The sequence below is a fragment of the Cyprinus carpio genome, chromosome A23 (genome assembly GCF_018340385.1).
Source record: "Cyprinus carpio isolate SPL01 chromosome A23, ASM1834038v1, whole genome shotgun sequence".
In the NCBI taxonomy this organism is placed as follows: Eukaryota; Metazoa; Chordata; class Actinopteri; order Cypriniformes; family Cyprinidae; genus Cyprinus; species Cyprinus carpio.
Window position 1 is genome coordinate 21,836,920 of NC_056594.1, and position 71,709 is coordinate 21,908,628.

Below are 71,709 nucleotides of genomic sequence, written 5' to 3' on the forward strand. Positions count from 1 at the left end.
CGTCATAGAAACACAAACTGCACTCATTCATTTTTTTTGTCCCATTTAAATTTTTTATTCATAAATTGTGATCTCTTAATTTTCAACATCATTAGATAGAATTTTCTATCTCGATAATTATGAGACTTTTTATCTCCTAATTATGGACTGTTTTGCCAACTCATAAATTATGTTACTGTTTTTGTAATTTTGATTTTAAAACTCATAAATAAGACTTTTGTCCCTTATAATTTAAACTATCTCATAATTATTAAATTTGACTTTAATAAGTCAATTATGGCATAACCATGTCAATTTTCAGTACCAATGCCCGTTTTTATAATCTTGACTTTTTAATGTCATAATTACTATTTGATAAATCAGTTATGACTTATCTCATTATTGTGATTTGGTAAATCAATTTTTTATTTTTATGCCATAGCCATAACGACTTTTTTATCTCATAATTTTGACATCCTATTATGACTGATCTCATAATAACGATCTACTAAAGCATGAATATAGTTTTGCTTATTTGGTGGAATGGGCTTCCAGTACAAAACTGAAATAAACAGCTATTGGTCCACACACAGCCATATTTAACATTTTGCTAACCTCTGACCTTTCCGTGTGCAACTGAACATCCAATGGGGGGTGAAACAGTCCATCTATAAACAACTGAGCGTAATCAATGTGCGTGAGCGTGTGTGTATGTGTGTGTGTTTCAGTCGTGCAGTGTGTACAGCTGGAGAATCGACCTATCTAAAGCAGGAGAATGAACTGGGTACGGCCTGTTCAGAGTGGTATATCGATACCTCTTCCTGTCCTGCAATGTCCCAAACCTCCTGTTTAACTTACTGCTGGCTGGCAGGAGAGAGGGACGGATCAATGAACTCACCTGAAACACATGATATCTAAAAAAAAAAACTGCTCAGTTCTGTCCGTTTAATGTGAAACATGTCCTGTGTTCATGGCATTGATCGACTGGACGACCTAGACCTGACCATTGGACAGATGCAGTGGTGAGTCAGAATCAATAACTATTTCCTATGAGACCAGCATACACATAGCACTGAGCTGTGCCGGAATCTATTCATTTAAAACTCACTTAAATCTGACAGAAACATTGAAATCTGCCCCAGCAATCTATGTTTTTGAAGTTTTGAATATTCTTTTTAATTTTGAGTGACTGTGACCTGCCCAGTGCTGCTACGTGCCCAACAGTGTTTAATTTTAAAGATGCCTCATCTTTTAATCATGAGTGGGCTTTCCTCTCGAAGGTAAATTCATGATGCAGGTGCTGCCCCCTTGTGGACACGCAGTGCACGAGGACATCCCAGATAAAGTAAGAGTATATACACATTTCTATTCAAAGCTTGCGACCACTGATTTTCTTCTAAGAACTCTTGATACGTTTACATACATGAAAAGGATTCTTTAATTGGATCAAAAGTGTAACAGTAAGGATTCTCTATTCTCAAATAAATGCGGTTGCTTTTGAACTTTCTATTCCATCGGTGAATCATAAATAATAAAATGCACACAGTTTTCCACAAAAAATATTGAATAGCACGAACTGGTTTCAACATTGAGATATATTCAGAAATGTGTTGTTGAGCAGAAGATCCAGCATATTAGAATGATTGCTGACTGAAGATTGCAACGGTCTATAACTACAAAGCACAGATATGCTTAATTTTTGTTTGTTGCGTTTTAATTCAATATTTGTTTTTTGTGGATTTGGGTGAGGTGGCAGATGCTTTGGCAAGGTTTTATAATCAGACACAAAGTTTTGCCGAAGCTCGTCAGTGAAAACTAAAAGGTGAAGGTTACTAAACGAATTAACACTCTCTTTTTATCTAAAATCTAGTTTAAAAATGCTATGTGTGGGTGGTGTATGCCATAAATTCGTGCATACGAAATAGCATTAAAAAACATAGACATCATGTAAGACCCATGTTCTACTGGAGTTTGAGCATATTAATCATTACAGTAACTGCGTGTCATTTCCTCTCCTCAGCAGGTTTCACTCGTATCCGTTCATCGCGGTGAAATCACAGTGAGTTACATTACAGGGTTTCTGTAAATGAGTCTTTACTGGCATTTGTTTGTACTGCAACTCTTTCTATCCTTCTGTTGTGTTTGGACATGCAAAACTGAACTAAAAGTCTAATGTTTTGTCCCTCAGATATCAAGCACGAAGGACTCCTGTGTAGAAGCAGGCCGTGAATCTGAAAACCTCCACCAGATCCAACATCCTTCACATCCAGCGAAAACATCTTACTTTTGCCGTAAATCCAGGAATTGTTTCCAACTGTCACGATCCTGAGTTTAGAATAAAGATTTTAATGTTCTTTATTCAACTGTGTTGGAATTTCAGGAAGCGTTTAAATATTTAAATGAGATGGAATCATGTGACATCCATCAAATGTCACTGAGACGTACATACACTGTGAATGATAAGCACGTTTAGCCCCCGCAAAAAAATGACATTAAAATTTATTTAATATTCAAAGCACAGTCTGACTGAAACACGTGCAAAATACTGAGCATGAAAATGGAACAAATCTCTACTGAGGTGGTGTGTGTGTTGTGTGTGTGTTGTGTGACCCGACTCCGTGACCAGGAACTTTGAATCTCAAAAAACGAAATCCAACCTCGTAAATACATAAAGTGCATGATGGAAAACCTAGCAATTAAGGAAGAAAACTGGACAAAGTGATTCTCTATTCTCAATATACAGTCAACAAGGAAGAACGAGTTTACAGATTTAAGGACCAGTGCAAACCTGAACATGATCACTTTACTCACCTTTTCAACGTCATTCCAATGATTTCGATCTGACAAAGAACATTCTGAACCTGTGAGACATGCTTATAATCTGTTTGAAATATAGTTTCACAAGTGATTCTGGAGCTTTACAGAAAAGAAGAACATAATAATACAGAGATTTGGGAATGAGCACGAGGGGTGAATAAACAGTAACTGGAACTAAATCGAAACATTATGAGGTTGCACTATACTTTAAGAAATAGTTTCACGTCAAAAATTAGTCACTCATGCCTCTGCTATCCAAGATTCAGATTAGATTTGGTTTCTTCTTCAGATTTGGAGATCATGTATGCAATTTGCATCAGTGTCTTCAGCAATGGAATGCTCTGCAGTGAATGGGGTGCCAGTCAGAAAGCGAGAGTTCCCAAACAGCTGTAAAAAACATCACAAGTAATCTCCAAGTAATCCACAGCACTCCAGTCCAGCATGTAACATCCTGGAGAAAGACAACAGCATGAGACAAAAATATCCTAGCATTAAGACGTTTTTTAACGTAAAAGTACGTGTGCATTATAATCCATTGAAAAAGTGCATCTCCTGTTGTCCTCTCACATCAAAATCCGACACATATTTTTTAAGAGCGTGGTTTAAACGCTGGCTGATACCTGTGCAGCACTATTTCTCTCCCTGATTGCCGAACATAAAGACTATTAAAAAAAAGAACACTTTTATCACTGGAGGAAGTGGTATATTACAAATTAATAGACTCCATATTTGCAGTTTGACCTTTGTTTCAGCTTTTGTCTTCTCCAGGATGTTAACTGATGGACTGGAGTTGGGTCATGTATTATTGTGATTTTTTTATCAGCTTTGTTCTTTGAGACTCTCATGTCGAACGGCACGCCTTCCATTCACATCCATTGCTGAAGACACTGAACGCAATGCTACATTTCTCCAATTTTGTTCTTCTTCTCAAATCTTGGATGGACTGAGGGTGAAAGACACGGTCAGTAAACTTAGATTTTTGGGAAACTATCCCTTTTCAAACGATTTCCCCAAAAATCAGAAAAGTGGACGAGGTGGCATGTGTCATGCACAGCAAACAATCACACGTCCTGCGCCACAGAATCCAAAGAGCACTTTCTAGAAAGTCCCACAGTTTTTGTCCCGCACGACGTCCCGTCACACGCTCCAGGTCTGGCGTCTCCGGCGAGGACCAAATCCCGAAACGTAAAATACTGAGATTCTCTCTCTCTCTCTTTCTTTTTTTTTTTTTTTTAATACTGCAGAACTCGAGCACATCAAATGCTTCTCTATAGAAAAATAAACCACTTCTGATCAGATTCAAAATAGTCTTTGACACGTTCTTTCCGCTGGGATCACAGACAAATGGTAAAACGGGCAGCGAACACTGTGACGGTAAGAAAGAGAAGATTGTCGAGCAGAGCAGAAAACCATCGAGGCTTCGTCGGCTGATACAGAACAAGTGCTTTAGCTCAAGTGCATACTGTAGTGTGCACCTGCGTGCTAGAGAGAACAGAGTTTAATTACCCTGCGTTTCAGTAGCGAAAAAAGGATGGAAGATGAAGGATGTACATGTAGCACTGGACTTGTGATCGTAAAGTATGTACTCTGGCAGGCTCAGTGTGTTGTCACACCACGGTCAATCAATGGCTTCAGCCAAATCGTCTAAGCCAGTCCCCGTGGAGTCACGGGGCTCAAACTTTGTTGAGCTATGACGTGTGCGTGGCCAGATTCGCGCGCTTTGGGTCATCAGTGGGGCGTGTCAATTGATCCGAAATGCCCCGCCCCCATCACAAGCGCCACACTCCTGAACTGGGTCTGCTGGCTATTGGCTGGTAACTCACCCTGTGGAGGAAAGACAGTTAACAAGCGACATGCATCACGGCTGTGTCCTAAACTGACCTGCTGTGCGTACTAAATAGCAGGCACGATGAGAGTAAGCCAACTGCACACTTGTATGGTGTCTTGAGATCAGTACATTTAAAAAATGTCGACTTGCAAGATGATATCATATTAATTTAAATAAATGCCACTTTCATAAGTACACTAATAAAGGTTGGAATTGAAAGCGTTGTGCTTTAAAAAAGTTACACTTATTTTGATGATACATGTAAAGTATGTGATATTAGTTTTTAAAACACTAGTGTTATTCCAGATTACATTTAAAGTTAATCAGTTTTAAATTAGTAAATTGCAACTTAATTGTAATTACAAATCGTGTTATTTTTAGTATACATTAGATACTTTTAGAGGTTTTTCTAACGGTTTTAATCAATTTTAGATTTTTGTTTTTATTTTAATTTGTTAAAGTTTTAGTAATTTGGTCATTGTTTCTTTTCTAAACACACACTTATTTAATATTATATAATATAAGATATATGATTAGTTAGATTATTATATAATTAATTTTTTTTAGTTTTTAGTTATTTTGTACATTAAAATTAATGGTTTTGTAAAATATTTAATTTTATTACATAGAAAGATCACTAAGTTCAACTAACTGCATTTAACATATTTTTAATATATTATATTTTTTGTTTTTTAAATTGAGTTTATTTCTGTAATGCATACTATTTTGAAAGTATGCTGAAGTGTGCTTCTCATTCTCAAGGCTGCCTGAATGGTTTACATCTTTTGGGCTATTATTAAATGCATGCTTTTATAAGTTGCTTTTGATAAAAGCATCTGCTAAATGCATAAATGTAAATTATTACCCACAATGCCTTGCACTACAGAAGAGGAGATCAGCGTCTGTGTTTATGTACTCGTTCGCATACTCACTCTGTTCGGTTGGCAAGGTGTCCTGGGACAGCGGCTCAGAGTCCAGGAGGACCTGAGGGAGACCCACCATCCTCACACCGGGGTCACGCCGCCACGACGACATGTGCCGCGGCCATGACATCACGCTCATCACCCATGGGTTGAGAGCACGGCCACCCACGGCGAGCTCTTTAGTCCAGAGGAAAGTTCATTTCAGACACTCGCACTCGACTGCGCCTTGGGCGAACAGAATTACACAACATAAGTTAAACGCATAATACCCTATAGACAATAAAACATATCCATGCATTTCGTGATATAGCTGCTAAAGACAGGATTCTACAATTAAGCATTAAAATAAACTACTTAAAACAGCAAATAAACTTGAACCAAAAATTGTATTTGCACATATTGTATTTTAGCTAGTTACCAAGGCAACATTTTATATTCATTTAGTTTGACTTAATTATATATCAATAAAAACAAAACACATATATATACATATATATACATATATATGAAAACACAACAAAAATACTAAAACTTTAACAAATTAAAATGAAAACTAGGCATCATTTATATATATTATATTTACATATATATATTAAAAAAAAACAAATAAAAAAGTTAAAATCATAAAAAAATTCTGTAAAATATAAACAGTATAAATATAAAGATAATTAAAAATATATATATTTTTTAATTTATAGTAACAGTGATACTAAAATAACACTCATTAAGGTACAATATGATGTTTTAAGAACTAAATAAAATAATAAACACTCATTAAGGTACAATATGATGGAAATACTTTGTAAACTAAAACTAAAAATGAAAAAAAAATAAAAATAAATTAAAACTATACAGACATTTGTGAAAAATACTAATAGAAATGACAAAAAAAAAAAGACTAAAACTTTTTAAAATTCAAATTGACAACGGAAAACAGATTAAAAAACGAAATATTAATGTTTAAAAGAACAAATAAAAATAATTAATCTTCTGGGAAATAATGGCAATGTATTAATTTATTACTGTTAATCAAAGTTCTTAATATTTCTTCTTCTCTTATTATTATTATTAATAATAATAAAGTTGATTTATTCCGACTGTTATTCATCTGTTTTCATTACAGTACACTGTCTCTGTCTGAAGCTTCATGTTAAGCTCATTTCTCTAAACATGCGCAAACAGCACATGACCTCTGTACAGCGACGAGGGAGAGAGAAAAACACCCACCGTGAGGCCCCCAGAGCTTTGAGATGTTCATTTTTTCACATAGGCAACGTGCTGTGGGTCCTCCAGCACGGTCGACACAGCCTTATGAAACAGATGCCTGCGAGAAGCAGAAAAGTGAGTGTGTTGGATCAGTCTAATACTCACTCAAGCTGTTTTCAGCCAACGCGCTTCCAAATCAACTTCCAGTGAACCTGCACCCAGTCAGTTCATGTACACAGGTCTTTTGTTCCACAAGGATCATTACATCAGCATATAAGAAATGATTTCTGAGATCATGTGACCCGAAGACTGGAGTAATGATGCTGAAAATAAGCTGCATCACGAATAATTCACTTTATCATATATTCCATAGAAACACGTTTTTTGAATGTTAATAATAATATTTCACATTTTTACAGATTTTACTGTTTTTTTTTATTCAAAAAAATGGCAGCCTTATCTAACGATTAAAAAAAAACACATATAAATGAATTATAAAATATTGTATATATAAAGTGCCGTCACGATTAATCGTGATCTAAAAAAAAAATATAAATACACACATTATGCATGTATATATTTCAGAAAATTAGTTAAGTTTATATATTAAATATATAACTTATTTATAATATAAATTCTATTAATACCATATAGACATGGAAATATTATCACAAATATATATTGTATGTGTGTTCATTTTATTTATACATAATAAGATACCAGAACATCACAGATATATTATGCAAACACAACTTTATTTTGTATGTGATTAATTTTGACAGCATTAATATCAGAATATATATTACTGTACCTATTAAAATACAGCGTTAATGTAGCTTATCAAAGTGTGTAACCTGCAAATGTAAGATTCTCACCACATCATTTGGTTAATAAACCCTCGATACACACGGCACATTATCAAAGTCACTCTCCTTTCCCTAAGAAAAACACACATTATAAGACAAAACAAAGAGTGTTTGAATTCAGTCCCTCTGCTTTAAAGGACTGTGGTTTTATTTTGTTGTCACCTGATGCCCCTTTTCTGGATGGTCCGCCCCTTGTAACTGGCTGATGGCTTTTTTGGCAGCGTCGCCCAGCCTCCTCTGGACCAATCAGAGAGACCGAACGTTATTAATGAAGGCATGTCTGTGATCTTCCTACCAGTACATCGCGCCTCGCGTTTAGAATAATTAAAGACTGAGAGCTGTAAGACAAGTCTGTGTTGCCTTCATGCTGCGGCCTCTGTTTCTGTGATAAAAGTCACTCTCCTGTGGCCTGTTAATCATGTTTTAGGGTCGTGTTTCACAAACCACCAAAACTCCAAGAAAAGTGGGTTGATCTACAGGCTGAACCTTTTTTTTTTATTTCCTTCTATGATTAAAAGTGTATTTTGTTTTGGCTGTGCTTTGTTTGTAGGGCTCCACCAATTGACACTTTTTTTTTTTTTGTCAATTTTATATAATAAAGTATATAATTACTAATCATAATTTATTAAACGTGATGCTATTAAGAAACATACATACTTAATAATTTTAATTGTTTTTGTATAAACAATAATAATATAATAATACTAATAAATACATTTCTAAAATTTGAAATATTCAAGTATATTTCAGCCGTACTATAAAAAAAGTATTTAACAATATAATATTATTAATATTTTTAATTTATTATTTTATTATATACAACAATCATAACAATAATTAATATATATAAAATATTATTATATAAAACACTAATCATAAATGTTATATGTAAACTAATAATTTAAAAAATATTAATATTATATTTTAAATACTTTGTTTTTGTAATACAGTGAAATTTACGCAAATATTTCCATTTTGAAATGTATTTATTATTATTATAATTACTATAATGTTATTAAAACGTTATTATATAAGAAAAACATAAAAATAATTAATAATAATTAATTGTTTTTTGTTATAAACAACAATAATAATAAGAAGAATACTATAATACCTTTCTATTCTAAAATTGAAATATTAAAGTAATATTCACCGTACTATAAAAAAAATAAGTATTTTAAAAATATCTTATTTCACTTTGTAATTATTATTTATTTTTATTATAAACAATAATAACGAAATAATCAATATATAAATATTATTATATAAACTAAATCCATAAATATTATTAATGTAAAATAATAATTAAAAAATATTAATATTATATTTTAAATACTTTTTTTTATAATACAGTGAAATATTACGTTAATATTTCACATTTTAGAAATGTATTTATTATTATTAGACCTATGAAATCCATTTAATTTTTTCCCCATTTTTATTTATTTTTTCAAATTCTGCAATTTTCATTTAACAAATTCATTTTTCCCCATTTTATTTTATTTTAATTAAATTAGGAAAAAAAATTGTTAAAAGGGGGGGGGGGTGAATTTGAATTTGGGAGGACAAGTTGCAGAACTTGAAAAAAATAAATAAAAAATGGGGAAAAAAATTAAATGGATTCAAAGGTCTACGTCTAATAATAATAAATACATTTCTAAAATGTGAAATATTTATGTAATATTTCACTGTATTATAAAAATTGTGTTTTTAATATATTTTTTATTTTTTTAATTATTATTTTATTATTATTATAAACAATAATAACAAATAATTAATATATAAATATTAATTAGGATAAAAGGCTAAATTAGAAATATTATTTAATATAATATTTCACGTATGAAAAATAGTATTCAATTAAAAAAATTATTTTGGTAAAAATTTTTGGTAAAATTACAATAGTAATTTTTTGGTTGTCTTAAGGTCATTACACGATTTGATTTTATTTAGATTTTATTTAGATTAATCACTCAGCCTAATTGATTTTCACATAAATGATCATTCTAAGCAAAACTGTAACATATATACAGTGATATGCAAGACGCATGTAAGCAGCACTTCTAGTTTCACAAGACGATGTTTCTATGGGTCTGTACCTGGTTGCGGTCCCTGGCCTGTTGGAGTATCTGGGAGCGCTGGATGTAGTAGAAGACGAGCCAGGCCAGCGAGATGATCATGAGGATGATGAAAGGGAGATGGGAGACGAAGACCACGGAGGTGCGGCTGACGTATTTCTGGAGGTTGCGGTTCCCGATGGTGATGTGCATGTGAACGGTGATGTTCCTCCCCAGCAGGAGCACCAGATCACGACCTTCGGCTCACGGAATCATGATGGCCACCACGTCAACCGATGCCTGAAACACACAGCCACGGTTAACCAGCGCCTCAGATAGAACTAAACATCGCTGCCTTTCATGGCCAAAATAAACTAGAAACATTTACATTAAATGGGGAAAAAATTAAAATGGGGAAAAAATTAATTTGGTAAAACTTTGTAAACTTTTAAAAAATATTTTGTTAAACTGAATAAATTTCATATTTTGATTAATTAGGCATTCTTTCTGATTTTTATGATTTAATCTGACCATTTAAACATAATCCAGAAAATTTTAATAAATAAAATAATCTAGAAAAATTTTAATTAAATTGGAAAAAAATTATAAAAATAAATAAATAAATGTGGGAAAAATTAATTTGGGAGGAAAATTGCAGAATTTGAAAAAATAAATAAAAATGGGAAAAAAAATTTTTATGGATTTCATAGGTCTTAAAAAATGTAAACTTTGTTAAACTTTTAATATGTTTTTGTTAAATTGAATAAGTTTCATGATTTTAATAATTTAGGCATTCTTTTTTTATTGTTATGATTTAATCTAACCATTTATTCTGAGGAAAAAAAATTAAGAAAAATTCAAATTAAATTGGAAAAAAAAAATATAAAATGGAGAGGGGGTGAACTTGGGGGGAAAATTACAGAATGGGAAAAAAATTAAATGGATTTCATAGGTTTTAATTTTTTAATTTTGTTTTTAATATACTGTTGTTAAACTGAATAAGTTTTTATGATTTAAATGAGACATTTTTTCTGATGATTATGATTTAATCTAACCATTTAACGTAATCCAGAAAATTTTAATCAGAAAAAATAATCTAGAAAATTAAAAAAATAAAATATAAAATAAATAAAAATATAATATATTAATATATATATATAATAATATATATATATATATATAATATATATATATATATATATATATATATATATATATATATATTTGGTGGAGAAAAAATCAAAATGGATTTCATAAGGCCATATATGTAATTTTGTTTCTGGCTTTAATAAATCATGCATTAATTAATTAGACATGCTTTTTGATTACTAAAATTTAATGTTAAACCTTAAAACAGAATCCTGAAAATTTTTAATAGAAAAAAAAAGGGGGGACTGATTTTAAAGGACATTTTAACATCAGGAGCAGAGAACCTCCTCAGCCCAGACAAAACACAGCGTTTCAAAGAAAGAATTAAAACTAAGAAGAAACACAACTGAAGGGGGAAATGCAGATACTGATGTAGAACCAAGAGAGGAACTAAACAAGCAGCATTTCTGCAACACTTCACAGAGAGACAGAAAAAGATAAGAGGCATCAGATAAAGCCTCTGACACTCAGAATGACTAGAACACCAACATCACGTCTAAAGATTGACTCTTGACTTCCAGATGTGAGAGAACATACAAACACAGCTGGACGACGTGCACTTCATAGAAAAGTTAGAAACACCCACAAAACACTAAAGCATTTGACAATTTTACATTACAGTGCCCAAGGTACAAGAACGAATTACTATTTTCGAGGGCCTGAATGCAGTGAATGGGTGCCGTCAGAATGAGGAGTACAAACAGCTGATAAAAACATCACAATAATCCACAGCACTCCAGTCTACCAGTTAACATCTGGAGAAGACAAAAGCTGTGTGTTTGTAAGAAACAAATCCATTATTAAGTTATTTTAACTTTAAACTGTTGCTTCCGGCTAAAAATATGAGTCCATTATCCTTAATAACACTTCCTCCAGTGAAAAAGTGTTCTGGTCTGAATCAAGAGAGAAATCTGCACAGATCAAGCACATTACTTGTGGATTATTGTGATGTTTTTATCAGCTGTTTGGACTCTCATTCTGACGGCACCCATTCACTGCAGAGCATCCATTGCTGAGACACTGATGCAATGCTACATTTCTACAAAAATTATGAAGAAACAAACTCATCCTAATCTTAAATGGTCCTAAAGTTTCAGCAAATTTTCATTTTTGGGTGAACTATTTCTTTAAACCGTCACAGATTCAGTAAAACACAATCCAATTCACCATCACTCATAACCTAATACGCATTTACAGTAACACATACAATGCATTCATTATAACTAATAACAATCTATAAACACGTATGCATTCACATTCAGCCAGACATATGCAATAATGCATTTCCCATCAGCCATCACGCATAACCGTATATGGACTTACAATAACACATAACCAAACATGCATATCTAGGTGACAGATGATGAATGCATGCATCACAACACGCATGCATGCAGCCAGCCATGCATTTGCAATCACGCAAGCTGTCACGCATAATCATAATCGATCATATCAAGCATGCATCACCTGGATCAGACATGGTGATGGTCTCGTTGGGGTTGGAGGATCCCACGTTGAATATGACCACAGCGGACGCGTTTTTTCCCACCGCGTTTCGGATTTTGTCTCTGTACGTGCAGTTTCCGCGGCTGATGAGCGCGATCCACGCGCCGTGTCCGCGCGGCGTGAATCTGCTGCTGGGGTCGCACGCGTTTTTGTCGTGCAACGCGACGGGCATCGCCAGCACGCCTTTGGCCTCGCGCTTGAGCGAGTGCTCCCCGTAACGCCCGCACTCCGTCTTCTCGGTGCGGACCTCGGCCGTGTCCGGATCCACGTACGTGATGTTGACGAACGCCGTGTACCACTCCTCCTTCTCCGCCACCGTGAAGTCCAAACACAGCAGATGCACGAAGCAGAAGGACAGCAGCCAGGTGGACAGGGCCAGACTACGACACGCCTGGATCACCGAGAGTGCCATAGCAGTGTATTGTTATTATGCTATGGTGAGTCTAGCGGCCGTGCGACGCGCGTTTACTCCATAATCTCCGCCTTTGTGCGTATCGAGCGCGTTACGCGGCGCAATCGCCGACACTCGTGGACAAAACACTCAACTCGAAAGACGGAGTTTTGTAGTTAATCACCTCTAGAGCATGTTGCCTGTGCGAGAGGCGCGTTGAATCGGTAAAAACGTGAGCAGAAGCGACGCGATGGAGCCATGGTGCCTTCGGCTGTTGTGACAAAAAACGGAGCACGAAACAGCGACCACTAGCGGCGGAGCGAGTATCTGCGCATGCGCGACACCCTTAAAGGGATAGTTCACCCAAAAATGAAAATTAACCCATGATGTACTCACCCTCAAGGCCATCCTAAATGTATATGACATTCTTTTTTCACTAGGGCTGTGCAAAAAATCGAATGCGCATTTTCATGCGCATCTCCTCATTAAAGGCGCTCCTGTGATTAGTAGTATGTCTCCAGCACGTGCGTTCAGATCAGGGTTCCCAGTTTTCAAAATAAAACCTGCCCAATTGCTTCTCAAAACTAGTCAAATCGCGTTTCGTTCCGGGTGATAAAAATACACATTTTTGGCAGGGTTCCCTTGGTAATATTCACATTTTAGAGGCTAAATATCACGTTATTGGTATTGGGGGTCGCTTCAACCCGCGAACATGAAAAACAACCACAGACTTGGCAACGCTGGTTGGCATTTACTACACAGAGCCGTAATTCACTGACAATCTACACAAAATCGATTTTAAAATCGCAGGTGATTCTTTGTCGATTTTGAAAGCGATTTTGTGTAGATTGTCGGTGGACTACGGCTCTGTGTAGTAAATGCCAACCAGTTTTGCTAAGTCTGTTGTTGTTTTTAATGTTCGCAGATTGAAGCGACCCCAATACCAATAACGTGATATTTAGCCCCTAAAATGCGAATTTTACCAAGGGAACCCTGCCAAAAAACGTATATATTTTAACCCCGGGATGCAATTTTTATCGGGGAACCTCCTGGAAACGCGATTGGGCTAGTTTTGGACTAGTTTTGAGAAGCAACTGGGCAGGATTTGTTGTGAAAACCTGGCAACCCTGATCTGAACGCACGTGCTGGAGATATACTACTAATTACAGGAGCGTCTTTACTGATGAGATGCGCATGAAAACTGCATTCGATTTTTTGCACACCCCTATTTTTCACACAAATCCAATCGGAGTTATATTAAAAAATGTCAGTGAATGGGTATTTTTCAATGGTCCAAAAGACGTCAAATAAAGCGCACCCATCCATAATAAAAAAGTGTCCCACACGGCTCCAGTGGGTTAATAAAGGCCTCCTGAAGCGAATCAATGTGTTTGTGTAAGAAAAACATCCATATTTAAAACTACATAAACTGATCTTAGTAACAACCATAGACTGTATAAAAACATGGACGTATTGTCCGTGACGTCACCCATAGACTCCTGAAGAGCTTTTTTTGAAGCTCAAAAAGTGTGCAGAGCGGGCCGTCGCCATCTTGACAGCGCATCACCACACGACTCTCCCGGATAATCGAAAATGAGCAAAAAGGCGGGAGCTGGTTGCTGAAGCCACGCCCACCTATCTCGACGGCAGTGTCAGCAGCGGCAGTCCACCTGTCACTCAAGTGGCCATGCCCTTAATTATGCAGAACTTTAAGGCTTAATATAATTTAAACAGATGAGTTATAAAAAAACTTCACCCCCCTCAAAGTTGTCATCAAGGGCAAAATTAGCTATTTCGACAAAAACCAGTCAGTAAACATGTTTTTTTCTGCTGTAAAGTTGGGCATTTTTACATGGGGAGTCTATGGGATTGACTCTCTTTTGCAGCCAGCCTCTAGCGGCCAGTCGATGAATTACAGTTTTAGTCACTTCCTTGTTGGCTTCACGAGAGAGAGCGGGAGGTTGCCGCTCGGTAACATTGCGCGTTTACAATAACACCATTCCGGCGGATGATGTAGGACGTAGCGTAAGGTCCGGTGATAAGTGACGAATGCGGAAGTGCAGCGGAGAGAGCGAAACAAAACACTGGCCACGAATTAGAAGTACAAAACTAGGATTTCGATAAAAGCCAAGAGGAGACTGGTTTTCCTTTGCTAAAGTAAGGAAACTTTGTTCCCATTGCTCCTGTTAACAAACATTGGTCTTCGTGAGACTAGCATATCCTCACCGAACCTTACGTTACGTCTCGGTCCGACGTCATCCACCAGAACAGCGTTCTGTTGAAGACAGTTAGAGGAAGCTAGAGAGTATTGTTTATAAAATTTTGAATATGGATTTTTTTTTTCTTACAAAAACACATTGATTCGCTACAGGAGGACTTTATTCCACCCTGGAGGTGTGTGAGGCACTTTTTATGATGGATGGATGCACTTTATTGGACTTCTTTTGGACTATTGAAAAATAACCCCCATTCGCTGCCATTATAAAGTTTGGAAGAGCCAGGACATTTTTAAATATAACTCTGATTGGTTTTGTCTAAAAGAAAAAAGTTATATATACCTAGGACGGCTTGAGGGTGAGTAAATCATGGGGTTAATTTTCATTTTCGGGTGAACTATTTCTTTAAGGGAGCGTCGGGAAATACATGCTTTGTTAGTAAGTGAGATTAATCAAAGCCGACTGTCAGAAAACTCCACACACTGTGCCGAAGTGTTGATTCAAAGTTGAAAAGCAACAGTGACTTTTTTTATTTCGAGTAGAGATCACATATTTAAGATGATAGACATAAAAAGAGCAAAACGCTTAAAAATAGCCTATATGTCCAAATACTTTCATAATGAAAAAGGAGCAATCTGAGAAACAAAGTTTTTCAAAACTTTGAATCAAATTCAAAGATTCACTGTTTTAAATATACACTCATAAGTATTAAAATTCATTGAATTAATTAAAAACAAATGTTTTTGTTATTACATATAACTGACCCGAGATCAGTTTTAACCAGACACTCGTTCTTCGGTTCATATATAAGCAATGAACATTTCTGAATTGGTTTAGAAAGATGACAACACACATCTCTGAATTATATTCTAAATATTTGTATGTCTAAAAACTAATATTTGACATCATTATTTACACGAGATGCTCCACCCTTCAGAATTAAACAACAGTTTAACTTTTGCTGCCATTAAACTTCTGTGTTTCCAGAAAGATCTCTGTTTTGGCACAGACCGCTGTGTTGAGATCCATAAAGTGCAGCTGGTGCTGTGCAGTGTGTGTGTGTGTGTGTGTGTGGTCTCAGAGAGTCGATGTGTTTCCATCTGTCTGTTCTCTCCTGTGCTGTCTGCTGAGGAAGAAATATAACACGATGCCGAGGAGACACACGTCGCTCACCATCTGCTGCTCTTCACCCATTGTAGGTGCATCTTTCTCTGGGCTCCTGAAAGGAGGGTGATGGGCTGGAGGTTTGTCCCAGACAGTGTCTTTCCCAGTGTGCTCTTCTACAAACACATCCACCGTTCTGTGTCCGGTGTGTGAAGTAGACTAGGATATACTGTAAAGTTGAAGATCACTTCCATCTAGACTTCGCCGTACACGCCGTTGTCTATTTTTCCCACAGGAGTGCACAAAGTAAACCACATAAACAAACCACTGTCGGCCTGCAGTCTCCTGGAAATAAAATTATTCCATACCTAAAATATGTTTATCAAATTAAGAGCTAAGTAAAGCTATAAATGTAATTAATACATGCATGAATGTATGCAAGTAAAGATATTAGCTTTTTTAGAGGACCAAAACTGAACTTTAACATCTGCTGTCATTAAATGAAAGAGAAAATAAGGCCAACTTTCTTTTGAATAATTTTTCATTTAATTTGAATGTATTTATATGTGTTGATTTGTATGTGTTTTTTTTGTGTTGTGTTTTGTTTTGTTTGTATATATTTTAATATATATATATATATATATATATATATATATATATTAATGTTTTGAAATAATGTTTTTCTGCTCACCAAGGCTGCATTTATTTAATTAAAAATAGTAAAAACTATAAAATTGTTAAATATGATTACAAAATAAAATAACCATATTCTATGTGACTTAAATGTAATTTATTTCTGTGATGTGCAGCTGTATTTTCAGCATCATTACTCCAGTCTTCAGTGTCACATGACCTTCAGAAATCATTCTAATATACTGATTTGCTGCTCAAGAATCATTTCTGATTATTATCAATGTTGAAAAAAGTTGTGCTGCACAATATTTTTGTGGAAACTGTGATACATTTTTGTTTTCAGAATTCTTTAATGACTAAAAAGTTTAAAGGAAAAACATCCTATCTATCTATCTATCTATCTATCTATCTATCTATCTATCTATCTATCTATCTATCTATCTATCTATCTATCTATCTATCTATCTATCTATCTATTTATCTATCTATCTATCTATCTATCTTTTGTTTAACCTATCATTTTATCATCTAGCTGCTGTTCACGTGTTCATTTTCTCCTGCAGAGGGCGCTGTCTCACACTATTTCCATTCTGCACACCAACAGGGTTTTGATGAAGAAAAATGTCATTTCTGCTACCTCTTTCTTTGACATGAACATTCAACATCAATGACCTTTAGGTAGTTTGATCAGAGGAAAACCTGTCCTGCTCTAGTGCTCTCTTAAACATGTTCCACTGTTCCCGCCAGACAGGGGAGTTTCCTCAGCTATCTTTAGACACACTGACTAATCTCACTCTCATTTCAGGAGTGTGTTCTTAAAGATCTGCCCCGTACGCACACAGGGGAATCCACTGCACTGACACTTATACACAGGAAGAACAATTATCAGTTGTGGTGCACATGTAGGAAAGACACATACTGGTGAGTGTAAGACAACTAGTCAAAATAAATCCAGTGGTCAGGGCACGATCACTAATTAGGACACGAGCCCACATCGAGGTCACCATTTAAGCACATTCGGTTGATGGATTTTACAGAGTTTATTAAAAAGCTTGATATGAGACATACTTTCAAATAGATTTGGGTGTGTAATCTTCACCAGCAGAGTGTGTTTGGGCCTTCTGTGATACACAAATGCATACAGGATAATTCTGTCATATACAAACTTAAGTAACTAAATGACAAACATAGTTTCTCAATTACCCCTAAATCAAAAGAGCATTGCCAGAAATCCACTTTTCTAAAAGGAAAATATGGGATATGTGGCTCCTTATAGTTCAGTTTTAAGTCCAAGTTTGTGTTTTTTTCTATTTTCCGTGCTTATCATCAAGTTTATGTTGTATCTGTTATTGTAAAAATTATATTTTCCGTGTTTTTCTTTACCTGGCTAAAAGGTTATGATTGACAGGTCACCGTCAGGCCTCTCGGTGTAATCCATCATCACACGTCCACACCTTTGCCTTGTGTAGCAGGATGAGCGCTTTTTATTTAACTTCTTTTGGACTGATGCATGCAACACCGTGTGTCATACTGCATTTGGTGAGATTCCAGTAAGTCTTTGTGTCATATTATTGTCATTTTAATGTATTGTTTTTGTAATGTTTGTTGGATTTTCAGAAGATTGTTGGAAACTCAGAAGCGAAGACCAGGAGACTCTTGGTTATCTTCAGCAGGATTCTTTATTCTTTATCAAAAGTCTGACTAATAAGGCAGGCATTCATTGTATTTTCCAGGCATTCAGTGGGCCATCCTTAAAGATGTCAACCTAACACACAGCCTCAGAAGTGACCACTTAAACAGAAACATCTAAAGACAATACAGGCAATCACCTCCAGCCGTGAGCTCCAGTAAACATAGTCCCTAAAGATAAGAGTCGGTGAGATCAAACAGATCCCCAGCATGCCTAAACCCCAAAGACATTACTGTACATCAGCACTGTCTGCCATTATATAGATGAGCGCACGGGACATTTCTAAAAAAAAATCTTGTAAATGATGAGTAAATGATGACTTCATTTTCATTTGTGGGCGACTGTTGATTTAATTGTAATTTTTGGTCGAAATGTTACTTTAACCTTGCATTACACAGTCCACTCTACAGTAAACGTTTATTACAGCCACAAATTATTTTATACAGCATTTGTATGCTAACATTTTTAACAAACTATAATGATTCAATGTTGTTTTTTATGTACAGTATACAATCTCGTTTAACACTAGATGAAACAGAACTTGAAGTGAGAATGTCAAAAGGACACTTTTGCACTCATATAGTCTGGATCAAGGCATCTCAAACAGATATAGTTGAATCTAGGTACCAAAGACCAGAGATCTTGAATGTTGTATGGTAGAAATATTATATTCTTGTTCCTTTGGTTATTTTTTTATGACTTTGATTTTGGTTGTTGGATGAGATACTCGCGCTGTGATTGTTTTTTTGGCTATTATATTACAGTATCACCCATGCATGGACCAAAAATGTAGAACTTTTTTTTTTTTTAACATAAGAGGCCAAAATCATTCTACAGGCATGTTGAGCGATGAATTTTTTTGGTTGTACTGACCAGCATTACTGACGTTATTGTTGTTTTCATTTTGCGCCGCATCTGTTGCTTCAGCTTCGGTCGGACCACTAAATTCAGATTCACTTCCAAGCAGATCCAGATCCAGGTTAAACTCCACTTTCTTCATTGGCGTAGACAAGCTCGAGTTTGAAGAGAAACTGTTCTCTTCTGGAGCATTCTGGTCATCTTTAAGATTACAGACATACTTTTATCACCATGGAAAACAATAAAGTGAATTCAAACAACCCATTCATTCCCCTCCCAATGAAGATAATACACTCTCAGAAAAAAAGGTACAAAAGCTGTCACTGGGGCGGTACCTTTTCAAAAGCTTTTGTACCTTTTTGTACCTTTTCTGAGAGTGTACAGATAGGAAAATAGTGACCATCAAGATTTTGAAGTTTTGAATTGTAAGCATATTGGAGCGCTTGCTTGAAAACAAATACATGCAATTCTGCAAAAACAATGTGAAAATGCTGGTGTTTGGATCAGCTTTTATCACAGACGAGCGCTTATGTGCTTTACCATTTTCACTGGTAGGTGTTTGTTCAGTTTTCTCTCCTGTAGACCCGTTTGCTATCGGATTAGTCTTTTCCTCAGACTTGTCTTCTTGTATGTAATTCATAGACACAGGCAGATCTGAGCAGAGAGACATGAACACAGGTTAACAAGTCACAGGCTGATTTTGAGTTTCTGAGCAGAGTGCACAGAGGTGAATCAAGAATGTGTGTGTTTTACGTTCACACTTGCCTTTGTTGGTTTGTTCATAGCTTTGTTGGTCGCTCCTGAGGTGAATCGAGGGGTGTCATGATCGTTGTGTGGTTAATCCATTGGAGTGTAAATCCAAATGAGTAACTCTACAATCACAATGCAAGAGTTATGCAATTAGAATACAGTAGATCACTTTAGACTAGGCGTGTGTGTGTGTGTGTGTGTGTGTGTGTGTGTGTGTGTGTGTGTGTGTGTGTGTGTGTGTGTGAATAAATGCTAAAATCCTGTCAGTGTTTCAAACCTTAGTGAGCCTTTTAACCTAATGAGCATTTTAAAGCATTTGAAAAGTGGTTAAAATAAATACATAATGTATGTTATATTTTAATTTGATAATTTTATTCATTTAATTTTTTATTTTATGAAATGCAATCTATAATTCAGTTAAAAAATACAAATTCAGTTTGAAATATACGGAACAAACAAATAAACAAACATAAAAAAAGAGAGCAATTAAAACTAAGTCTGCACACTTTTTGAATAGTACCTATTGTAGGATGCTCCAAGTTATAAACTCTCCTGGCACTTATGCATTTGTATTTAATTATTTAATTTAATTATTTATAATGGTTGGAATAATTTATGTATGCATGTGTTTTTTTTTTTTTTTGCCTTAGTGTCCAAGAAATTCCAGACAACTTTGTTGTTGTTTGGCAATAAATAAATACATTTGTAAAAATTCAACTTAATTAATTTATGTATTTTTTATTTTATAAAATGCAATGCAGGATTAAAAATAAATAAATAAATAAATGTAAAAATTCAAAACTGAAAGAATGCAATTGAGAATGGGATAATTGATGCTTGGTGAGTGTTAGTAATAATAATTAATTTTAATTTAGTTGATTTAATTTTATTCTATTTCAATGACAAGACGTTCATTCTTATGAGATTTAATTAGGAAACTATCTTAGAAATGAGTTAGACAGCATGGCAAGGCAGCTCACTAGGGTTTGCAACAGAGCCAAAACATACAAAATGAAAAAACCTACAAAATCTTACCCTTGCTTTCTTTCTCAGAATAAATAAAATGCCAAGCAGAAAACAAATCAGGATCAGGATGAGGATCAAAATGATGACACCTGTCAACAACATACAGAGATTTGATGTCGTGGTTATAAGTTTATAAAGGAAACAGGCAATATTTCAGCACATGAACGTGATTTTAATGTGAAAATAGAGAGAGTTTCAAAGTAGATAAGCCTCGAGTGTGGAGAAACATCAAGACAGGAAGAAAGGATGTGTTTCCTATCTTCAGCAAAGCAGACGCTGTGATGTGCAGAGAGTTGAGCTCACCTCCTGTTAACGATCCTGAATCTGAAAGTGCAACAGAAAAATGGTAGCGTTACAACAAACCAACAAAGACCTCAGCAGAATTAATTCAGATACACTGAGAAACTATTATCTGCGTTTGAGAGCATGCAATTAAGATAAAATCATTTGAAATTAATTAAAAGCTTTGGTGTGAGTCTACAAATTATACATAAGCTATAATTATACATAAGTGCATTTGAATAGATCAGAGAGGGAGAGAGATGTTGCTGCTGTGGTGAAACTGCATTCAGAAAGCAAGAAACATGCCGAATCTCGCACCCACTCACACTTTAACCTTTAAGCAGCTCTGAAAGTTCTGCCATTTTCTCAACTTTCTCAACTTGTCATCTTGTATGTTTTAGTTACTATGCATTTAAAATAATAATTTTTTTCTTAAAGTCCAGTTTTTTGGGGATTTTTTGCTCCACAACTGTCTTATAATTGCAATATTTATAATGTGTTTTATTTATTTATTGTTTTAATAAAAAAAAGAGGATTTTACAGACTTTAAATTTCAAAACACAGAATAGGTGTCATGATATGGGTCAAAAGTATGGAATAATGAAAATTATTTTTGAAAAAAGGTTATTAGGGTTATTAGGGTTGTATTTGCTTGATTTAATTTATTATAGATACTGTAAATGTTGTATATTATTACAATTTAAAATAACAGGTTTCTATGTGTATATATTATGTTAAAATGTAATTTATTGCTGTGATCAAAGCTGGATTTTATTTAGCATGTTAATTCAGCATCAAGAAATGTATCGTTTTATTCAGCAAAGGTGCATTAAATTGATCAAAATGGAAAGTAAAGTCATTTATAAAGTTACAAAAGATTTATTTTTTAAATAAATGCTGCACTTTATCTTCAAAGAATCCTGGAAAAATAAAATGCATCATTGTTTCCACAAAAATATTGTGCAGCACAACTGTTTTCAACATTGATAATAATCAGAAGTGTTTCTTGAGCAGCAAATCATCATATTAGAATGATTTCTGAAGATCATGTGACACTGAAGACTGGAGTAATGATGCTGAAAATACAGCTGTGCATCACAGAAATAAATTACACTTTAACAGATATTCACATAGAAAATGGCTGTTTTACATTAGAATAATATTTCACTATTTTACTGTATTCATGATCAAATAAATGAAGCCTTGGTGAGCAGAAGAGACTTCTTTCAAAGAAGATTACTAATTATTTTAAACGTTTGCCCAGTAGCATAAATGTGTGTTAATCTTTTTAATATCAGAAAGCTGAAAGCGCATCATTTTTGAAGCTTCGATAAAAGGACCTTTTTAAACCAGGGAAATATTGCATGTAATGCATGTAAGCTATAGTTGAAAAATTTTAATTCTGACAATATGAGCCCTTCAAACCACTATCAAGACAGCGCTTAAACTCTGCAGAAAGCTCAGCAGCCGTTCCAACACAAATAAACAAGAGAATGTCATCAGTAATAGCGTGCATTCAGAGACACAGTCTAATAATAACTACTACAGTAAAGAGACAACAGCTTCCATTACCTATAACCACCTAACAGATCATAAGAAATCCACCAACCTATATTTTCTTTAGTATGTGGCTTCACGTTGCCCGTGGTGCTCTCTGGATGTGTGGTTGAAGAGATCACTCCACTGACGCTTACATTCGGATTTTTAGATTCAGGTTAAGTTTGGTTTTTTATGTTGTGGTCTGTATCATTTAAATCAGATGACCCTTCATACTTTAAGCCAGTCTGTAAGGAGCTCGAGTCATTCCCGACAGTTATTGATTCTGTTGTCATCCCAGTAGTGTGAGAGTCAGATGTGGCTGATATTGCAGTGGTGGACATCTCTGAAGGAGATGGAGATGGTGATGGCTTGGAGCACATCCCATAATCACACAAGAGCAGAACAGCTGAAAGTATAATAAAAGATGCATGTTACTAGCATATTGGCCATTATATATCACATATTAATGCCTTATTCTGCATGACCCTATCTTAACCACTCTAACTATTAATAAGAAGCAAATTAAGAGTTTATAGAGAAAAGGGTCATAGTTAATAATTTGTTAATAGTGAGAATTGGATCTTAAAATTATGTGTGACCATATATAAGGTTTATTAAATTCAGCATCTACATTTATGACATTTTACATCAACCATTAGGAGAAATAAAAACAGACACAAATGATGGACAAATAAGAATTTGGAGCTATAGAATGAATGTGAATATCATTCAGTAGAATTTGATGAGAAGTCGTTTCTATTGAATTCATATTGAGATATAAGCCTCCCAAATGTGAGCACATTGTTGAGATCTAGACATGATGTTTCTCTCTGGAGAAACGTTGCTTGATAAGCATCTGCTCTTTATTTAATCTCATCACTATCAAAGGAAAAACAACTGATACTGAAGAGATATCTTATGAAGAGAAAGAGATTTTTATATATTTTTTAATATATTGAAAGCTAATGAATACAACAAACAAAAACAAATTTTATTGTATTTTTCTATTCGAACTAATTTAATGTTTTAACAGACTTTTTTTTATATATTAACAGACAATATAAATATTGTTAAATATTATCAAATAAGTTCACACAAGCATTGCTCATACACTACTGCCAAAAAAAAAAAAAAAAAAAAAATCTAAAAAAAAACCTTAAAAAAAAATACATTTTAATAACTCACCAAAAATGTGTAGAAGTACACAGTAAGTGCGCATCTTTCAGTCCGGTCTACTTTAGTTGATTGCAAAGGTCCAGCTCCACCTAAACTGAGTTTTTTTCTCTCTGACACTTCATCATCGCCTCCGAATTATGCAAACCACAGCGGGGCCTGAACAGGATGCCAGCAGGCAGCACAGAGACACACATGCAAACATGCACTTTTCTAACTGCTCAGAGGAAGTTCAAGTGGAACTACAAGCGTGAAATGCAAGACGTTACATCATATACATCTGAGCCAAAATGATGATAAAACCAGATTTCATTTCCTTACCTAATGGATTATCTAAACATGCTTGTTGATATTTACGTGTTACTAAATGTCTCAAAGTAAACTTTTGAATGCATGTTTAAATTATTTGGGGGGTTGCAACAAACAGGATACGTGTTGTTTCTTTATTTTTAAAATGTTGGGGTGCCTATATAGTTGCATAATCATGATTAGATTTAGAATTAAATCTAATACAAAGAAATTAGACATTTAGCAACATTTGACCCGTTTTGTTTAGACGGATTGTTTTGCAAAAGTACAAAGTCAATTAAATGCATGTTGAGATCCGAGTAGGCTACTAGTTTCTTTTTAGCCTGTAGTGAACATTTATCTTATTTTTTGCTAAATAGCCACCCCTGGTGGACAAGTGTGTACTGATTGGACCTTTTTGTCCAAGGTTGAGCATAAAGTTTGCACTTACACAACAGAATGATTAACTGACAAGTAAAGCAATCAGCTAATTATTATTATTTAAAAAAAAATTTGGTGACGTTTAAGGGCAATAAAACAATGCCAAAATAATAAATACAATTATGCAGCAAAGTCGTAGATGTTAAAAAAAATGGCACAACAGATGTAAAACAAACATATTACAGACATAACTCTCAAACAAAGCTGAATTTTGCTGTGCTTGTCTAACTAAAATTTCGATTGCATGTCTGAAATGTTTAAATGTGAACTACAAGTACTACATGCAAAAAGTGCTTTATCAATCCTACACTTTTGATCAAAAATGTTAATTCATCATCGTTATTCATCATGCTAATAATAAAGAAAGCAGATCACTATTTCCTATCTGATAACTTCTAAATATGCTTGTTGATATTTACATGCTAATAAGCGTCTCAAACTAAACCTTTAATGCATGTTTGAATGTTTAAATGTGAGCTACAAGTACTACATCTTACATTATAAATACTACACTCTTAACCCAAAAGTGTTATTCCATTAATAACGATAGTAAGATTAGATATCTATTTCTTACTTGATTTGTTTGAATGTTTGCATGTAAAGTACAAGTAGTACTTCACTTTGAACCCAAAAATTTTATTCAATTAATAATCATAATAAAATGAGATCTATATTCCTAACCTAATAGTCTTAATATGCTTGTCAATATTTACGCACTAAAAAGGGTATCTTTTTTTAAAACTTTTGCATGCTTGATTGAATGTTTGAATGAGAACTACAAGTAGTGAATGCAAGAAGTGCCATATTGTACATTATAATTTCTACACTTTTAACCCCAAAATGTTAATTAATAATAATAATAATAATAATAAAAGCAGATCTCTATTTCTTACTTGATTATCTAAATATGCTTGTCAATATTTACACACTACTAAGTGTCTAAAACTAAACTTTCGAATGCACGTCTGAACGTTTAAATGTGAACTACAAGTACTAAATGTAAGAAGTGCCACATCGTATAGTATAAATATTACCCTTTTAAAACAAAATGTTATTTTATTAATAATGAACATTAAACTAGATCTGTTACCTGATATATTCATTTGTATTTTTTGAATTTTTTTACAGTTAATTAGTATTACATTGTATTTCATTAATTTTAATGTTTTTGTTTTTTTTATTCAAGTACTACGTGTTGTGTGTTAATTTGTTTAATTTTATAATTTTAATTTTATTTCATTAATAATGATCATAAAACTAGATCTCTATTCCTCACCTGACAGATTTGTTTGAATGCTTAAATGTGAACTACAAGTACTACGGCTTAAAAAAATTCTAAATTTCAACTTTTACATGTAAAGAACTACATTTTGTGTTATACATCCTACACTTTTAACCTAAAAATATTATGATATTAATAATAAAACTAAATCTTACTTTTTTGATAGCATTTAAATGTGAACTACAAGCACTAAATGAAAGGCTTGACTTATTATACTTTATAAACCCTACACTTTCAACCCAAAAATGTTATTTAATTATTAATGGTAATATAAGCAGATCTCCATTTCTTACCTGATCAATTAAATATGTTTGTTGATATTTACTACTAATTGTCTCAAACTGAACTTCTGAACGCATGTTTGGATGTTTAAATAAGAATATTTATGTTTGTATGGCATTAAGCTCACAAACTTTGTAGTTATTCCTCAAAAGGGCTCTTTGTAGCAACCTGGGACTGATAAAAACCTGTCTGTTTCTCTGCAAAGTTGCGATGCAATTGAGCAATCAATCCTCTTGCCATCACAACTGAATAAAGCAAGCTAAACTAATCCATCCTACTGTAATACAGCATCAACAGATACAGGACAGGTTTTCTTAATTTCAAAAAAACATTTATTTCCTGTAGATTTGCATTCACATAAAATTAACTTTGAACTGTTTTCTTTACAAAACACATTTTAAACCATTTAATTCTAGAACAGAGTCTTAAGAGAAGGCAGCGTCTGCAGCTCAGTCCGTCCATTCGAGCAAGAGCTCGGATCATCTGATGGTGCGGTACATCATGAAGTCTACAGTGGTGCATCGTGGGAATTTGCCGATGGAGCTCTCCTCCACGGGCGTGTAGACTTTGATCTGCCGCATGTGCGTGTCCCGTCCGTTCTGGTGGTTGGCCAACACGGCGATCTGGATCATGAAGGTCCTGATGGGATTGTTCACCAGATCCAACAGAGGGATGTGAATCCAACCGCTCGGCTCCACCATCTCCAGCTGCTGCTCTCTCACACACACACACACACACACACACACACACACCGCTTGAGTCTAAATGAAAGGATTTATTTGGTAATTTATTTGTGTGTGTGTGTTATATATATGTATATATGTGAATTTTTTTTTGTTTTTGAAAATATTTATTTGATCCCCTGATGATTTTGTAAGTTTGCCCACTTACAAAGACATGAAGGGTCTGTAGTTTTTATGGTAGGTTTATTCAGACAGAGTATCAACAAAACAATTGCAAACAAACTGCATTGCAATCATACTTGGCTACAAGTCATATTTTTATGGTTCTAGATGTAGTTTTTATGGTAGGTTTATTCAGACAGAGTATATATATATATATATATATATATATATCATAAAAATAATGAACCATGAAATGCCACAAACATAGATTATGACTGTGACGTGATCTGTGTCTCTTACCCGAATCTCCTGCAAGTTGTGGAAGTTGTTTCCCACTCTGACCGAGATCTTGCTGGGAGTGTAGCTCTCATCCGATTTATAATCAGCATAAATACACAGCATTTTCACAGTGGTTTTTCTCCTAACAAGACACAGAGAGGAAACATTCTCTGACTCTGTTAAAACACATACAGTTTGCAGTGGCATGCACAGACCTCCGGAGGGGCAGGGGAGGAGCACAATTAAAGGAGCAGGGGCTCGACATATTCAATAAAAAAACCTACATGATTTGTCCCTGACCTTATAATAATTTTCCACTTTTCTAGGACTTTAAATTTGAATTAATTTAATAAATATATTATAAATAAATGAATTAATATAAATGTGTGTATATATATATATATATATATATATATATATATATTTGTAAATGATCCAAAAAACATTCATGTTAACCAGCATTTCACACATATTTATTAGATATAATACAACAGTATCAACATGTCTAAATGCTGTCAGGTTAATGAACCCCTGTCAAATATATCGGTTTATCAGTGCACTGGGTCAAAAAAGTCTCTCTGTAGCTCTACCTGAACTGAATGTTCACTAGATGTGGCTGAGAGCCATCAGACTGCCAGTACGTCTCCAGATTATCATCTCTCAACTGGTCGACTCCAAACCCTCACACAGAAAGACAATGAATGAATGAATGACTAAACAGAGCAATTAATGCATTCATCAGGTGTGCAATCATCAAACACAGAGAATAAATAAGACACACACACACACACACACCTGGCTTGCACGAGGACAGAGACCACACGGCTTGTGATCCGATCTCTCGGACGGTACCCGTGCGCTCCAGCTGCTTGGGATCTGCACCTGGGGGGGTTTTTGTGGCGGTCGCCATGGTTACTGAGGAGCAAAAATGAGGACAGACCAAATGGCTGGAATTAAACACCCACAGATAGTTGAAAAGATGCTGGAATTATGCAGCGTGGTATTGGTTTACACGTACATTTCACATAAATCTGGAGTTTTCATTTACAAAAAAAGGATAAAAACATGGTATTACATGCCTAAAACACTGACAAAAATCTTGTAGGAACAACAAATAATAACTTGACTTCTAGTTGATCATTTGGAATCAGAAGTGGCTTATATAAAAGGCAAAGGCCTCTAGATTATGCTTATTTTACCAAAATAAAATCTTATCATGCCTTGATTTTTAATTATTTAATGAGGACAGAAAGGTCAGACTTTGCTTAGACGAAAGTCTTGTCACTTAACAGAAATAACGTACAGTACAGAGCATAAAGTCATGGTGCAGTGGAAAAAGAAACTCCCATTCATTTTCAATGCCTCCTCCTTCATCTTACCCCAGACATGCTCAATAATGTTCATGTCTGGTGACTGGGCTGGCCAATCCTGGAGCACCTTGACCTTCTTTGCTTTCAGGAACTTTGATATGGAGGCTGAGAAGGAGCGCCATCCTGCTGAAGAATTTTTCCTCTCTTGTGGTTTGGAATGTAATGGGCAGCAAGAATGTCTCGATATCTCAGGCTGTTGATGTTACCATCCACTCTGCAGATCTCTCGCACGCCCCCATACTGAATGTAACCCCAAACCATGATTTCTCCTCCACCGGTTGTTTTCTGTGTGAATCTTGGGTCCATGCGGGTTCCAATAGGTCTTCTGCAGTATTTGCGACGATTGGGATGCAGTTCAATAGATGATTCATCGGAAAAAAAAACTTCTGCCACTTTTCCACAGACCATCCTTCCTGCAAGCTGTGGGCCTTGGCAAATGCAACACGATTTTTTCTTCTGTTTAATGCTGGTTTCTGAGCACTAATTCGGCCATTGAGACCACTGCGTGAGAGAATTCGACCAACTGTTCTTGTAGATACAGAGGTTTCTGGTGACCAGTTCTTATGTAGTTCTGCTGCAACTGAAAAAGGGCTGGCCCTGGACTGTCGAACCAACAAACGGCCTGACCTGGGCCTGTCATGACCTTCACCAGTTTCTTCAAATCTTTTTCTTATCCTCTCCACTTGATGTTAAGATACATTAAAGATGTCTGCCACCTCAGCAGGAGACTTGGTCTTCAGGCTCTTGATGATCAGCACTTTGGTCTGTGGTTGAATCTTTGGCATGCTGTCAGAGGTCAGGATGCATTTCAAATGAAGGTTGGGTGCTGGGGTTCTTCTTCTACATACCTGGGAATGTGTTTATTACAGTATTTGTCACGCTCTAATCTGTGATTGGTTGAATCCTTTAAAGATGAGACAAGACTTTCGTCTAAGCAAAGTCTGACCTTTCTGTCCTCATTAAATAATTAAAAATCAAGGCATGATAAGATTTTATTTTGGTAAAATAAGTGTAATCTAGAGGCCTTTGCCTTTCATATAAGCCACTTCTGATTCCAAATGATCAACTAGAAATCAAGTTATTATTTGTTGTTCCTACAGCTTGGATAGGCGACAAGATTTTTGTCAGGGAGTGTATAGTATTCTTTTTTTAGATGATTTTTAAAATATTTTACACACACACACACACACACATATATTTATATACTTAAGTTTGCAAATGAAAAGCATATTAAATGCAAGTAAAGTGTCTACTTAATGTTTCGATTGTCAATGTTTCTTCATCATTCAGCGTAACAGATATACATATATAAAAATGAAAAAAACTTAAAACACTTAAAATTGTATTATATTTTAAATTACTAAAATCTGTCACTGACAAGTGTGTAAAACCTAGTGGTTTGAAGGATGGTGGCAAAGATTTAAAATTGCAATTAATTAGTTTTTGGGACTGCAATGTGATCCTTACATAGAGTCTTTTAATGTCTAAAGAATCTAATGATTCTTAAATATGGCTGATAAATGTTTTTGGTGTGTAAACTATTGTTAAACTGAATGACATTTTATTGGGTGTCTTCTGTAAATCATGGTAAAAATGTATGATAGTCATTTTTTTACTCGGAAAAAAACAGGACACATTCTAATGTATAGGGAAAATAAAGTTTAAAACGTTTTTTTTTTTTTTGAAAGAAATTCATGCTTTTATTCAAATAAATAAACGTGACAATAAAGACTTTGTTAGAAAATATTTCTATTTTAAATAAACGCTGTTCTTTTTAACTTTATTCACCAAAGAATCCTGAAAAAGTATCACAAGTTCCAAAAAAATAAAATAAATATTAAGCAGCAAAACTGTTTCCAACATTGATAATAAATCAGCATATTAGAAAGATTTCTGAAGGATCATGACACTAAAAACTGGAGTAATGATGCTGAAAATACAGCTTTGCATCACAGAAATAAATTATATTTTAAGGTATATTAAAACAGAAAACCAGTATTTTAAAAGGCAATAATATTTCACAATATTACAGTTTTTTTCAGTATTTCTGATCAAATAAATGCAGCCATGATGAGCAGAAGAGACTTCATTAAAACACATTAAATGTTCATCTTACAAAAAGTCATGTAATAATATGAATATGGTTAAGAAAATTCAACTGTGTGATATATACATACACATATCACAATAACATGACAAATACACCTTACAGCTTAATAAATACATTTTCAAATATAAAAGGACTTTAATTGAGTTTTAATCTTACAACAACACGCGACAGTTTAACGTTACTCAAAAACATCTACGTTACCTTTAATCTTTACATCAAAACAAATCCACAGTTACTCACCGTCCCTGAAAATCACTCGACAACAGTGTCTTCCTACTGACGTTTCCACAGCTAACGTTAACTTAGTGACATTTTCTTGTATTAGTGATTAGGTTTTAATAGTTAAAAGTTAGATTGGTGTTATTTTCTTAGAGATATGAGAGAATGTAATATGTTGGTTAGCGTTAGAAAGCTGTTGTCACTCGCTCTGGCGCCATCTTTGCTACCGGTACGCGCCGGAGCTACACGCGCTGTTCGTCTGTTCGCACGGAAAGAAGACTTTCTACGCTTATTAACGCGTTATACAGCGCTGTTCGCATCAGCGGGAGGTGAGCAGTGTTTTATTGATATCTCATAATAATTAAACAGACGCCGATAGGCATTTTGACAGACGTGCGTCGCCCAGCGCGCGAGGCCTTTTCGGTTTTCCACAAAAATACCGTCGTTTCCCGCTAATATCAGACGAACGTCATCCTAAACGAAGTTTATTATAACTGAGCAGATGATTTAGAAAGATCGAGTGAAATAAAATTTCGGTTTTGGGGTGAAATAAAGCGCGAGACTCTCTGAGGTGAATTCCTGCGTCGCGCGCACATGGCTCCACGTGTTCGATACGAGTCACTCTTGCGATTTATAACGATTTAAACAGAGCTCTGAATGTCATTTTCGTCGATAATCTAAAAACAAGCAAGCGCTGTCTGTTAGGGAGTGGCCCGATTCGGTTGGTTTATTGATTAGTAGTAAGGTCTGGTCGTTGAAAGGTTGCGGGTTCGAGTCTCATTTAACGGTTATTGATCGGGATTGTAAACCTCAGGTTACTCCAGCAGGACTGGGATGAATTCACAATGAGCCACGCCACTCGAAAGCATCTGATAAATGAGTAATTAGTAGTTAAATGACTAATACAGGCGTTCAGTGCGATGACTGTGGTGTCTGCGTGTTTAAACAGCTGTCACGTGACGCACAAATATGGCAGCTCAGCAACCTCATTCATCTAGATGTGAGCTGTCAGACTGACTCTGACTCAGGAAAACATCTGACCAGACCAGGTTTTGAGGTGGTTTTGCTCTCCAGACTTATCTCTCCAGATAACAATAGGTTTTCCATTATATCTGATCGTTTGAAAGAGACTCACAGGGCTCCTCAAGATATGATACGATGCTGATAATATCACCATACAGCAATTCTGACATAATCGATATATTGCAAGACACTCCTATATTGATACGTCACGATATCTAACTATGAATACAAAATTCCTGTGAGAAGGTTAAGTGCAGGTTCCCGCTCTTCATTCATGTCCAAACTGCTGAAAATTGTCATAATTTAATCTCTCTCTCTCAAGTAGTTTTAAACCTTTTCTTGAACACACAGTACAGGTCAAAAGTTTGGAAACATTACTATTTTTAATGTTTTTGAAAGAAGTCTCTTCTGCTCATCAAGCCTGCATTTATTTGATCAAAAATACAGAAAAAAAACAGTAATATTGTGAAATATTATTACAACTTAAAATAATAGTTTTCTATTTGAATATACTTTAAAAAAATAATTTATTCCTGTGATGCAAAGCTGAATTTTCAGCATCATTTACTCCAGCCCTTCAGTGTCACATGTAACATCCAGTCTATCACATGATCATTTAGAAATCATTCTATATATTCTGATTTATTATGAGTGTTGGAAACAGTTCTGCTGTATAATATATTTGATGAATAAAAGGTTAAAAAGAACTGCATTTATTCAAAATAAAAACAAATTTCTAATAATATATATTCTAATAATATATTTTCTTTACTATCACTTTTTATCAATTTAACACATCCTTGCTGAATAAAAGTATTGATTTTATTTAAAAAAAGAAAGAAAGAAGAAAAAAATTACTGACCCCAAATTACTGACCAGTAGTGTATATTGTTATTACAAAATATTTCTATTTTAAAAACATAGCTTTTTTTTTTTTTTTTTTTACTTTTTATTCATCAAAGTATCCTAAAAAAGTATCACATGTTCTGAAAAAATATTAAGCAGCAGAACTGTTTCCACTTTGATAATGAATCATCATATTTAGAATGATTTCTAAAGGATCATGTGATAATGATCCTAAAAATTCAGCTTTGCATCACAGAAATAAATAATAATTTTAAAGTATAATAAATTTAAAAAACAATTATTTTAAATTGTAATAATATATCACAATATAACACATTTTTTTCTGTATTTTTGATCAAATAAATGCAGGCTTGATGAGCAGAAGAAACTTCTTTCAAAAACATTAAAAATAGTAATGTTTCCAAACTTTTGACCTGTACTGTATGTTATTTTAAAGAACGTGGGTTACTGGTCCCCATTCATTGTTTTCCTCCTATCGAAGTTAATGGTGTCCTGCAAATTTTGGCTACCCGAAATATCTTCTTTTGCATTCAGCGCACGAAAGAAAGAAAGAAATACAGGTTTGGGACGACACGTAAGTGAATAAATAATGACAGAATTGAAATTTTTGGGTGAACTGTGTCTTGATTGACAAGCGGCAACATGTTAAGTACTATTAAACAGCTGTCACTTTAAGACCTGCATGCATCTGATACACAGACACGCATCTGTTTGCTTTCACTTTAGACATAACCGAGTGTGTTTATATGTAAACCCTGCGTGTTTTTGACCGTATTCGTGCAATCAGACGTGAAAGAAGACTTGGTCCAGTAATCAAGCACTGTTTGATAAGCTTTCCGATGTGCATGCGCTTCAGGTGCATGCTCTTAGAAAAAGCGCATGTCAGAACAGCACGCGAATTATTTCTGTTTTGTAAGCTTTTCTATTTTAATTTCTTATAGTTGATTGCTTTTATATAAGTCACAATTTATTGATTTTTATTTTAAAATTTTTGGTATTAAAGCCAAGGTGGGTCCAGACACTGGACTTAAATGTGGCTGGGGCATCTATTATTTTATATTTTGTCCGATATTTTGTCCCACCCCTACTGTTAACTTGTGATAAACTGATTTTAATCCACGGTGTGGGTGGTTGCAAGGTTGCTCTGAGTGATTGCCAGGAGGTTTCTTACTGGCTTAAGCAAAAAGGACACATTTTGTGAGATTTGATTGCTCTGTATTGCATTATTAGTAGCACTGTATTATAATGAAGATAAATGCTTCATGCAATGACTTGTTAAATAATGCAGAATGTGATACCGTAATGATTTAAGTGTGTAAAATTATTTAAAAAGCTGAGAATTACTAGCACGTTTCTCTCTTTTTTCCACTAAATCATTGTAGTTTGTTATATTTAGATTCTTTCATTATATTATCCAAGCCTGATTATTAGCTTGTGGACGTGTTATTTTGTCATGAATATTTATTTCTCATTATTAGTAGGGCTGCGTGATATTGAAGAAATATGCAGTAACTTGTGAATGTGATATGATGATGCATTAAATTAGTTTTAATTCTATTTAAATATACTTAAAAAGTAAAACCGACATCCATTTTTCAAATTTTTTTGGTACCAAATCATGGATGGCATGACCTGAAACAATTTTTTTAATAATTATTAATATGTTTTGTGTATTAAAACTATTAAAACTCTTTTTTTATGTTTTTTTGAGAGGTTTTGTTGTGTGTATTTTGATTTTTGTATTTTTGATATTTTTATATATATCATGCAACCCTAATTATTAGTTTGTGTTTTGTTGGCATTGATCTTTCTCTCTCTCTCTCTCTCTCTCTAGTGAGGTGTAGACCTCCTCGGTTCCTTTAGATCAGCGTCGCCGGTGTGCGACATCAGACCAGCCAAATGGCCGACAGGAACACCAGAATCGCTATCGTGAACCATGACAAGTGTAAGCCCAAGAAATGCCGTCAAGAGTGCAAGAAGAGCTGTCCGGTAGTGCGCATGGGTAAGAATCGCATGCTGAAGACCCCAGATTTCAGTTCCAGCGCGCCTCTCATGTGTCTTCGTGTGTTTTCTCAGGAAAGCTGTGTATCGAGGTCACACCTCAGAGTAAAATCGTCTGGATCTCAGAGTCTCTCTGCATCGGATGTGGAATCTGTATCAAGGTAACTGAACGACCCTTCGCTGCTCAGTGCATGTTAATATGCATTCATGCATGTATTCACCGGAAAGCTAATGCAAACATATTTCAAACACATTTGTGTAAGTACAATACACTACTGTAGTTTAATATAGATTTGACTGCAAGATGCAATGATAAACATTGTATTTCTTTCTGTCTTCAGTCAGTGGCACTTGAAAAGCCAGTTATATTTTATGCATGAATTTCTAAGGCCTCTAAATGATCAGCATGTTCAAACCTTTGCAGAAAAACCCGTTGCGCACAATCTACTCCATGCTTTCTGTCGTCTAATTGATAGTTTAGACTTGTTTATCAGGTTAGTTCTTTTAGTGTAACTGTAGCTGGAGCTTCTCGTATTAAATCTTGAGTGATTTTGATCAAGTAAGTGTCAGAATAACTGCAGTAATATCTTCAGATGAACACTTACTGGCCTGAAGCAGCTCAGCTTTACTTGATTCTCCATCAGTCATTTTTTAGAGACAAATCTGATCATCAGGATCTTTTGAGGAGCATTTGATGTTAGATTTTTCTATCTTAATTTCCATAACCCAAAAGTCATAGTTCATCCTGTATTTAATCTCATAGAAATGTCCATTTGGCGCTCTGTCGATCGTGAACCTGCCGAGCAACCTGGAGAAGGAAACCACACACAGATACTGTGCCAATTCCTTCAAGCTCCACAGGTACGAACCGAGTCATCAGTACATTAGTCCTGCTTCTGTATTTTGTGCATTTAATCTGAGTGTTTGTGTTCGTCAGGTTGCCCATCCCTCGTCCAGGTGAGGTGCTGGGGCTTGTGGGTACTAACGGTATCGGGAAATCCACTGCTCTGAAAATCCTGGCGGGAAAACAGAAACCAAACCTGGGGAGATTCGATGTGAGTTTCTCTCATCCACACGATCACCCACTCCAGATCTGATCCGTATATGCACGTCTAACTCAATCCGTGCATGTTTTTCCAGGCTCCTCCTGACTGGCAGGAGATCCTGGCGTATTTCCGTGGCTCCGAGCTGCAGAACTACTTCACCAAGATCCTGGAAGACGATCTGAAGGCCATCGTAAAGCCGCAGTATGTCGATCAGATCCCCAAAACTGTTAAGGTTGGTATGAACGGCAGCTAAGGGAAATCTGAAGTCAGATCAGATCGAGTTGTAATTCTCCGTTTGTCCTGCAGGGGTCCGTAGGCTCCATCCTCAGCAGGAAGGATGACACCAAGACAGAAGAGCTGGTGTGTGGACAGCTGGGTACGAACACGTGCTTTTCTTTTTATGCAGGATCGTGTATATGTTTAGAAATGTGCTGGAATAATGTAGGTGGTTTTGATGGTTCTCTGCTCTGATTGGTCAGATCTGTTGCACTTGCGTGAGCGTAACGTTGAGGATCTGTCAGGAGGAGAGCTGCAGAGATTCGCCTGCGCGGTCGTCTGCATTCAGAGAGCTGATATGTGAGTCCCTGTCCTTATGAAGAAGTCCTGTAGCATTGTGTTATTTTAGTTTTTTTTATATATTAATATAATGAATATGCTCTCTTAATTTTAATTGTAATTTTAGTTTATTTTATGTGATTTGTCACTTATTAGTTTTTTTTTTTTTTGTTTGTTTCCATTTAGCTTTAATTTTGTCATTTCAGTTTTAGTACTTCAGCTAAAACATTTGATTTTGTTAGTTATTTTATTATTATTTATTTGTTGAGCTTGTATTTTTATTTCTTCAGTTATCGGTTTAATGTTAGTAATTTTGTTGCATGCTTTTGTCATTTGATTTTTTTCAAGCTTTAATTTTTATTTCAGTTCGTAATGATGAAGTGTTGTAGCATTAATTATTTTTATATTATTTACATATTTTTACAATAGTAATATTTTTAGGTTCTAATTTCATATTTTTAGTTTTAGTAATTTTGTCTTTTTATCATTTTATATATATAATATATATTATATATATATTATATATATATATATATATATTATATATATATATATATATATATATATATAGCTTTTTCAGCTTTTTAAAATTTTTGTAATTTTAGTATTGAGGCTTAAACTTAATTTATTTCACTGTAAGGATCTAAAGTCCTGCAATGTTATTTTAGTATTGTTTGTATGCTATTATAATATTTTGAGCTATATATATATATATATTCCATTTTAATTTTGCTTTAATTTTAAATAATTATATGTGCTTTTGTCATTTTTGTTATTTATTTTGTTTTTAATATTTATTTAGCTTTTTTTATTTCAGTTTGCTGTAGTATTCAGCAGTATTTTACTAATATTTATGTACTATTATAATATTTCATATGCTGTAGTATTCAGCTTTTTTTTTTTTATATTTTTGTTTTATTATTATTTTTCTTTTTTTTTTTATATTTTGATTTTTTTTTTTATAGCTTTTAAACTTATGTCAGGCTGCATTTCTCATTTTCATAGTAAGTTTTTAATCCAATATTTATGCCCTTATTTCAGTTTTAATTCAATTAATGATGAGTTTACCAGCAGCCCTGATAGCAATGCTGTTTCTCTTTCTCCAGTTTCATGTTCGACGAGCCGTCCAGTTATCTCGATGTGAAACAGCGGCTGAGAGCTGCCATCACCATCCGCTCCCTCATCTCTCCAGACAGGTCTGAAGCTCTCGTAGTGTCACTAGTTACTCCTCATGACTAGTCCTTACAGCTCATATTCCTCTGTGCAGGTACATCATTGTGGTGGAGCACGACTTGAGTGTACTGGATTACCTGTCAGACTTCATCTGCTGTCTGTACGGCGTTCCCAGCGCTTACGGTGTGGTGACCATGCCCTTCAGCGTCCGGGAAGGTACGACCCTCTCCAAAACCTGCATGTGATGCTCAAAAATGTTACGGTTTGACTATAACTTGTTCGTTTTTTCCTTCAGGAATCAATATTTTCTTGGATGGCTTCGTGCCGACAGAGAACCTGCGCTTTAGGGAGACGTCTCTGGTGTTTAAAGTGGCAGAGACGGCCAATGAGGAGGAAGTGAAGAAAATGTGCCGCTATCAGTACCCCAACATGAAGAAGTGCATGGGCGAGTTCTCGCTTACCATCACGGAAGGAGAGTTCACCGACTCTGAGATCATGGTCATGCTGGGAGAGAACGGTGAGACGAGGGAGAAGGTGGTCCATGGGAAAGTAAGCCTGATGGTAGTTTGATTTATTGTCCAATAAACGGGTTTTCCTCTTTCAGGAACTGGGAAAACCACGTTCATCAGGATGCTTGCAGGAGGCCTCAAACCAGACGAAGGAGGTGAAAATCAGCACACACCAATCCAGTATTTAACATCATAACATAATCCAGGAAATTACAAATTAATCTAAATCTAATCCCATTTTATTGGATTGTAATATTCTATTCTGAGAAAGGAAATATATTGTGTATGTACGCTTGAAGAGGTTTTTGTCCGAGTTAATCCAAAGCTAGTTATAGAAATATATATATATATATATATATATATATATATATATATATATATATAGTTATAGAATGAATATATATATATATATATATATTTAGAAATATTAACAAAATTACTGAAGGTTTTAGTTATAGAATGAATATATATATATATATATAATACCTATATTTTTTTTTTTTAGTTTATATTTTTTATATAATTTATTTTTTGATAAAAGCACATCAAATTATTAATAGTTTTAGAGGTTAAGAAAATTTTAAAGATGATGGAAGCAAATAACAAAATTACTAAGACTTTTAGAATTAAAAAAAAAGTGTTGTATATTCTTTTTTTTAATTTTTAATGCTAAGAGTAATTAGTACTAATAATAAACACTTAGTTCGTTTATGATTTCTTTTTCTTTTGGCAAGTCAAAGATTTTTAAATTTCATCCCACAGCAATATCAAATCTACATAGAACATGTCAATGAATTTATACAGGCAAACACACATAAAACACTTTTTTTTTTTTTTTTGTGGTAACTGAGTGTGTGTTGTGTTTCTCAGGTGAGGTGCCTATCCTGAACGTGAGCTACAAGCCACAGAAGATCAGCCCCAAGTTTAAAGTGAGTTTGGGTTTGTTTTGTGAGCGTTGATCTGTTGATCAGTCTGCAGGAGTCATGATGTTCGGTGTGTTTTCAGGGCAGCGTTCGAGCCCTGCTGCACGATAAGATCAGAGACGCGTACACACACCCTCAGTTCGTCACTGACGTTATGAAGCCCATGCAGATCGAAAGCATCATCGACCAGGACGTGAGTACACCAGCGTTATTCTAGTGTTGTTTTCTGTTTTTTCAATGCATCACGTTCAGCTCTAAAATATTTTATCACCACATTGCATTGTTGTGTTCCAAGTAGACAGTTATGTACATGTAATTAATTCTTCCATTGTCCTCATTTGTAAGTCGCTTTGGATAAAAGCGTCTGCTAAATGACTAAATTTAAATATATTTAATATGTTTACTTTCCACTTGCTTGGTACGATAAACATCTTCAGCAGTCTAAATCTTTACATTAAAATAAGGAATAGAATTGAATCTCATTGATTGAATTGTTCCTCAATTGTTTTTTTAAACTAGGCTTTTATTTATCTTTTTTTTTTTTTTTTTTTCAGTTTTTGTAATTTTACTATTCAAACTTAAACTTACAATTAGTTGCCAAGGCAACACTTCTAGTTAAATTTTATGTATATATAATTTTAGAATTTCAACTTAAACTTTCAATTATTTCAGCTTTATTTGAAATTTAATTCTTATTATTTAACCTTTATTTATTTAATACCATTACGTCTTTAAAACTGTATTTGACATTTTGAAAATTTTCATATTTTCAGTTTTTAATTTAATGTGAAGTTTTAGTAATCTTGTGCTTTTGTTATTTAACAAGTTTTTAATATTTCTCTTTAGCTTTAATTTTGTCAATATTTCTAATTTTAGAAGTTCAACACCCTTAGTACTATTATAGTATTTATCAATATTTTGAATAAGCTTTTATTGTTATATTTTCAGTTTTTATTTTAATTTAAAGTTTTAGTAATTTTGTTGTTTTTGTCATTTTTTTAAAATAAATATTTCTATTTAGCATTAGATTTTTCTTTTTTTTTTTAGTAATTTTAAAACTGCAAAACTTAATGTTATTATAGTATTCATCAATATTTTGAATTAGCTTTTCTTTTTATATTTTCATTATTTTTATATTTTTTTTGTTTGTTTTTTTTTCATTTTGTAATTTTTCTATTTAACTTAATTTTTTTAAATAGTTTTTGTTAACAACAACACTTTAAGTACACCACACAGTTTAATAGATGAATGCATGTTTATTCAAACACACTGATTGTGTCTCTGCAGGTCCAGAATCTGTCCGGCGGTGAGCTGCAGCGTGTGGCTTTGGCTCTGTGTTTAGGAAAACCTGCGGATGTGTATCTGATCGACGAGCCGTCTGCGTATCTGGACTCTGAGCAGCGTCTGATGGCTGCCAGGGTCATCAAACGGTAACATCTGCAACACTTTCAAGGCAGTTTTTGTGTGTTTGATTCACTATTGCACTGATTCATTTCTTTAATTGCTGTGAAGTTCATCCTTCACGCAAAGAAGACTGCATTCGTGGTGGAGCACGACTTCATCATGGCCACTTACCTGGCAGACCGAGTCATCGTCTTCGACGGAATTCCATCCAGAAACACTACCGCCAATACGTACGTCCTTTATGTGCGCTGATAACGTGTGTGTGATTGGTAGTTCCCTTAAATGAGCAAATGTATAGAAAAGACACATTTTCTGTATTTCAAGGATTGTATCATAAGTCTATGAACATGCTGGCGATTGTGAAACTCATGTTAATGCTGAAATGTGTTTCTCATCAGTCCACAGACTCTGCTGGCTGGCATGAATAAGTTTTTATCGCAGCTGGAGATCACGTTCAGAAGAGACCCAAACAACTTCAGACCAAGAATTAACAAACTCCATTCCATTAAGGTAAGCATGCACATTGATACAACTCTGTACAAATTAAATCTGCATTGTTTTCTTCAGGATTTAACATTTAAACCAGTGTTGTTTTATTACCACTGACAGAATATGATGGTTTTTATGAGTATTTTGAATTAACTTTTTTAATAATTTATATTAATTTTTAATTTTAAAGTTTTAGTTGAGTAATTTAGTTTTTTTTTACATTTTTATTCATTTTTAGATTTTCAGAGTCACATGATTCTTCAGAAATCATTCTAATATGCTGATTTGCTGCTCAAGAAACATTTCTCATTATTATTAATGTTAAAAACAGTTTTGCTGCTTAATATTTTTGTGGAAACGATACCATTAAAAATTTTTTTTTGGTTTTAAAAAGAGAGAGAAATTTTTATTTTTTTTTTTAATTAATATATTAGATAAATGCAAATAAATGTTGTTCATTAAAATTCATATTTATCATAAAATCCTGAATAATAAAGTGCATCATCATTTCCACACAAAATATGAAGCAGCATAATTTTCAACATTGATAATAATCAGAAATGTTTCTTGAGTCAAATAAATTGTAATGATTTCTAAAAGATCATGTGACACTGAAAACTGGAGTAATGATGAAGAACATTCTGCTTTGCATCACAGGAATAACATTACATTTCATAATGTATTCAAATTCAGAACTTATTTTGTATTTGTAATATTTATTTATTTAATTATTTATTTATTTTTTTACTTTATTTTGATTAAATAAATTCAGCCTTGATGAGTAGAAGATCATTAATAATTGTAATTTTTCCAAATTTTTGGCAGATACTTTAATAATAATAATAATAATAATTCTATATACTTTACTATAATATATTATTATATTGTTGTCATGATTATTAAATGCTGCTTTTTTATTTTTTATGGGACAGTATGTATTTTTACAATATAAGATATATCTTTTAATGTGATAAAATATATATTTTTAATAATAAATGCTGGGGGCGTGATCAGATTTTCCTTCTTTTTTGTCTCTAGCTGATCACATGCCATATATATATATATATATATATATATATATATATATATATATATATATATATATATATATATATATTACACACACACACACACACACACATACATACATACATTAAGTTTTACTTAATGTGTGCTGGGGCGTGTAGTGTGTTTGTTTTTATTTTATTATAGTTGTACTTATATATATACATTATTATTTTTTTTTAAATTTTTTTCTTATATTTTTTGGTTTTAGTTTAACTATAATAACCCTGCATTTACCCACCACCCCACCACCCACACCCCCAAAAAAAATAAATATATATATATATATATATATAGAGAGAGAGAGAGAGAGAGATGGAGAGAGGTTGTTTGAAGCAGCTTCACAGTAATAAACAAGAAAATAACAGTATGAATATTTAGTTATAAAGCTTGCCCGGCAGAGGACAATCGTGTCATTATTCAATTAAGTTTAGTGTTGACAATAGCAATAATCTCAAAACCTAGTGATCCTCTTGGCTAGACAGCATTTTTGGACTCCTTCATTCTTCTGAACCTCCATAAATGCGGTCTAAATAGGTGGCTTATATAGTGTCAGTATGTGTCCATTAGCTTTGCACCTGTTAATCAAAAACATGTTTTCTGCTTTCGTCTTTGGATGTGGAACAAAAGAAGAGTGGAAACTACTTCTTCCTGGATGACTGAAGATCCCATTTCACAGAATTAAAAAAATTTAGCCGCTCATTATGACATCAGACCAGCGAACGCTGGCACTGTGGACTTATGTTTACTGAATTATCAACCACCATCACCACTTCAAACATACAGCTCTGCTCCTCTCCTCTTGGCCACTGGTGCGATTTAACAAAGAGCAACATGGATCCTCTGAGACGAGGAGAGGGCATTATTTGAGAATAAAACCTTGAAAGATGTATGTTTTTGGGTGAATTATCGTTATTAACAGCTTAAGTTCTTTCTGGTCACAAAGTGGTGCGAACCAATTTACACAAGCCAAACATGCAACTGTATATTTTGAATAAAATATTTTAATCATGTTGCACGATGTGTTACATATTAAATAACCTGATATCTCAAGATTAGGCTTTTGCCTTGGGCAGGCTTGTAAAGATGCAACTGAAACTGATATTAAAACGCACTACCAGCTACACAAAACCTGTTGTGTCAATGATATTGGGTGATGAGTCTGTGTAGTGAGAACGTTTTGGAATAAACTGACTGTAAATGGAAAGAGTGGAATTGAGAAAGACATTCTTTAGCTTTTGTTTGATGTCCAAACTACATATTTATTTCCTCTTATAAGAGCATATTTGACACAAATGAAAACAAGGCTCTGAGGAATATGTAGTCTAATCAAGCTAATGGGAGTTGTACTTTCATGTCTATTGTCTAAATATATTAATTGAAGGGAGCTGCAACTGTAAAATGGAAAGACAAGATATTCTTAAGCCTTTTATTTAATGTCAAAATGGAAAAACAACTGAGAAAGATATTCTTAATCTTTTATTTGTTTGTTTGGTATTAAAACCACATCTTTGGATCAGAAATGTGATTTATTACAGGCCTTTGGCATCAACATTCATTCAGCAGATGATAAGCATAATTAAGGTGCAGTCAGAAACTCTTTATCAAAACCAAATTTTCAAAAGAAAAAAGCAAAACTTGACAAAAAGGCGCTTTCCTGTGTCTGGCGAGATGATTAAACCATTAATTGAACAAGTTTTTCAGGAAATTTATGATTTTTATGACAGTCCTCTGAGAACCAGTCTAAAAAATACCCACTTTAAAAAATGTAAATAAAGATTTCATTATTTCCAGGAAGTGCACACAGATCTGACAAGTTGCATACATGCAAATCAATATAAAACCAATATTCTTTCCCTTTTGCTGTGCATGAAGGGGCAGTGCAACGAGAAAACAAAAATAATACGTTTTATTACCTATGCAAACACACAAATCACATTTTTACAGGGGTTTCGTAAAAAAGGAACAGTTGAAAGAGTAGCTTTACTTTTAATCAAGAATGCCAGAAAACAGTTAAAAGCATTGTCTATATTACTAATCAACATCATTTACCAAAAGCCACCCAGAAACTCAAAACAACAAATTTTGTGTATCTGATATCGCAAACCAAAAACAAATGGTGTATATCCAGCACTTCAGCATCATAGATAAGGTAACTGCGTCTCTACTCTTGGCCCTGCACCTCGTCTCACATAATTTCTGTAGAAAGATTGTTCATCTTGTCTGCCTCGGCCGGAATAATCTTTCCAGCCACGATGGCTCCTGCCTCGATATCCTCCTCTATCATCTTGGCCACGTCTTCCTCCACCCCTGTAGGACTGGCTGTAGAAGGACTGATTGACTCCGAGATCCACATTGTGAAACTCCATCTCTTCCACCGACCACTTATCTTTAGGAGGATAAGGGTGAATGGAGCGAGAAGGGTCTTCTGCAATAGGACCAGGATGAAGGCTCTTTGGGAAGACTCCCCCTTGTTTTCCCAAGTTCCCATTGGTTAAAGGGGCCAATCCTGCCATGTCTCCTTGCAGTGGGCCAATCTGAAAAGGTTGCACGACAGGATAATGTCCACTAAAGGGTGGATGTTCCATCGTGGCCACTGAAACGGGAATGTCTAAAGGCTTGTAATCACCCCCACTCAAATGAGGCTGGCCTCCAGGAAAGCCGGCGGTCTTCTGCAAGGTCCCAAACTGGGGGTTCACAGACCTCTGGCCATTCCCTTGACCTCTGTCCAGTGATTGAGGAACAAACGGCAAGAAATCCATCCTACCATGAGGGCCATGGTTTAAGGCTTCAAGGGGCATTGGAAGTGGCATACGGTGGTACCCAACAGATGATGGCGGATACATCTGATTCCCAGGGGGTGGATAGGGTGGTGCTGAAAACTGCACTGGGGGGTACGACCCAGCATAGGTACTTGGACAAGAGGAAGCTGGCCAGGGCATTGGTGGCCTTGGTGGTAGCTGCATTGGAATGGATACAGGATGATCATTGTAAGCTCCCAACTCTATAGGACCAACAGGGCCGCTACTAGATGCTACAGGTCCAACGGGAGCATGTCTGTCCAGTGAGGAGTCAGGGATGGAGCTCAAATTCCGAGGAGGAGAAGGGTTTTCTGGTTGCCATGAAGTCACGTTGGGGTTAGCAGGAGAGTCCGAGGAAGGAGGAGGCCCTCTAAGGTGCATCTTATAGGCTTGGTTTAGTGCACCCAGATAAACGATGGGAGGAAACATCGGCTGAGAGTACGCCTGGGGAAATTGGGAGTACATTACACTTCGATGTAATTCCATAAACAGTTATAGTCTTTAATAAAGCAACAAATGCAAAGAAGAGTTTTCAAAACAGTGTACCTTGACACCGAGGTTGAAGAAGAACCTGAGGATATTGATATCTGCAATAATACAGAATGCATTTCAAAGATTAAAATCATTTTGTGGAAGATGGACTTAATAGATTTGAATGATGGATTATATTTGAGAGGATATCTTAAATGTCAACTCATGCTGAAACTGACAGACTAGAAAGGATGGCATTAGGGCTGAAGGATACATTGAAAATAGGCTGCACATGATTTGGCGGTTGGCTGCGATTTTTTTTTATGCACAGCTTGTCAGTGAAGTATGGTTGAATGCTGCTGCATCTAAAAACCAGGGGGTGCTCTTGTGCAGAAACTCCAAATATTCCCCGCAGAAGATGCACCATAACATGCGTAGTTCCAGGAAATGCCTATGGGCATCTTTCTATCAGTTCTTCAAACCTCCTTAGGTATTTTCATGATAATGATGATGTTTCACGAGTGTTGCATTTACAAATGCACATTATAAGCGACTCAAACTCATAGGTGATTTAAGACAGAGCAGCACTTCCTACTGATCAAAGAGTTGTGCTTCACAGACAAGCTGCGCATAAAAACAATCGCAGCCTTTGCAATATCATAATCGCAATAGACAGGTCGATTTTACATGAGATTTAGTGTTAATTGTGATTTATCATGCAGCCCCAGATGGCATCAACAATGTTGTGGTAGAAAATAAAAAGTTTTTTTGGTTGTTTTTTTATATACAGTACACAATGGATCACTAGGGTCTTTATTACCTTGTGGTAAGTCGTCTCCTTTTTGGGAAAAGGAATAGGGGGGCACCGGTTCCACCTCTCCCTTCTCGTTTTTGGGGAATCCAGGATAAACTGGGTCCTGAAGGAGCTGAGACCACTGGACATGGGGATAGGGGAGTTGGTGGGGTTGGGATGGGAGCTCAGGAGCAGGTGCTACACCTGAAGGAAAAGAGATGTTCTGTGAGAACTCTCAAGGACTTTGATCAACTGCGTCTACTAGAAAGTCAATATTTACAATAATTTTGTTTCTGAAATAAGACGCATTTCAAACAACGCCACGTCCAAAATTGAACTTCATTAGACAAAACTTACCAGAGGCAGGCACGGCTGTTTCACAGGGTGGTGGATCTGAGGAGCTGAATGAGGACTGAGGCAAGTCTGGAGGTGGAGCAAGGGCAGGACCAGAGGAAGGAGAGATGGAGGTGGGAGGATCATGGGAAAGAGGGATTGGTGTCACAGTAGTATGAGGGTCTACAGTTTTTTCTGCAATTGGTGGACCACTGCTTCCATCAATGGGAAGGGTGCTAGAAGAAGGATCTGGGGCTTCTAACATAGGGGCAGGAACCTGAGCTGGGGCAGAAACAGGTTTTGCAGAGGCTGGTATACATGGTGGCGCGGAAATAGAAGCTGGTAGGGCGGTTTGAATGGACGTGGTTGGTTCAACAGAGGCACATGGGACTAAGCCAGAAGGGGCCAGAGTAGTCTGAGTTGGGATAGCAGCAGGTACTTGGACAGGGGTGATCTGAGACGCAACCGAGCTAATCTGAGATGGCTTTTGAGTGGTCTGGGAATTAAGATTAGGAATGGGCAGCACTTCGGTAGGCACTGGGACAGTTTGTGAAGAGGGTTGGGTAGGTTTCGGTGCAGGCATAGATTGAACAGTAGCTGGGGTGGCACCAGAGACCGCGCCTGCCACAGAGATGGACTGTGAAGGGGCTGAGGTGGACACCGGAGCAAACTGACTGCTGCCTGGGCTTCGAGCAGAGCTAGCCTTAGGTGGGACAGGGGTCTTTTTAATAGCTTCAGGGGCAGACTGATTAGGACCAAGGGCTTTAACAGATTCAGACTGAGATGAAGATGGGGCTTTTTTGGGGTCAGATGAGACAATAACAGCAGGAGATGGAGAAGGAGAGGCAGGGATGGGTTTCTCTTGTATTTTCTCTTTTATTGTTGATGAAGATTTCTGTCCTGGTTCCTCAGAAACCTTTATCTAGAATAGAGTATAAACCATTATGTTTGGATCTAAACTATTGATATATTGCTTGCTTTGTTGCCATTCACGTGGACATGGTGGGAAGCAGCGATTCCCAAACCTGGTCCTACAGTACCCCTTAAAAAGTACACATTTTGGACATCTCTTTCATATGACAACCATTTCAGGCCTTGAAGTGTCTACTATTGAGGTGACTCTGGTGTGTTTGATTAGGGAGACAAAATGTGCTGGGTTGGGAGTGGTCCAGGACCAGGGTTGGGAGACTACAACACTTTCTAGTATACTTGGTTTTGGCAGAACCTAAAAGCAGGGATAGGCAACTCCGGTCCTGGAGGGCCACTATCCTGCAGAGTTTAGCTTCAGCCCTCATAAAAACTCACCTGCCTGTATCTATCTAGTAATCCCGAAAACACTGATTGCCTTGTTCAGGTGTGTTTAATTAGGGTTGGAGCTAAACTCTGCAGGACAGTGGCCCTCCAGGACCGAAGTTGCCTATCCCTGCTAAAAGGCATAATGCAGCCCTGGAGAGCTACTGTCCTGCAGATTTCAGCTCCAACCCCAATCAAACACACCTGAAGCAGCTAATCAAGGTCTTCAGGGCTACTTGATAATTACAGACAGGTGTGTTGGAGCAGGGCTGGAACTGAAGTCTGCAGGATGGTAGCTCTCCAGGAGCAGGGTTGGAGATCCCTGGCATAATGTCTACAGCAGGGGTTCTCAACTCTGGCCCTCGAGGTCCACTTTCCTGCAGAGTTTAGCTCCAACCCCAATCAAACACACCTGAAGAAGCTAACCAAGGTCTTCAGGGTCACTAGAAAGCTACAGGCAGGTGTGTTTAATTAGGATTGGAGCTTAACTCTTCAGGAGAGTGGCCCTTCAGGAACAGGACTGGACACCCTCAGATCTTGCCCTGGAGAGCCAACGTGCTACAGAGTTGAGCTCCAACCCTGTTCAAACTCACTTACCTGTGAATTTCTAACAATCCTGAAAACACTGATTAGCTTGTTCAGGTGTGCTTGATTAGGGTAAGAGCTAAACTCTGCAGGAAAGTGGATCTCGTGGGCCAGATCTGAGGATCCCTGGTTTAAATAAAGACTAGTCTGAATCGGTTTAGTCAGCTGTTCTCTGTGTAAATGGCTCAATGTAACTCACCCCTTGTTTTTCTTCAGCGGCGCTCCTCTGTCTCTGTACAAGCCTCGGGGGTGTTTCTGAAAGCCAAAAGACTAATTAAACTTCAGGATAATGGTTAAACATGAATGAAAATAACACTAGCTAAATATAAGTATACATTATAAAAATGCAAATTGACGTCAGTCACAAACCCAGAACTTCTTCGGTCTATCATGTCGGTGCATCTGGAAACAAAGGGGGCAGAACTTCACAACTCACCCGTCTCTGAGATATGCTCCTTTTGGTCCTTCTTTCGGGAGCCTCTCTTTTCCCCTCCTTTCTTTATGACTTCACTAGCAGTGGCCTGAATTCAAAAGTAAAAATGCATTTGTATCTTTGTTAACAAAAGTGAAGCACTTTTCGTGTTTTAAGTATAAATGCGTTTGCATCGGCTTCACCGTTTGGGGGCTTGTTCCCAGTGAGGGGAAGTTGTGCTCGTCTTTATGCAGAAGCTCCAGAATGGCGCTCTCCTCTTCTAGAAGCACACACACGGGACTGCTGCGCTGATCGGACTGTCTGAACTTGGTTTTTGTGTCATCTGAGGTGGCCTGCGGAGGCCAGGAGTGTTGCTTATGCACACGACCGCTGGGTGCCGACTGAGACGGCGTTTTGTTGGATCTCCGACTTCCTCTGCTCTCCCATTCTGCATAAAGAATCCGATGTGAACACTGAGCGTGTGTGAGTTGATGTTATACAAGAAGTGCATTTTTAATTTGGCAAGAACGTACCGGAGGACGCCTGTGTGCTGTTGTTTGGTGCACCATGTCTTTTGCCCTTGTCTGCCGTCTCCCATGATGCAGTCTCTTCAGATGGAAGACGCAAACTCAACAATGGCACAGTTTCTCTAAACAAACAAGAAACAGTGATAGATGCAGTAGCAATTACACACTATGGTAAACGAATTAGGTCATACCGCCATTCTTTGCATACAGAAAATCCACATACTATGCACAGCACACATACTACTTTTTTAAAAATAGTAGTTAAGAGTCTATGAAAACACCTACACATACAGTACAGACCAAAAGTTTGGAAACATTACTATTTTTAATGTTTTTGAAAGAAGTTTCTTCTGCTCATCAAGCCTGCATTTATTTGATCAAAAATACAGAAAAAACAGTAATATTGTGAAAATATTATTACAACTTAAAATAATAGTTTTCTATTTGAATATACTTTAAAAAAAAATAATTTATTCCTGTGATGCAAAGCTGAATTTTCAGCGTCATTACTCCAGCCTTCAGTGTCACATGTAACATCCAGTCTATCACATGATCATTTAGAAATCATTCTAATATTCTGATTTATTATGAGTGTTGGAAACAGTTCTGCTGTCTAATATATTTGATGAATAAAAGGTTAAAAAGAACTGCATTTATTCAAAATAAAAAAAAAATTCTAATAATATATATTCTAATAATATATTCTCTTTACTATCACTTTTTATCAATTTAACACATCCATTGATTTTATTTAAAAAAAGAAAGAAAAAAAAATTACTGACCCAAAATTACTGACCAGTAGTGTATATTGTTATTACAAAATATTTATATTTTAAAAACATAGCTTCTTTTTTTTTTTTTTTTTTTTACTTTTTATTATTTTTATTATTATTATTTTTTTTTTTAGTATCCTAAAAAAGTATCACATGTTCTGAAAAAATATTAAGCAGCAGAACTGTTTCCAACTTTGATAATGAATCATCATATTAGAATGATTTCTAAAGGATCATGTGATAATGATCCTAAAAATTCAGCTTTGCATCACAGAAATAAATGATAATTTAAAGTATAATAAATTTGAAAACAATTATTTTAAATTGTAATAATATATCACAATATTACATTTTTTTTCTGTATTTTTGATCAAATAAATGCAGGCTTGATGAGCAGAAGAAACTTCTTTCAAAAACATTAAAAATAGTAATGTTTCCAAACTTTTGACCTGTACTGTATGTACAAACATAAAAACACATACTGTTTGTTGAGTTCCCCAATAAACACAGTGACTGGCCCATTGTCAGGACTGACTTCCTGTACGTAAGCATTATAGAAGCGATTATTCAGCTGCACCTGACAAAGATCGAGAAGAGAACAAAGTCAAGACAGTTCCTTTTTAGATAATACATTTCATTTGGATAGCACTTTTTCTAGTAGCTCAAAGTGAACAACAATATTCAGTAATTAAAACAGACAATTAAAAATAAAAACATTAAATCATGAATATACATCGTAAAATATCATGAGTGTCAAATTAATGAAAAAAAGAAATGAAAAGTGGCAATATATAATAAAAAAATGAATAATAACAACATGCACTACGGCTCTAAATTTTGTGGTTGAAAGATATCAAATTTTGTGTACCTGTATTAATCAACTGCAACTTTTTAAATAAAGTCTTTGAATGCGTTTTAAAAATGTCAGCACATACCTTGCACTTATCTCCGACAGAGTACTGCATTCCTGCGGCCATGCAGAAATCCCGCTGCTGCTGAACTAAATACACACATAGTTATTAAAAAATATTTTTCAAAACAAATATGAACTAGATTCAAAAACAGCAACAAAAAAGTAGATGAAGTACTTCGTTTAGAACGGAGCCACACGTCATACTCCACGTTCCTGTAGAGGGCGGGGTTTAGGGACTTTTGCGCCTTAGTGGAGAGAAGGTCACGCCCCCTTCCTCGAGAGTAGCCCCTCCCACGACCCTAAAGCGCAGATATAGACAGAGTATCATCAAAAATATTGAAACAAAGTGATTTCAATTTTCAAGAGAAACAGATGTAAAAAGAGAGAAACCCACCCTCTGCGGCGGTCTGGCGTTCATCCCGTTGGTTGGCTTTTCTCTGGGTTCACTGGACCTAGTAACACCAAATACACCAACATATTAAATTTTGGTGCACATTTCTGAGTGAAGAAGTATATTAAAAGAATAGTTCACCCCCAAAAAAAATGAACATTTGCTGAAAATGTCCTCACCCTCATGTCATCCAAGATGTAGATGAGTTTGTTTCTTCATCAGGTTTGGAGAAATGTAGCATTGTATCAGTGTCTCAGCAATGGATGCTCTGCAGTGAATGGGTGCCGTCAGAATGAGAGTCCAAACAGCTGATAAAAACATCACAATAATCCACAGCACTCCAGTCCAGCAGTTAACATCATGTGAGTGTTTGTAAGAATCCACCGTTAAGATGTTTTTAATTTCAAACTGTCTCTTCTCACTAAAATATCCATAATATTACTATTTCCAGCGAAAAATTCGTCTGAATCAGGAGAGAATTCTGCACAAGTCAAAACAGTCCAAAACAGCTCTAAACAAATATGTGGGTGGATTCTGATGTGAGAGGACAACATCAGATGGACTTTTTTCTCTGGAGAAAGCATTATTATGGATTATGGACTCGTATTTTGGCCAAGAAGCAACAGTTTATAGTTAAAAACGTCTTAATGATTGATTATTTTTTTACAAACATGCAGCTTTTGGCTTCACAAGACATTAACTGCTGGACTGGAGTGGTGTGGATTACTTGTGGATTATTGTGATGTTTTTATCAGCTGTTAGGAGTCTCATTCTGACGGCACTCATTCACTGCAGAGCATCCATTGCTGAGACACTGATGCAATGCTACATTTCTCCAAACCTGATGAAGAAACAAACTCATCTACATCTTTGATGGCCTGAGGGTGAGCACATTTACAGCAAAATTCTTTATATTTGGGTATACTATTCCTTTAAGCCAGACTGGATCATAAAACATGATAAAACGTTGCAAAAATGCTACTGTGAGAGAAAGCGTCTCATGCAAACATGCAAATCCGTACCAGAATTCATCTTCCTCCAGGTCAGACTCCTCACTGCTCTTGCATTCCTCCGAATCCAGTTTATCTTGTCCTTTCCCTCCTTTCACACACGAACCTAAAACACTGCGTTCGACGCCACACACTCGCTCATACAGCAGCTCATACAGGATCGCTAGAGGCGGAGAGACAGTTTAATGTAATTCTGAAAGCATAAAGCAGCATTATATCGTTAAATAACGAAGCGGCACTCACACTGACACACAGCAGCACTTTTCTCAAAAGATTGTGGGTAAACACTGTCATAATGGTTTTCGTTGAGGAAGCAGAGTCGCACCTGACAGAGAAAGAGTGTTATGGGAATAAACCGATTTACATTTAATAAATATAAAGACTAATAATCTTGCATGGACCTGCACCTTTTTAGTGAAGCCGTTCTCTGTGATGTTAACGGGGGGGTGATCAGGCTCCTGGAAAATAACGAAATCATGCCTGGGAAAAAATATTTATTACACCATCAGAAATAACAAACGTCAGATTTGTTAATAATAAAAACAATACACTTTAAGACGCACTGATTTTTATTAAAAATATGATTGATGGAGAATCGAGTAAAGCCGAGCTGCTTCAGTCCAGTACGTCTTTAAACATTATTAATATTTACTTTATAAAAATCAAAACCGCAAAAAGACTCGAGCTGAAGGTGGAGGTTTGTGCAATTTATAATTGCTAAAAAAATATATAAAATCAGATGACAGAATGCATGTAGTAGATTGTGTGCAATGTGTTTTTCAGCACAGTTTTGATCATGTTGATCATTTAGAGGCCTTTGCGTATCAAATATGATACAGTAGGCTTTATAGGATTTATGTTTTCTTTATTAAAATGAATGCATGTCATGTTATTGTCATGACATTAAAGGGGCATTGCAGAAAACGCTTGCATTCTAAATGAGTCTGATTCATGATTTGATAATCTTGTTGATGATATGATGAATTATGCACTTCACAATCTGCACTGTAATCACTTTCCCCTCAGGATCGTCATTCATAGGAGCAAGAAAAAAAACTGACTGCGTGACAAATTAGAATTAGATGTTTTTTACTGCTAATAAATCCCATCTGTGATCTAATTTATTCAACTGAGCATAATGCACAATTGGACACGGTTTTTAAAAAAATCAATAACATTTAGCAGAGGTCCGACAATGAAGCTACTTCATGAAGGCTGCCCATAAAAATCACTGTCCGAATGCACAGTTCAAGCCTCAAAATACACAGTTAAAATACATGTAATATTCTTACTTATAGAGCTCAGCCAAAGCGGTGATCTCCACCTGTCCGACCCAGCTCTAAACAGACAGAAAATGTTTACATCTTAATACTAAATAGTCTGCAATCAACCAAGTTCAGAACTGAAAATGATGTTTTTTATGAGAAACTGAAGTTTATCTGTGTTCAGACTGAAGCATTTCAGATGAGAGCGTCTGCATGAATGTACGATGTTTCGTTTATTTTATTTCTTACCTGAGGGTCCTGTAAATTCTCCAGGTATTTCTCAAAATCGCCTTCAATAAACTACCAAAAACAGAGAAACTGTCTTTAATACACGTATGGTATCCTCACAACCTTACTGTATAAGTATGAAAACACATATATATACATACATATATATACATACATATATATACATACATATATATACACACACATATATATATATATACATATATATATACACATACATATATATACATACATATATATACATACATATATGAATGCAAAATGCATTTTTGTGTAGTCTCACCAGCTCGTAGGTAGCTCGGTTCCGTCTCAGATAATTCACACAGGCCGCTCGCACTTGTGTGTGTAAACCCTGACGGTGCAACACCTGTCAATCAAACACACACCTGTCAGTCGGTGCACTTGATGTGTTACGAAGCGATTTATGAACATAATAAAACATGTCATGAGACGTCAGCCTGAGTCAGACACATTCAACGCATCACAATACACCATTCAGCTTTCATATCCCGGGAAAACAGGTTTATCAAAGCATAAACAACTGAAGTCATTCATGTTTTAAGTGCAGACTTTTAAATCATCATGAGTGATGATTCAGCAATAGCTTTCTTTAGTATTAATTTTAAAAACTTATTTTATTTTAAAATTAATTAATTATATATATATATATATATATATATATATATATATATATATAGAGAGATAGAGAGTGCATATATTAGAATATATAATATTAATTATAATGATGTGTATATATATATATATATAGATTAATTTAAAAAATATATATTTTATTTTTAAATTATATATAATATATAATATAATAATATTGTATATATAACCGTACTGAGCATTAAAATTTCCGTATTTTATTTTATTTTTATATATATATATTATAATATATTTTTTTTTTTTTTTGTTTATATTCATTATTATTTTTTTTTATTATTATTTATATTGTTTTTAATGTATTTTCAAGAGTTTCATTAAAACTGATATTAATAATAATAATATAAATAACATTAATATTAATTATAATTCACATCGAACATTTTATCTATATTCTATAAGTCTACAAAAATTCCTGAAACTACATAATGAATGAATATATGATGAATATTTATTACATTGATCTCATATCACATGATATTAACGACATAAAAAGATAGTCTCAACACTCAATTAGTAATTATTGCGAGGCATCTGATCAGGTATTAATGATCATTAAATAATTTACGAACCTGCATAACATCTTTATAAAAATGAACATTTTAATAATAATAATAATAATTAATTTCACACCTTATGAGAGATTAAGTGATAACGAAACATAATTATAATAGTTTATATATTCACTCAATTCAGTTTTAATACAGATAAATACATATTAAATAGTGTTTTCTGTCGAGGAAAAAAAAAAGCGAGAGTTGTGTTTATATTTGTGCATGTTAGCATAAGCTGCTAGTATGCTAATGCTATTAGCTTCAGAAATACTAAAAAGTGTTTTTGTCAGCGTTTAATGTTACAAACGGTAACATTTAAATCACAAGTGGTTTAAAAAAAACGGCAACACATTTTAGTGCGGTGATATTGTGTGACATTTCAGATAATTGAGTCAAACTGTGACGCGAAGGCGGTTAATGAAGTTTTGGATTCATTTACATATTCATGATTTGTTTCCTGTGTTTGTGTTTATAAACTTTACAATCATGACGTTAATTTGGGATTATGAAGCTCAGGATCGGTCTGACCTGTTCTGCCACGGCTCTGAACAGACATGACCCATCCTTGGCGATCTTTTTGCGGTAGAAGCCCAGCGAGTGCAGGTACTCGTCCATGCGGCTCTCGTGCGTCCCATCCGCGGATAGCTGCTGCTGCGCGCCCGCCGGTGCCTCCCGGAGCTCCATGATGATCCGCTCCCAACGATACTATCCCGATACAAACCACACTATATCTGAAGACAGGGTTTCCTTACCATCCCTGCACTCCGGTCTCTCATGTAAGATCCTTAGGGACTGGATTTACTCGCTTTTTATTATTTAGAAACGTTACGAAGGAACGGTGGACGGTTCCAGCGGCAGCAGCACGCGCGTCCAGTGCTGCAATATTTCCTTCCAAGCGATCACCGGAGAGTGAAGCGGGTGAATGTGCAGATTTACGAAGTCATTAGGACACAATTTATAAAATAAAAGGAGCTGAGTGGACGCTGGGAGATGTAGGAGAAAAGGAAAGTGAAACTACACACCCCATGCTGCATCTATTATAAGCACTGCAGCAGAACTGAAAGAGAAAGTTGTGTGCAAGCAAGAAAACAAGTCAATAAATACTTGCATTTAATTATTTATTTATGTATGTATGTATGCATTTATTTCTGTATGTATTTATTTATTTATACGTACAGGTGCAGAACTTAAAGAGAAAGTTGTGTGCAAGCAAGCAAGCAAACAAATCAATAAATACTTGCATTTATTTATTTATGTATGTATGTATGCATTCATTTATTTATTTCTGTATGTATTTATTTATTTATACGTACAGGCGCAGAACTTAAAGAGAAAGTTGTATGCAAGCAAGAAAACAAGTCAATAAATACTTGCATTTATTTATTTATGTATGTATGTATGCATTCATTTATTTTTTTCTGTATGTATTTATTTATACGTACAGACGCAGAACTGAAAAAGAAAGTTGTATGCAAGCAAGAAAACAAGTCAATAATTACTTGCATTTATTTATTTCGACACTGTAAAGCTGCTTTGACATTATCAGTATTGTATAAAGCGCTACACAAATACAGGTGACTTGACTTGAGTTTACACACAATAACATAAAAGAGGAGGAATAAATAGAGGCTAAATGAAGTAGGTCCTTTTGTGAATATATCCTGAATCAGATCTCTTCCAATTTATAGTTTATTATCTTCATGATCACACTCACAAAAATAGATCATCTTAACCTACATCATATATTTCATACATAATTTAATAAAACGTTATCGCATTGAACCAATATGTTTGTGTATATACATATTAATATTTTTTTATTGTCTTTGTTGTATATATATATATATATATCATATCATATGATGTATTATTTATTATGTATGAATATATATTTGATTATAAATACACCATATTTTTGTTTATTTTAAGGTTTTAAAAATATAATTAAATACATGTGTGTGTGTGTGTGTGTGTGTGTGTGTCTGTCTGAGTCGGTGTGTTTGTGTCTGTGTGTATGTCTGAGTCTGTGTGTGTGTGTGTGTGTGTGTGTGTGTCTGTATCTGTCTGTCTGTCTGTGTGTGTGTGTGTATGTGTGAGTCTCTGTGTGTGTGTGTGTGTGTGTGTGTGTGTGTGTGTGTGTGTGTGTGTGTGTGTGTGTGTGTGTGTGTGTGTGAGTGTGCTCTCTGTGTGTTTGTGTGTGTGTGTGTGTGTGTGTGTGTGTGTGTGTGTGTGTGTGTGTGTGTGTGTGTGTGCGTGTCTCTGTGTGTGTGTGTGTGTGTGTGTGTGTGTGTGTGTGTGTGTGTGTGTGGAGGAGGATGTGGTGGTTCCTGGATCAGCAGCTGCTGCACATCCTGGACCAGAGAGAGAATAAAAGACATCAGGATAAAAGGAAGGCAGGATTAGAAAAGAAAATAACTGGAAGGGGTGGGAAGTATAAGAAAGAGAGAGAAAGATGAAATTCTAAGAGAGAAACTTCTCAGTTGTTTATGTTGCACTGACTTGCAGGACAGAAGCTTCTTCAGTGTAAGTATGTATTTCATTTATATCACTGACCACCTGAATACATCATATGAATATAATTAATATTTAATCATATAATTTAATAGTTATTCAATAATATAAATTCCTATTATCAAATGTTATTAATCTATATTTTATTGTATATTTTTGTCAGAGACTTTTTTTTGTTTGTTTGTTTTTTACTAATTTTAGCTAATACAACAATAGTTGGAATTCATTTTTTAATCATTAAGAATTCTAGAAACTAAAATTACATCTATAATGTAATGTTCTGAGTAATATCATGACTTTTCAATCTTTTATTAAAAAATACATGTTGTGTTATCATGTTTTATTGGTTTTAATGAAGTGACACTCATATTTTGCCATTTCTTTCCGCAAGGAACTGTCTGATTTTAGAATAGAATATTCTGATATATACATTTAAAAATAAAATGGAGTATTGAAATAAGTGTAAACTCTGAATACAGTTTAAATCGCTTTGAATAACAGTGTCTGCCAAATGCATAAAGTGTTTTTGAAACAAATGAGTATTTTTATAAATATTAACACAGATACATTCAATGTAAATTGTGTTGGTAGGAACTTAATGTAACAAAAACACAAATGTGTATACATCAAACACTCATGTTTTTACCAGAAAGCACATGATGATGATGATGATGCTGATGAAGGCAGTGTTGGCTGGATGTGTGATTGTGTGTGTGTTTCCCGCTCATGGCGTGTGTTTCTCTCGTGGTGCGAGTGTCTCATCGTGTGTGAACATGAAGCCCGGCCACATCAGCTCCTTCCCACAGCACACACACTCCTCCGTCACCATACGCACCAGCAGATCAGTGTACCTGCCACAACACACACTCACAGGTAACACACATCTCTCTATCCATTCATCTATCTGTCTATCTGTGAATAATAGTTTGTGTGTTGTTCTGCTCAGTAACGGTTCAGAGTTCCCGGGCGTTTATGGGGTTTCTGCTTCAGGCTCGCTCTGTTCTGGAGGACCGGCTGGTCGGCGGTGAGTTCATGCTCCACCCTCCCAGCACACACACACTGTCCTGCCTCAGTGCAGACGACACCGTCACACACTCGGACAAGATGCTCAAGAGGAATCTGTCGTTCAGCTGGAGGGCCCCGACACAATCCAGCGGAGACCTGCGCTTTTAGTAAGAAAAACACTGGCATGGCTGCGACATTGTGACTGTAGTTCAACTAGCTTAACTAGAACAGAAGAGATGCTGTATGCTTTATGCTGTGCAGACATCAACAGGTTGCTGTAGAAAAGCAGGACTGTGCTGTAAACCAGTCTAGACCGGCATAGAGTTCATGTATTGTTACATGCAGAAACCACACACAAAAATGACCATTTTATTCCCTTTCTCTCTGCAGCATCACACTGGTTCAGTCCTATTTTGTGTACTGGACTCGAATCAGATCGGCAGTGGTGCATGATGGGACACGTAGTTCTCTGATCACTGACAGCATTACAGGACAACCAGCGGTGAACACGACAGGTGATTATGACCAGACCAGCACACACACATTATATACACAATAATAGTTAATGGACCTGAACTTGACTTGGGTTTGAAAGAACCTAGTAACCAACTAGAAAACTCTGCATAAGCAATAATCTAGAATACCCTAGCAACTGCGTAGCAATGTGCTAAAATCCATTCCAAGCACATTAGTCACCACAAAGCAATGCCCTGGCAACCAACTGCCTAGCAACAATCCTGGACAACCTAGCAACTGCATTGCAACATGATAAAAACCATAAACTCTATAACCTGCCTAGCAATATTCCAGAACAACATAGCAACTGCTAGTAATGCCCTGGCAACCAACTAAAACATTCTATAAACTACAAAGCAACTATCCAGAACACCTAGCAACTGCACAACAATTCCCCGGCAACCAACTAACATTCTATATTCTGCATAGCAACAATCCAGACACCCTAGCAACTATGTAGCAACATTCTAAAAACTACTTGAAACCCATTAGCAACTAGTGCTGGGTAGAATACTTATAAATTGTAGACCGTTATTGATTACAAATTATATAATATAATCATGTAATCCATAAAAAAGTAACTGTAGTCTGATTACGAGTATTTTAAAATAATATAATCAAATTACAAGTACGAAATTTTTGGAATCTGATCACGTAATCCAGATTACATGTAATCAGTTACTACCTAGCTCTGTTAGCAACTGCGTAGTAATGCCCTGGCAACCAACTAGAATATTCTAGAAACTGCAAAGCAGCAATCCCAAACACCCTAGCAACAACACTAGCATTGTGGTGGTGAGTTTTGCACATTTTAACACAACTTAAATTTGTTTAAATGCAAAAAAAGTCATATTTTGCTCACAAAATGTGCAAATTTAGTTTATATTCAATGCTTTGTATGTTTCTTTTTTTGCGCAGCCTCACTACTGAAAAAAACAGCCAAACACACATCACTGTCTACACACACCACCACATCTACACATGCTAACACATATGCAACGTATAACACACACACCAACACACTCTCAACACAAAACACGCACACCAACACACTCTCAACACAAAACACGCACACCAACACACTCTTAACACAAAACACACACACCAACACACTCTTAACACATAACACACACACCAACACACTCTCAACACAAAACACACACACCAACACACTCTCAACACAAAACACACACACCAACACACCACACCAACACACTCTCAACACACACCAACACACTCTCACACAAAACACACACACCAACACACTCTCAACACAAAACACACACACAACCACACTCTCAAACACAAAACACACACACCAACACACTCTCAACACAAAACACACACACCAACACACTCTCAACACATAACACACACACCAACACACGCTCAACACAAAACACGCACACCAACACACTCTCAACACAAAACACGCACACCAACACACTCTCAACACAAAACACGCACACCAAACACACGCTCTCAAACACACAAAACACGCACACCAACACACCTCAACACATAACACACACACCAACACACTCAAAACACAAAACACACACACCAACACACTCTCAACACAAAACACACACACCAACACACTCTCAACACATAACACACACACCAACACACGCTCAACACAAAACACACACACCAACACACTCTCAACACAAAACACACACACCAACACACTCTCAACACATAACACACACACCAACACACTCAAAACACAAAACACACACACCAACACACTCTCAACACAAAACACACACACCAGCACACTCTCAACACATAGCACACTCTTAACACAAAACACACACACCAACACACTCTCAACACAAAACACACACACCAACACACGCTCAACACAAAACACACACACCAACACACCCTCAACACAAAACACACACACCAACACACTCTCAACACAAAACACGCACACCAACACACTCTCAACACATAACACGCACACCAACACACTCTCAACACAAAACACGCACACCAACACACTCTCAACACAAAACACGCACACCAACACACCCTCAACACATAACACGCACACCAACACACTCTCAACACAAAACACACCCTCAACACAAAACACGCACACCAACACACCCTCAACACAAAACACGCACACCAACACACCCTCAACACAAAACACGCACACCAACACACCCTCAAACACAAAAACACGCACACCAACACACCCTCAACACAAAACACGCACACCCAACACACGCTCAACACATAACACGCACACCAACACACCCTCAACACAAAACACGCACACCAACACACCCTCAACACATAACACGCACACCAACACACCCTCAACACAAAACACGCACACCAACACACCCTCAATACAAAAAAAGAAAAACAAAAACACACCCATCCACAACACGCACACCAACACACGCTCAACACAAAACACGCACACCAACACACTCTCAACACAAAACACGCACACCCCAACACACCCTCAACACATAACACGCACACCAACACACTCTCAACACAAAACACGCACACCAACACACTCTCAACACATAACACGCACACCAAAACACCCTCATAACAAAAAACGCACACCAACACACCCTCAACACAAAACACGCACACCAACACACTCTCAACACAAAACACACCCTCAACACAAAACACGCACACCAACACACCCTCAACACAAAACACGCACACCAACACACCCTCAACACAAAACACGCACACCAACACACCCTCAACACAAAACACGCACACCAACACACGCTCAACACAAAACACGCACACCAACACACTCTCAACACAAAACACGCACACCAACACACTCTCGACACAAAACACGCACACCAACACACGCTCGACACAAAACACGCACACCAACACACGCTCAACACAAAACACGCACACCAACACACCCTCAACACATAACACGCACACCAACACACAACCTCAACACAAAAACACGCACACCAAACACACCCTCACGGAATATGCCTCCATGAATAATAAGTCCAACGATGACACAAAACACGCACACCAACACACGCTCGACACAAAACACGCACACCAACACACTCTCAACACAAAACACGCACACCAACACACCCTCAACACAAAACACGCACACCAACACACCCTCAACACAAAACACGCACACCAACACACGCTCAACACAAAACACGCACACCAACACACCCTCAACACAAAACACGCACACCAACACACTCTCAACACAAAACACACACACCAACACACTCTCAACACATAACACACACACAACCCCATCTTTTAACACCAACACACCAATGCAAAATGACACTCAAACACTTCTGTCCTTGTACAGACACACATCTACACACACTTCCCCAATCACGTCTTCAATTCAGAGCATCTCAACCCATAACACAAACATACCGACACCTGATAACACACACAAAACTGCTGCTAACAACACACACGCCATCCCAAATCTACTGTTACAGACTCACAGCGTACATACACATGCATCTATACACACTACAACACAACAAACACACACCTACACTCATAACAAACTCCACCCCGAACCCTCCCCGGCTCCCCGTCGAGCCCTTTCTGACTTCTTCCCATCCTGGGAGCCCACAGAGGGCGCCATCTCCCTGACCCAGCGCAAAAAAGACCCTTCTGATCTGTTCAGGGATGTTCTCAAACCCCCTAAACAGACCAAAGACCCGCCTGGAGGCCCGGAGAGAGGCGGCGAGAGGCCGGAGCACGTGCCCGGGCGGAGTGCACCCGAGCTGGGCTTGCTGCTGGGTCTCTCGGCCGCACTCGGCATGGCCATCGCCGCGGGTCTCCGGTACCTGCAAAGGAAACATTGTCGCAAGCTCACTGCCATGTCGCTGAACGACCGTAACCATGACAACAGAGGCATCATGCACATGCAGGAGTGCGGAGACCTGGTGCAGGTGCGCAAAATACGGCAGAACAGTTTCCTGGTGCTGCAGGCCGAGTACAACCTCATAACACCGACAGGGAACTGAACAAGGACACAAAATGCTGTTTTTGAAAGAAATTACAGCTTAAAAAGTCTGGGGTTGGTAAGATTTTTAAATGTTTTTTAAATCAGCATCTTCTGCTCTCCAAGGCTGCATTCATTTGGTCAAAAATACAATAAAAAATAGCAATGTTGTGAAATATTATTACAATTTAAACTGTTTTGTATTTGAAAATATTTGAAAATGTCATTTATTCCTCTGGTTAGGACATGCTAAAAACATGATAAAACATCCTAGTAACCACCCAGAATATCCTAGCAACTGCCTAGCAACCACCCAGAACACATTATTAATTGGCATAGAATCACATAGAAATGACATAGCAGCCATCCGGAACACCCTGTCAACCACATAGCAACACCCTAGCAACCACCCACAACACCCTAGCAACTGCCTGGAAATACAGTCTGTCAGTCTTATAATGGAGGTGAATGGGAATCACGGCTAAAACATGCAATAAAACAAAAAAACATACACAAACAAAACGAAATTGAACCCTGCAGCTTGTGACGATACATTGATGTGTAAATACAACAAACGATCGGCTCTTTGCAAGAAACTGAACAGTATTTATATTGTTTTTTACCTTTGATTCACGCAACGTCCGAACTGTTAGAACTCTCCTGAGCGCGTTCTCAGCAGCAGGCGCATGAGGCGTTTTCTTCTTCTTGCTTTACGGTGGATCGTAGACTTATAAGTGCATTAACGCCCCTTATCTCTCAAATGAAGAATCAGAGGTAAAAAACTATATAAATACCGTTCAGTTTCTGGCACAGACTGATTGTTTTGAGTCTTTACACATCAATGTATTGCCACGAGCCACAGGGTTTAATTTGGTTTTGTTTGTGTATGTTTTTTTTTTTTGTTTTATTGCATGTTTTATCCGTGATTCCCATTCACCTCCATTATAAGACTGACAGACTACAATGGCTTGTGTTAAAAATCTTCGTTTGCGTTCTACTGAAGAAACAAAGTAACCTTCATCTCAGATATCCTGGGGGTAAGCAGATAAACATCAAATTTTCATTTTTGGGTGAACTATCCCTTTAAGCAAACATAAAGTTTATCTTGACAAACATTTGATCTCAGCTGAAATAGAAAACTAACAATAGAAATGGCTTTACTGTCACTTTTGATCAGATTAATATGGAAGCCTGTTTCTGCCACTGAATAAAAATAAAAAAGGTAACTGCAATTTTTTTTCTCAGAATTGCATGATATAAAGTTGAAGTTGCGTGTATAAAATCACAATTGCAAGATCCACTTTCCTGCAGAGTTTAGCTCCAACCTTGATCAAACTCACCTGCCTGTAACTCTTTAATAATCCTGAAGAACTTGATGAGCTTGTTCAGGTGTGTTTGTGGAAAATGGATCTCGAGGGCCAGAGTTGAGAATCCCGAGTTTAATACATCCTTTCTGAATAAATGTTTTGAATTCTTACTGACCTCAAACGCTAGTGACTCATTTCTTTCATGTGACTCACTGCATGTGCTCAGTTTCGTTTTTGACTCATTATGAAATCAAACCCGAAAAAAGACTTTGTAAAGTCATACTACAATCTGTAAAACCCCATTTTAATCTTTAGCATAATACTGTTCAATCGTTTTGTGTATTCTTTCACATGCAATAAAAAAACAACAGTATGAAAGTAAATCTAAACACAGCCACTATATTAAACCTCCTTAGATTTTAAGACAAAGAAGCAGAAAGCTTTTGGCTTAGACTGTGTTTAATAACTACAGATGATGTGTTTCAGTCTGAATACTAGTTTGAAAGCTCAGTTTAAACCACAAATAAGATACAATAGAAAATTTTGAACACAATAAATCAGGGTTTAACTAAATATTCAATCTGTATTTAATTTGCAAAAATTATTTCAAAAGTCATTTTTTTTGCACGTTTAAACACTGGAAAACTGGGTCTGGCTTTCTGGGATGGTACTCAAATGGTTCAGGTCATACTTAGAAGGGAGAGGTTATTATGTGAGTATAGGAGAGCATAAGTCTAAGTGGACGTCCATGACATGCGGAGTCCCACAAGGCTCAATTCATGCACCACTCTTGTTTAGCCTGTATATGCTCCCACTAAGCCAAATAATGAGAAAGAACCAAATTGCCTATCACAGCTATGCTGATTATACACAGATTCACCTAGCCTTATCTCCAAATGACTACAGCACCATTGACTCCCTCTGCCAATGCATTGATGAAATTAACAGTTGGATGTGCCAGAACTTTCTTCAGTTAAACAAGGAGAAAACTGAAGTCATTGCATTTGGAAACAAAGATGAAGTTTTCAAGGTGAATGCATACCTTGACTCTAGGAGACAAACAACTAAAAATCAAGTCAGGATCCTTGGTGTGATTCTGGAGACAGACCTTAGTTTCAGTATTCATGTCAAAGCAGTAACTAAATCAGCATACTATCATCTAAAAAACATTGCAAGAATTAAATGTCTTGTTTCCAGTCAAGACTTTGAGAAACTTGTTCATGCCTTTATCACCAGCAGGGTGGACTACTGTAATGGTCTCCTCACCGGCCTTCACAAAAACACCATTAGACAGCTGCAGGTCACCCAGAACGCTGCTGCCAGGATTCTGACTAGAATCAGAAAATCTGAGCATATCACACCAGTCCTCAGGTCCTTACACTGGCTTCCAGTTACATTTAGGATTGATTTTAAAGTACTTTTACTCGTTTATAAATCACTCAATGACCTAGGACCGAAATAAATTGCAGATATGCTCAGAGAATATAAACCTAACAGACCACTCAGATCATTAGGATCGAGTCCGTTAGAAATACCAAGGGTTCACACAAAACAAGGGGAGTCAGCCTTTAGTTACTATGCCACCCGCAGTTGGAATCAGCTTCCAGAAGAGATCAGATGTGCTAAAACATTAGCCACTTTTAAATCTAGACTCAAAACTCATCTGTTTAGCTGTGCATTTATTGAAGGAGCACTGTGCGATGTCCGAACTGATTGCACTGTATCTTACGTATTCACTGTATTTTATGTAAAATCATTTTCTATTTTAACTGTTTTAAATTCATTTTAAATAAGTAAACTTTTAAATCATTTTCAAAGTTTTAAAATTGTTTTTTTTTTTTTATTATTTTTCTTCATGATTTTACTTTCTTTTATGTAAAGCACTTTGAATTACCATTGTGTACGAAATGTGCTATATAAATAAACCTGCCTTGCCTTGCCTACCTGATCAGAAAGAGTTTGCACACAAAATCTCATTTAGACAGAATTTCTGACAATCTTTATTGTCTTCAGTAACATAACATGTCAAATTGTGTCGCCGTCACAACAGCTGACCTCTTACTGCATCAGAATGAGAAAACAATGAGTCGAAAATTCTCTCATCGTTAGGTAAATGTCAAGGATGTTAGCAGTGCAATTACACATCAGTTTTTACCGCTGTAAAAATCCCAGAATCAACATAAACACAGAAGACTGTGGAGTTCATCTAAAAAACAAAAATAAATCCATTTGACAAAGTCTGAGTGCTGTTGAAGTAAGAAAGGATTTTACACTTCATATAAAAATAAAAATATACATTCATGTCTCTGTTTAAAAAAGCTCATGGAATCGTCTGAGGTCCCGCGGGTCGTGTTAAGGCACTTGATCTCACGTATACATCCGCCTGATCGGCGTCTCGGTCTGGTTTGGTCTCGTTGATTCTGGCCTGGTTTGGCTCAGCCAAGTGTTTCACAGCTTCCAGTCGACAGTGTAGTTCATACAGGTGTTAGAGTCTGGAAGGCAAGTCAATTTAAGAGTTAAAACAGACCCAAATGAACTCTGACCCAACATACAGTAGCACAATAACATCTTGTCGCCTGTCACTTCAACATCTTGTGAAACAGATGGTACTGTAGAAATCTTGAAAAGAATATATGATATGAACATCAGAAATGTGTGTTTAATTTTACACAGTTTAAAATGGAATATTAAGGTTTTTTCTGCCCATTTTCTGATTCTAAATATGACGCTTTCAACCTCATTCACACTGCCTTATTGTATTTTTGGGCAAATTCACAAAATAATCATCATTTAGGCTGAAAATATGATCAGGATCCAACTTTTTTAAAAACAGGATAAGAGAGGATTTCCCTTAATAAAATAATAAAAAGCGAGAATAAAAATACATTTCTTAAAAACTGTAATCAATTTATTAAATCTGTAAAACTAAAATATGTTTATATGAAATGAATATATGTTTACCTATATATAGTGCTGATGCTCTCACCTGTTATGTGATACTAGGACATTAGGGGTGTGTGATCTGAGAATGAAAATTGAATGCATTGATTGTGGAATTGATTCTGTTTACACCCAATGTAAACTGGTATTGGGTTTGGCAAAACTGCAACCAAAATAATTTGATTTAAATGTGTGTGTACTGTTTATTTACATGTATACATGAATACACACACACATACATTTATATCATTTAAAAAACTTGTAAATCATAAATGTGACCCTGGACCACAAAACCAGTCTTAAGTGTTTTTTTTTCGAAGTGTCAATTTTTCGAAATTGAGATTTATACATCATCTGAAAGCTGAATAAATGGTTTATTATAAGACAATATTTGTCTGAGATACAACTATTCGCTTTTTTTTTCACAAAAACAACTTTGCATTTCACTATTGTGAGTTTCTATCCTATTTTCAACTTTAAATTTCACTTTTTGTCACTATTATTTTTATATAGACTTTCATAGGTTTTGGTCAAATCGGTGCATGCGCTACCTTCTGTCTGCCGCTCATCCATGTTTTAATGGAGGGCAGTAAGATGCTTCCCAGCAGGATCTGAGCAGGATGATAGATCAACAGAGGCACTGATATCAGAGACAGATGCTCATAACCCTCAAACACGATCTTCAGCATGGGAATACCTACACAAACACACATCAAACCAGAGTTTTCAGCTAGAGAAGGTAGGCAAAGGTTCATATTTGCTTTATTCAGACAGACGCGTGTGTTTTACCTAAAGTGAGGGATTTATGAGTCGCACAAAACATGATAGCTACTGAATCGGCTGCAGTGAAACCAGAGGATTTCCTGCAAACATCAAATATGCACAGAGACAGATGAACACACGTTAAGAGTAAGCGGATCAGGTTTCGTCAACACTGTGAGGATCAAACATGGCTAAAATTAAAGTAAAACCTGAGATAAACAACTTAATCTTTCCAAATAATGTCTAAATCAACAGACGTCAAGGAAAGCCCCACTATGACAGAAAACAAATGTGTTTTTGCAAGGTTTCTCACCTTGTAGACAAGAAAAATATCAGGGCCATGAAGCTCAACTGAATGGAAAATACTGAAAATGGGAAAAAATGAACAATATTAACGATATGTGACCCTGGACCACAAAACCAGTCATAAGGGTAAATTTTTTTGAAATCCTAAAATAGCTGAATAAATAAGCTTTCGATTGATGTGTGGTTTGTTATGATTGTACAATATTTGGCTGAAATACAACTATTTTGAAAATCTGAAATCTGAGGTTGCAAAAAAAATCTAAATATGGAGAAAATCACCTTTAAAGTTGTCCAAATGAAGTTCTTAGCAATGCATATTACTAATCAAAAATAATTTTTTTATATATATTTACGGTAGGGAATTTTCAAAATATCTTCATGGAACATGATCTTTACTTAATATCCTAATGATTTTTGGCATAAAAGAAAAATCTATAATTTTGACCCATACAATGTATTTTTGGCTATTGCTACAAATATACCCCAGCGACTTAAGACTGGTTTTGTGCTCCAGGGCCACATATATCTTGACAGTCTTACAGCAAATACAGTCAAATGTTTCTTGCACCGAACACAACACACTCACTGATGACGACGACGATGAGCAGACTCAGATGGTCCAGCTCTATGTTGGGGTTGGAGAAGGTGTCGCAGAAGGTGGTGTAGATGATCATGAGCAGAACCACGCTGCTCACCGTCCCGAACGGAGGCTTCCGGCGGTCCAGACACTCTCTCAGGAACCTCCTGCACACCTACATGCACAAAACACGTTCAATCGTGGCGGTGACTTTATATTAACTTAACTTCTGCTGTTGAATTAAGACAGAAACTCAGATTAACGCTCCTAATCCTTCCTCTTACAGGCACTATTTGGCATTTTTAGATGAACTGAAACTTATTCATTCATGAATTGATTTTTCTCAAATTCTAGATTTTCCTATTGCACTTTTTTTATTGTTTTTGGCAAGCAGACAGTCTGTGTCAACAAAACCGTTATCTTAATTGAAGATTAGAAGTGATTTAACTGTCTTGTTGACATTTGGTAGGTTGTGTGAAATAATTTGAACATCAAAACACATTTAGAGCATATTATAAAAGAGATAGTTCCGGTCCTTGATTCTGATTGGTTGAGCCACGTTCGAAGCTGTTGTAAATTACTCTATAAACACACACCTTTGTTTACATCTGTGTGTTGCTCGGCAACCACTTTGTTACAACCACACCTGTTTCTGAGGAACTACATTGTTTGGTGGAAGAGTACTGTTTTTACTAATATCATTAAAATTTATTTGCTCTGTTTTATTCTGTGAAACCTTACTACGTATATGGAATAACCGTTTTATAAAAGCAATAATCCCCGAGAAGCCATGGTTTACAGTGAATTTATAACAGCGGGTTTTAGGCACGATTCTTGGGGCTTATTGCTTTAATTTACTCAAGCAACAAACACACTCACCTGTCCAACTATGAGCGGGACGACCACCGTCATGAACAGCTGTGAGAAAATGGATGTGAACGGGACAGAAGAAGAGGAGCCCAGCTATAAACACACAAACATTACAGTGGGAAAAACATTACACACTCAATATATTACAGAAAAAATCTACACAGAACACACCCACACAACATGCTTATGGTTCAGCACATTCACAGTGAACAGAATTAACAAATAAAAGAGGAATTATACTCACAAACACCAGAAGCAGAAGAGGAGTGAACACAATCCCCTGTAGACAGGACAGAGAAATAGAACTCGTTCACATTGTGATTTTATTTCTTTGCTTTTTTTGTTTGTCTATTTGTCTCTTTTCTCCTCCCTTTATTATGTCTCTGTATTATCAGACTTACCAGAAAGCTCCCAAATGCAGAATTGAAAATGGCTGCAGCCTGAAAAAAAGCATATATACATTGAATACATAAACATATACTGTACATTACACTTGTTGTAAAGTTATGATTTGTATAACAAAATGTGATTATAACAGTTTTGCAGTGGTCTGTTTGTAAAGTTTTGATGAAAAACATATGTAAAGATATGATAGTTGTGACTGAGTGTTTTTGAAATGTTATCCTTATGGTGGAATGTATTTGTAAAGTTATGATTGTTATGATTAAGTGTTTTTTGGAAGTTGTGATGGAAGGGAGCTTGTAAAGCTGTGCAGATTGTGTAAATTCTAGGGTTTTACTTCTTATTATACACCAAATGTTGTGATTGTGCTGTTGGAAAGTAATGATTTCTATAACTGTTTGTAAAGTTTTGATGACATCCATTTTTAAAGTTGTTACTTACATGGAGGAATGTATTTGTAAAGCTGTGATTATTGTGATGGAGTGTGTTTGTTGCATTAGGTGGAAACTTGCAAAGTATGATCATTGTGATGAAATGCATTTGTAAAGTTGCATCTGATGGAGTGTTTTTTTAAAGTTGCCGTAGGTTCAAACTTGTAAAGATATGATAATTGTGGTGAAATGCATGTAAAGTTGTAATAGTTGTGATGGAATGTGTTTGTAAAATTTAAGATGAATGTGCTTGTGAAGTTGTGATTGTTGTGAAGGAGTGTGTTTTAATGTTGCAGAGGGTGCAAGCTCAGTAGGTTCAAACTTGTAAAGATATGATCATTGTGATAAAATGCATTTGTAAAGTTGTGATAGTTGTTATTGAGTGTTTTTGTAAAGTAGTTACCCATATGGAGGAATGTGACTATTTATGGATTGTGTTTGTAAAGTTGTAATTGTTGTGATGTAATATGTTTGTAAAACTAATGTGGGTGTGTTTTTGTAGTTTTGTTTGTTGTGTTTGTGTATTTTTTTGTAAATTTGTTTTTTTAGTTGTGCTTATTGTGATGGAATGTGATTGTAAAATTGAGAGGAATGTGTTTGTAAAGTTGTGCTTATTGTGATGAATGTGATTGTAAAATTGAGAGGAATGTGTTTGTAAAGTTGTGCTTATTGTGATGGAATGTGATTGTTTTTGTATTTGAGATGAATTGATGGAATGTAAAGTTGGAAAATTTGAGATGAATGTGATTGTAAAGTTGTAGATTGAATGGTAATTGTTGTGATGTAATATGTTTGTAAAATTGAGATGAATGTGTTTGTAAAGTTGTGATTGTTGTGATGGAATGTGATTGTAAAATTGAGAGGAATGTGTTTGTA

The 71,709-nt window shown here is 35.9% G+C and overlaps 7 protein-coding genes and 1 long non-coding RNA gene across 12 annotated transcripts in view; 3 read left to right on the plus strand and 5 right to left on the minus strand.

The window, feature by feature from the left end:
* LOC109085971 (protein phosphatase methylesterase 1-like) overlaps positions 1-764 on the plus strand; it is a 576,397-nt gene extending 575,633 nt beyond the window's left edge. The window contains exon 6 of the mRNA XM_042713926.1: positions 708-764. Within this exon, the coding sequence (XP_042569860.1) occupies positions 708-758 (51 nt within the window). The 3' untranslated portion in view covers positions 759-764. The remainder of the gene's footprint in view (positions 1-707) is intronic.
* The window catches only part of rnf150b (ring finger protein 150b), a 581,444-nt gene extending 568,424 nt beyond the window's left edge, over positions 1-13,020 (minus strand). The window contains exon 1 of the mRNA XM_042713890.1: positions 12,293-13,020. Coding sequence (XP_042569824.1) covers positions 12,293-12,743 — 451 coding nt within the window. The 5' untranslated portion in view covers positions 12,744-13,020. The remainder of the gene's footprint in view (positions 1-12,292) is intronic.
* A 7,057-nt stretch (positions 13,021-20,077) lies between these two features.
* LOC109084367 lies at positions 20,078-23,001 on the minus strand. Its single transcript, XR_006153351.1, has 4 exons — positions 22,891-23,001; positions 21,303-21,323; positions 21,009-21,088; positions 20,078-20,095 (listed from the first exon to the last, which is right to left on the minus strand). It is a non-coding gene; the product is annotated as an uncharacterized LOC109084367 (long non-coding RNA).
* A 3,599-nt stretch (positions 23,002-26,600) lies between these two features.
* Positions 26,601-31,202, minus strand: LOC122135121 (anaphase-promoting complex subunit 10). 3 transcript variants are annotated; one of them, XM_042713596.1, is made up of 5 exons: positions 31,131-31,202; positions 28,206-28,325; positions 28,001-28,091; positions 27,432-27,552; positions 26,601-26,996 (listed from the first exon to the last, which is right to left on the minus strand). In XM_042713596.1, the coding sequence occupies exons 2-5, from the start codon at positions 28,318-28,320 to the stop codon at positions 26,766-26,768; spliced, it is 558 nt and encodes a 185-aa protein (XP_042569530.1). In that variant the 5' UTR covers positions 28,321-28,325; positions 31,131-31,202; the 3' UTR covers positions 26,601-26,765. The 3 variants fall into 3 exon arrangements, with proteins under 3 accessions (XP_042569530.1, XP_042569528.1, XP_042569531.1); XM_042713594.1 differs by lacking the exon at positions 31,131-31,202 and adding an exon at positions 31,092-31,116; XM_042713597.1 differs by having other exon boundaries at positions 26,903-27,040; positions 31,131-31,173.
* A 105-nt stretch (positions 31,203-31,307) lies between these two features.
* On the plus strand, positions 31,308-43,295 carry LOC109084303 (ATP-binding cassette sub-family E member 1-like). Its single transcript, XM_042713600.1, has 18 exons — positions 31,308-31,438; positions 34,834-35,001; positions 35,076-35,161; positions 35,764-35,861; positions 35,938-36,055; positions 36,141-36,278; positions 36,353-36,422; positions 36,526-36,622; positions 37,708-37,797; positions 37,869-37,990; positions 38,070-38,291; positions 38,379-38,438; positions 39,154-39,212; positions 39,289-39,399; positions 40,494-40,636; positions 40,719-40,840; positions 41,009-41,120; positions 42,780-43,295. The coding sequence occupies exons 2-17, from the start codon at positions 34,899-34,901 to the stop codon at positions 41,032-41,034; spliced, it is 1,665 nt and encodes a 554-aa protein (XP_042569534.1). The 5' UTR covers positions 31,308-31,438; positions 34,834-34,898; the 3' UTR covers positions 41,035-41,120; positions 42,780-43,295.
* A 330-nt stretch (positions 43,296-43,625) lies between these two features.
* On the minus strand, positions 43,626-56,220 carry LOC109084302 (OTU domain-containing protein 4-like). Of its 2 annotated transcripts, none has more exons than XM_042713598.1 (19): positions 55,732-56,220; positions 54,264-54,347; positions 53,981-54,031; positions 53,759-53,805; positions 52,874-52,946; positions 52,710-52,791; positions 52,479-52,629; positions 51,460-51,517; positions 51,241-51,364; positions 51,088-51,152; positions 50,635-50,729; positions 49,386-49,501; positions 49,056-49,300; positions 48,877-48,961; positions 48,640-48,710; positions 46,587-47,484; positions 46,257-46,433; positions 45,512-45,552; positions 43,626-45,409 (listed from the first exon to the last, which is right to left on the minus strand). In XM_042713598.1, exons 1-19 carry the CDS (start codon positions 55,885-55,887, stop codon positions 44,306-44,308), a joined length of 3,723 nt encoding a protein of 1,240 aa, XP_042569532.1. In that variant the 5' UTR covers positions 55,888-56,220; the 3' UTR covers positions 43,626-44,305. The 2 variants fall into 2 exon arrangements, with proteins under 2 accessions (XP_042569532.1, XP_042569533.1); XM_042713599.1 differs by having other exon boundaries at positions 48,640-48,695; positions 55,732-56,219.
* Positions 56,221-58,355: 2,135 nt separating this feature from the next.
* Positions 58,356-59,373, plus strand: LOC109084301 (reelin domain-containing protein 1-like). The gene is made up of 3 exons (XM_042713954.1): positions 58,356-58,587; positions 58,661-58,886; positions 59,110-59,373. The coding sequence occupies exons 1-3, from the start codon at positions 58,371-58,373 to the stop codon at positions 59,276-59,278; spliced, it is 612 nt and encodes a 203-aa protein (XP_042569888.1). The 5' UTR covers positions 58,356-58,370; the 3' UTR covers positions 59,279-59,373.
* A 7,148-nt stretch (positions 59,374-66,521) lies between these two features.
* Positions 66,522-71,709, minus strand: part of slc10a7 (solute carrier family 10 member 7) — a 7,782-nt gene continuing 2,594 nt past the window's right edge. For both annotated transcript variants that reach the window (XM_019120679.2, XM_042713601.1), the window contains exons 5-12: positions 70,402-70,440; positions 70,245-70,280; positions 70,010-70,093; positions 69,140-69,305; positions 68,561-68,612; positions 68,275-68,348; positions 68,037-68,182; positions 66,522-67,037 (exon numbers count right to left, since the gene is read on the minus strand). In XM_019120679.2, the coding sequence (XP_018976224.1) occupies positions 67,020-67,037; positions 68,037-68,182; positions 68,275-68,348; positions 68,561-68,612; positions 69,140-69,305; positions 70,010-70,093; positions 70,245-70,280; positions 70,402-70,440 (615 nt within the window). In that variant the 3' untranslated portion in view covers positions 66,522-67,019. The remainder of the gene's footprint in view (positions 67,038-68,036; positions 68,183-68,274; positions 68,349-68,560; positions 68,613-69,139; positions 69,306-70,009; positions 70,094-70,244; positions 70,281-70,401; positions 70,441-71,709) is intronic.

Excerpts from the sequence above, each read along its gene's own strand:
- LOC122135121 (XM_042713596.1), bottom strand. The coding sequence starts at position 28,320 with ATGGCGACCGCCACAAAAACCCCCCCAGGTGCAGATCCCAAGCAGCTG. Across the intron at positions 27,553-28,000 it reads CTAGTGAACATTCAGTTCAG|GAGAAAAACCACTGTGAAAA; the intron begins GTAGAGCTACAG and ends GTGTCTTGTTAG. Across the intron at positions 26,997-27,431 it reads ACAACTTGCAGGAGATTCGG|CAGCTGGAGATGGTGGAGCC; the intron begins GTAAGAGACACA and ends GTGAGAGAGCAG.
- LOC109084302 (XM_042713598.1), bottom strand. The coding sequence starts at position 55,887 with ATGGAGCTCCGGGAGGCACCGGCGGGCGCGCAGCAGCAGCTATCCGCG. Across the intron at positions 52,630-52,709 it reads AAGTGCTGCTGTGTGTCAGT|CGATCCTGTATGAGCTGCTG; the intron begins GTGAGTGCCGCT and ends CTCCGCCTCTAG. Across the intron at positions 46,434-46,586 it reads AACAGCCGTGCCTGCCTCTG|GTGTAGCACCTGCTCCTGAG; the intron begins GTAAGTTTTGTC and ends CTTTTCCTTCAG.
- LOC109084303 (XM_042713600.1), top strand. The coding sequence starts at position 34,899 with ATGGCCGACAGGAACACCAGAATCGCTATCGTGAACCATGACAAGTGT. Across the intron at positions 36,279-36,352 it reads AGATCCCCAAAACTGTTAAG|GGGTCCGTAGGCTCCATCCT; the intron begins GTTGGTATGAAC and ends TTTGTCCTGCAG. Across the intron at positions 38,439-39,153 it reads CCTCAAACCAGACGAAGGAG|GTGAGGTGCCTATCCTGAAC; the intron begins GTGAAAATCAGC and ends TGTGTTTCTCAG.
- LOC109084301 (XM_042713954.1), top strand. The coding sequence starts at position 58,371 with ATGATGATGATGATGATGCTGATGAAGGCAGTGTTGGCTGGATGTGTG. Across the intron at positions 58,588-58,660 it reads GCCACAACACACACTCACAG|TAACGGTTCAGAGTTCCCGG; the intron begins GTAACACACATC and ends TGTTCTGCTCAG. Across the intron at positions 58,887-59,109 it reads AGCGGAGACCTGCGCTTTTA|CATCACACTGGTTCAGTCCT; the intron begins GTAAGAAAAACA and ends TTCTCTCTGCAG.